General features: G+C 42.0%; 7 protein-coding genes across 7 annotated transcripts; 3 read left to right on the plus strand and 4 right to left on the minus strand.

Moving 5' to 3' along the window:
• Positions 1 to 12,226: 12,226 nt before the first annotated feature.
• On the minus strand, positions 12,227 to 14,050 carry LOC121536325 (gamma-crystallin M2-like). Its single transcript, XM_041843601.1, has 3 exons — positions 14,033 to 14,050; positions 13,396 to 13,638; positions 12,227 to 12,490 (listed from the first exon to the last, which is right to left on the minus strand). The coding sequence occupies exons 1-3, from the start codon at positions 14,048 to 14,050 to the stop codon at positions 12,227 to 12,229; spliced, it is 525 nt and encodes a 174-aa protein (XP_041699535.1).
• Positions 14,051 to 16,200: 2,150 nt separating this feature from the next.
• Positions 16,201 to 17,038, minus strand: LOC121536157 (gamma-crystallin S-1-like). Its single transcript, XM_041843439.1, has 3 exons — positions 17,030 to 17,038; positions 16,662 to 16,976; positions 16,201 to 16,482 (listed from the first exon to the last, which is right to left on the minus strand). Exons 1-3 carry the CDS (start codon positions 17,036 to 17,038, stop codon positions 16,201 to 16,203), a joined length of 606 nt encoding a protein of 201 aa, XP_041699373.1.
• Positions 17,039 to 20,442: 3,404 nt separating this feature from the next.
• Positions 20,443 to 22,175, minus strand: LOC121536326 (gamma-crystallin M2-like). Its single transcript, XM_041843602.2, has 3 exons — positions 22,124 to 22,175; positions 21,572 to 21,814; positions 20,443 to 20,969 (listed from the first exon to the last, which is right to left on the minus strand). Exons 1-3 carry the CDS (start codon positions 22,130 to 22,132, stop codon positions 20,694 to 20,696), a joined length of 528 nt encoding a protein of 175 aa, XP_041699536.1. The 5' UTR covers positions 22,133 to 22,175; the 3' UTR covers positions 20,443 to 20,693.
• A 9,519-nt stretch (positions 22,176 to 31,694) lies between these two features.
• On the minus strand, positions 31,695 to 32,463 carry LOC121536327 (gamma-crystallin M3-like). Its single transcript, XM_041843603.1, has 3 exons — positions 32,449 to 32,463; positions 32,079 to 32,327; positions 31,695 to 31,976 (listed from the first exon to the last, which is right to left on the minus strand). Exons 1-3 carry the CDS (start codon positions 32,461 to 32,463, stop codon positions 31,695 to 31,697), a joined length of 546 nt encoding a protein of 181 aa, XP_041699537.1.
• An 18,515-nt stretch (positions 32,464 to 50,978) lies between these two features.
• On the plus strand, positions 50,979 to 52,064 carry LOC121537034 (gamma-crystallin M3-like). The gene is made up of 3 exons (XM_041844777.2): positions 50,979 to 51,068; positions 51,299 to 51,541; positions 51,673 to 52,064. Exons 1-3 carry the CDS (start codon positions 51,057 to 51,059, stop codon positions 51,970 to 51,972), a joined length of 555 nt encoding a protein of 184 aa, XP_041700711.1. The 5' UTR covers positions 50,979 to 51,056; the 3' UTR covers positions 51,973 to 52,064.
• Positions 52,065 to 56,755: 4,691 nt separating this feature from the next.
• LOC121537035 (gamma-crystallin M3-like) lies at positions 56,756 to 57,976 on the plus strand. Its single transcript, XM_041844778.1, has 3 exons — positions 56,756 to 56,860; positions 56,991 to 57,233; positions 57,646 to 57,976. The coding sequence occupies exons 1-3, from the start codon at positions 56,852 to 56,854 to the stop codon at positions 57,922 to 57,924; spliced, it is 531 nt and encodes a 176-aa protein (XP_041700712.1). The 5' UTR covers positions 56,756 to 56,851; the 3' UTR covers positions 57,925 to 57,976.
• A 7,429-nt stretch (positions 57,977 to 65,405) lies between these two features.
• Positions 65,406 to 66,323, plus strand: LOC121536328 (gamma-crystallin M3-like). The gene is made up of 3 exons (XM_041843604.2): positions 65,406 to 65,461; positions 65,598 to 65,840; positions 65,964 to 66,323. Exons 1-3 carry the CDS (start codon positions 65,450 to 65,452, stop codon positions 66,261 to 66,263), a joined length of 555 nt encoding a protein of 184 aa, XP_041699538.1. The 5' UTR covers positions 65,406 to 65,449; the 3' UTR covers positions 66,264 to 66,323.
• The last annotated feature ends 5,303 nt before the right edge of the window (positions 66,324 to 71,626 follow it).

Consider the following 71,626-nt stretch of genomic DNA (forward strand, 5'->3'; position numbering starts at 1 on the left):
TGTCCATTCAACATACAAAACAAGTTTATTCTGACATTATATATCATGTGATATGTAGGCTAGGCCTAGTACTCGCTAATAAATGCATAATTCCCTACAGTCTGTGTAGGGCCTGCAATTTATTCAACAAACATCTACACACAATGTTTTGCTGCATGTATAAAGTAAACTAACAAATAGCCTTAAGCATAAGTAGGACTGTGTCTAATAGACCTACACACCATAAGAAAATGTGAATAAATGATTACTGGTAAGTGGTAAGGTAGAGAAACCTTAATAATTGATGTTTGTTAGATCATGTACTAGGCCTACATCATGCATATAAGAAAATGTGATCAGTTTCTTGATGCAATGTGTGTGTTGACAAGAGTTTGATGTCAGAGGAGCACTGCATTCATGCCTGAAGATCCAGCAGGATGTGGAAAAGGAGGAGGGAGATGGGTTTCCATGGCAATCCTTTTTTCTGGTTTGTTGACGTCACATCTGCCTCTGGTAAATCCTTTGCCCAAAGGTTAGTGTGTGTGTATGTGCGTGTGTGCGTGAGTGCTTGCGTGACTGAGAGATACAGAGATAGGAGGGAAAGCATGTGTAGGATCGATAGCTAGAGGAAGATGACTGTAATTTGAGTTTTCTATTGACTGCCTTGATCAAGGACAAAGTCAGACAGTCATATTGCTGTTTCTGCATAATTATAGGCTACACCTCACCCTTGTTTCAGTTTGGTTGTGTTGTATGGCTTGATAACAACATTATAAATCAATTAGTCTACTGTAAAATGGAGCTACAGGATACCTATCTGATACAGTACAGATATGACACATACAGTATTGACATATCTTAACTCTGCTGACTTTAACAATTTCAAAACTAAAATGGTAAGACTACTATGCAAGAATGATGCTTTGAAAGTGCTCAGTTTGGACAGACATCATAACGTATTCATGTTCAGAGTCAACCAACAGTCAAGGACTGTAATGAGCAATGCTGCCACCTAATGGTAACAAAATAACATTGTAAAGGGTGTACCATCAGATAAATCTTGACCTTAACCCTCCCGTTGTCCTAGGGTCAAAATGACCCGCCACTGTGTTGAACCAACTTTATTTAATTGTTATATTTTTTGGATCATTTGTGAGAAGGAGGCAGTGAGACTTTAAAGAAAGTCTCACTGCCTCCTTCTCACAAATGATCCCAAAAATATAAAAATTAAATAAAGTTGGTTCAACACAGTGGCGGGTCATTTTGACCCTAGGACAACGGGAGGGTTAAAGAGCTCTACCACAGATAGAACAAATCAAAATCAAATCAAATTGATTGGTCACATATTTATGGTTAGCAGATGTTATTGCGAGTGTAGCGAAATGCTTGTGCTTCTAGTTCCGACAGTGCAGCAATATCTAGCAAGTAATATCTAACAGTTCCACAACAAAAACCTAATACACACAAATCTAAGTAAAGGAATGGAATAAGAATATATAAATATATAATGAGCAATGTCATTATCAGAGTGGCATAGGCTAAGATACAATAGATAGTATGGAATACAGTATATACATATGAGATGGGTAATGTAAGATTTGTAAACATTATTAAAGTGGCATTATTAAAGTGACCACTGATCCATTTATTAAAGAGGCCAGTGATTTTCAAGTCTGTATGTAGGCAGCAGCCTGTCTGTGCTAGTGATAGCTGTTTAAACATTAAAGTGGCCAGTGATTCCATGTCTATGTATATAGGGCAGCAGACTCTAAGGTGCAGGGTTGAGTAAACGGGTGGTAGCCGGCTAGTGATGGCTATTTAACAGTCTGATGACCTTGAGATAGAAGCTGTTTTTCAGTCTCTCGGTCCCAGCTTTGATGCACCTGTACTGACCTCGCCTTCTGGATGATAGCAGGGTGAACAGGCAGTGGCTCGGGTGGTAGATGTCCTTGATGATCTTTTTGGCCTTCCTGTGACATCGGGTGCTGTAGGTGTCCTGGTGGGCAGGTAGTTTGCCCCCGGTGATGCATTGTGCAGACTGCACCACCCTCTGGAGAGCCCTGCAGTTGTGGGCGGTGCAGTTGCCATACCAGGCGGTGATACAGCTGACAGGATGCTCTCAATTGTGCTTCTGTAAAAGTTTGTGATGGTTTAAGGTGACAGGCCACATTTCTTCAGTCTCCTGAGGTTGAAGAGACACTGCTGCGCCTTCTTCACCACACTGTCTGTGTGGGTGGACCATTTCAGTTTGTCAGTGATATGTTTGCCGAGGAACTTAAAACTTTCCACCTTCTCCACTGCTGTCCCATCGATGTGGATAGGGGCGTGCACTCTCCACGATCATCTCCTTTGTTTTGTTGACGTTGAGTGAGAGTTTATTTTCCTGGCACCACACTCTCCCTGTACGCTGTCTCATCGTTGTTGGTAATCAAGCCTACTACTGTTGTGTCGTCTGCAAACTTGATGATTGAGTTGGAGGCGTGCATGGCTACGCAGTCATGGGTGAACAGGGAATACAGGAGGGGACTGAGCACACACCCTTGTGGGGCCCCAATGTTGAGGATCAATGAAGTAGAGATATTGTTTCCTACCTTGAGACCCAGGGCCTCAAGCTTAATGATGAGCTTTGAGGGTACTATGGTGTTGAATGCTGAGCTATAGTCAATGAACAGCGTTCTTACATAGGTATTCCTCTTGTCCAGATGGGATAGGCCAGTGTGCAGTGTGATGGCAATTGCATCGTCTGTGGACCTATTGGGGCAGTAAGCAATTTGAAGTGGGTCTAGGGTGACAGGTAAGGTGGAGGTGATATGATCTTTGACTAGTCTCTCAAGGCACTTCATGATGACAGAAGTGAGTGCTACGGGGCAATAGTCATTTAGTTCAGTTACCTTTGCATTCTTGGGTACAGGAACAATGGTGGCCATCTTGAAGCATGTGGGGACAGCAGACGGGAATAGGGAGAGATTGAATATGTCCGTAAACACACGACTGGATGTTTACAGTGGCTTGCGAAAATATTCACCCCCCTTGACATTTTTCCTATTTTGTTGCCTGTCAGGGTGACGTGTATGCGGGAAACGAAGTCAAGCGCAGGACACCGAACTACTGGCAGAACGTACTTTACTCAACACAGTAAAGAAAGTACAAAACAAAAACTCCAAACAGGGAGGAACAATAATCGCATACAACCAGCACTGCCGACCTAACGGAAAACAATCACACACAACAAACAAATGAGAGACAGGGGGTTTTAAAGGGAATACAATTCAACACTAATGGGACACAGGTGTAAACATTACAGACCAATCTAGACAAACACCGAAACATAGATCGGTAGCAGCTAGTACTCCGGGGACGACGAACGCCGAAGCCTGCCCGAGCAAGGAGGAGGAGCAGCCTCGGCTGAATCCGTGAAATTGCCTTACAACCTGGAATTAAAATGGATTTTTGGGGGGGTTGTATCATTTGATTTACACAACATGCCTACCACTTTGAAGATGCTAAATATTTTTTATTGTGAAACAAACAACAAATAAGACAAAAAACAGAACTTGAGCGTGCATAACTATTCACCCCCCCAAAGTCAATACTTTGTAGAGCCACCTTTTGCAGCAATTACAGCTGCAAGTCTCTTGGGGTATGTTTCTATAAGCTTGGCACATCTAGCCACTGGGATTTTTGCCCATTCTTCAAGGCAAAACTGCTCCAGCTCCTTCAAGTTGGATGGGTTCCGCTGGTGTACAGCAATCTTTAAGTCATACCACAGATTCTCAATTGGATTGAAGTCTGGGTGTTGACTAGGCCATTACAAGATATTTAAATGTTTCCCCTTAAACCACTCGAGTGTTGCTTTAGCAGTATGCTTAGTGTCATTGTCCTGCTGAAAGGTGAACCTCCGTCCCAGTCTCAAATCTCTGGAAGAATTTCCCTCTATTTAGCGCCATCCATCATTCCTTCAATTCTGACTAGTTTCTCAGTCCCTGCCGATGAAAAACATCCCCACAGCATGATGCTGCCACCACCGTGCTTCACTGTGGGGATGGTGTTCTCAAGGTGACGAGAGGTGTTGGGTTTGCGCCAGACATAGCGTTTTCCTTGATGGCCAAAAAGCTCAATTTTAGTCTCATCTGTCCAGAGTACCTTCTTCCATATGTTTGGGGAGCCCCCTTGGCGAACACCAAAAGTGTTTGCTTATATTTTTCTTTAAGCAATGGCTTTTTTCTGGCCACTCTGCCGTAAAGCCCAGCTCTGTGGAATGTACGGCTTAAAGTGGTCCTATGGACAGATACTCCAATCTCCGCTGTGGAGCTTTGCAGGTCCTTCAGGGTTATCTTTGGTCTCTTTGTTGCCTCTCTGATTAATGCCCTCCTTGCCTGGTCCGTGAGTTTTGGTGGGCGGCCCTCTCTTGGCAGGTTTGTTGTGGTGCCATATTCTTTCAATTTTTTAATAATTAATTTAATGGTACTCCGTGGGATGTTCAAAGTTTCTGATATTTTTTTAGAACCCAACCCTGATCTGTACTTCTCCACAACTTTTTCCCTGACCTGTTTGGAGAGCTCCTTGGTCTTCATGGTGCCACTTGCTTGGTGGTGCCCCTTGCTTAGTGGTGTTGCAGACTCTGTGGCCTTTCAGAACTGGTGTATATATACTGAGATCATGTGACAGATCATGTGACACTTAGATTGCACACAGGTGGACTTTATTTAACTCATTATGTGACTTCTGAAGGTAATTGGTTGCACCAGATCTTATTTAGGGGCTTCATAGCAAAGGGGTTGAATACATATGCACGCACCACTTTTCCGTTATTCATTTATATATATATTTTTTTAATTATAAATTTCATTTCACTTCACCAATTTTGACTATTTTGTGTATGTCCATTACATGAATTCCAAATAAAAATCAATTTAAATTACAGGTTGTAATGCAACAAAATAGCAAAACGCCAAGGGGGATGAATACTTTTGCAAGGCACTGTAAATGTGAAGCATCCAAATCAAATCAAATCAAATCAAATCAAATTTTATTGGTCACATGCGCCGAATACAACAAGTGCAGACATTACAGTGAAATGCTTACTTACCACTTGGCGTTTCCACCAAATATGGTAATGAGAGGAAGCCCACTAGCGGGCAGTGGGAGAAGATGGAACGAGATGGATTTTAGCCGACATTCTGCACATTTTCTCATCGATGAAACATTTGATCTCATTACAGTTTTCTGTTCCCAAAACTAAAATCTGTTATGAACAGAGTGGCTAAGATTTGTAAACTTACCCTTTGCAAAAGTTGTAAAACATTGCGTTGTTTAGAAGGAGTTCAAAGGCGAATTGAGTTATTGCACACGCACACTTCACAGAGTAGGCGTTCCCTAACGGAAATATGCAGATGATGCTACAACGCGCCAATAGGATCTCGCTATTTCGTGCTTGGCTCTGCCCCCCTCCTTGCTTGTTCTGCCCACTATGGCTCATTTGTTCCCATTGGAAACGACAGGCTGTGGTCGATCTTGGTTTAGTCATAAAAATCTTTGGCTCTACTGCACACACGACAACCGACAACATGCAGTAGGCATGTGTATCCAATATACCCTCTGTGACTGATGTGGACTAGATTATTCTAATGTTGTGGACAAATCCCCTTTGTTACTAGCTACATGCTTATAATCCTAAACTGTGACTCCTAATCAGCCCACTCTCCATCTGCGCTGTCAGAGAGTGGTGGTTGTGTCTAACAGGTCCAAGAGAGAAAGTGTGTTAGAAAAAGAGAGAGTGAGAGAGAAAGGGGGAGAGGGAGAATCAAATCGAATCAAATCAAATCAAATTGTATTGGCCACATGCACCGAATACAACAGGTGTAGACATTACAGTGAAATGCTTACTTACAGCCCTTAACCAACAACAACAAAAAAGTGTTGAGAAAAAAAGAGCAGAAGTAAAATAAAATAACAGCAGGGAGGCTATATATACAGGGGGGTACCGGTGCAGAGTCAATGTGCGGGGGTACCGGCTTGTTGAGGTAGTTGAGGTAATATGTACATGTGGGTAGAGTTAAAGTGACTATGCATAAATAATTAACAGAGTAGCAGCAGCGTAAAAAGATGGGGTGGGGGTGGGGGGGGCAGTGCAAATAGTCCGGGTAGCCATGATTAGCTGTTCAGGAGTCTTATGGCTTGGGGGTAGAAGCTGTTGAGAAGTCTTTTGGACCTAGACTTGGCACTCCGGTACCGCTTGCCGTGCGGTAGCAGAGAGAACAGTCTATGACTAGGGTGGCTGGAGTCTTTGACAATTTTGAGAGCCTTCCTTTGACACCGCCTGGTATAGAGGTCCTGGATGGCAGGAAGCTTGGCCCCAGTGATGTACTGGGCCGTACGTACTACCCTCTGTAGTGCCTTGCGGTCGGAGGCCGAGCAGTTGCGAGAATGACAGCGAGAGAGAGAGAGAGAGGCTGTTGCGTATTGACTTACTGGCAGGTTCAGTATAGGACCAGTGGGACGTCCTCCCTGCTTGGGCCAGGGGCCCTAATTAATGTCCCAGCATGCCTTTCTGTGCCAGGTGAGGTGTGTGGCGAGGAGGGAGGTTGTTGTCACTGCCAGCTGGGAGCATGATGGGCAGACAGCCCACAGCACACTGACCTAACGTGACCTCAACCACATGGCCTCCAAAACATTGGTTCTTACCACAGCATTTGAATTCTGAATCAATTCTAGAATTATTGATGCATCCTCACTCTATGGTTCTTACACTAGATACAACAAGTTTAGATGGCAGTTGTCTGCATGCATGTCCAGAACTACAGTAATTCAGTGTGGCTGCTCCTTCTTACTAGCAGAGAGACTGAGAGAGAGAGAGATGGAGGGAGAGTGGCACTGTCAGATGATCAATTCATAAGCACTTGCTGAGAGAAGATTATTAAGACCGATGCACCTCTATCCACCTTATTGGACAGAAGCTTATTTTAAGAACACTGTATCAGCTGCAAGCTGAATATTAATTAGGGCTGTGTGACCCTTGTTTGCATTTTAGGGAGAATGTTTTGATCTCAAGCCATAGCAGACAAATGACACAACTATGTACAGTTGAAGTCGGAAGTTTACATACACTTAGGTTGGAGTCATTAAAACTCGTTTTTCAACCACTATAGTTTTGGCAAGTTGGTTAGGACAACTACTTTGTGCATGACACAAGTAATTTTTCCAACAATTGTTTACAGACAGATTATTTCACTTATAATTCACTGTATCACAATTCCAGTGCCTCAGAAGTTTACATACACTAAGTTGACTGTGCCTTTAAACAGCTTGGAAAATTCCAGAAAATGATGTCATGTGTACCTGTGGATGTATTTCAAGGCCTACCTTCAAACTCAGTGCCTCTTTGCTTGACATCATGGGAAAATCTAAAGAAATCAGCCAAGACCTCAGAAAAAAATGTGTAGACCTCCACAAGTCTGGTTCATCCTTGGGAGCAATTTCCAAATGCCTGAAGGTACCACGTTCATCTGTACAAACAATAGTACGCAAGTATAAACACCATGGGACCACGCAGCCGTCATACCGCTCAGGAAGGAGACGCGTTCTGTCTCCTAGAGATGAGCGTACTTTGGTGCAAAAGTGCAAATCAATCCCAGAACAACAGCAAAGGACCTTGTGAAGATGCTGGAAGGAAAAAGGTACAAAAGTATCTATATCCACAGTAAAACGAGTCCTATATCGACATAACCTGAAAGGCCGCTCAGCAAGGAAGAAGCCACTGCTCCAAAACCGCCATAAAAATGCCAGACTACGGTTTGCAACTGCACAGAGGACAAAGATTGTACTTTTTCGAGAAATGTCCTCTGGTCTGATGAAACAAAAATAGAACTGTTTGGCCATAATGACCATCGTTATGTTTGGAGGAAAAGGGGGGCAGGCTTGCAAGCCGAAGAACATCATACCAACCGTGAAGCACGGGGGTGGCAGCATCATGCTGTGGGGGTGCCTTGCTGCAGGAGGGACTGGTGCACTTCACAAAATAGATGGCATCATGAGGAAGGAAAATGATGTGGATATATTGAAGCAACATCTCAAGACATCAGTCAGGAAGTTAAAGCTTGGTCGCAAATGGATCTTCCAAATGGACAATGACGCCAAGCATACTTCCAAAGTTGTGGCAAAATGGCTTAAGGACAACAAAGTCAAGGAATTGGAGTGGCCATCACAAAGCCCTGACCTAAATCCTGTAGAACATTTGTGGGCAGAACTAAAAAAGCATGTGCGAGCAAGGAGGCCTGCAAACCTGACTCAGTTACACCAGCTCTGTCAGGAGGATAATTCACCCAACTTATTGTGGGAAGCTTGTGGAAGGCTACCCGAAACGTTTGACCCAAGTTAAACAATTTAAAGGCAATGCTACCAAATACTAATTGAGTGTATGTATACTTCTGACCCACTGGGAATGTGATGAAAGAAATAAAAGCTGAAATAAATCATTCTCTCTACTATTATTCTGACATTTCACATTCTTAAAATAAAGTGGTGATCCTAACTGACCTAAGACAGGGAATTTTTACTAGGATTAAATATCAGTAATTGTTAATTTTTTTTAGTTTAAATGTATTTGGCTAAGGTGTATATAAACTTCCGACTTCAACTGTACAGTGGCTTGCGAAAGTATTCACCCCCCTTGGCATTTTTCCTATTTTGTTGCCTTACAACCTGGAATTAAAATGGATTTTTGGGGGGGTTGTATCATTTGCCTACCACTTTGAAGATGCAAAATATTTTTTATTGTGAAACAAACAAGAAATAAGACAAAAGAAACAGAACTTGAGCGTGCATAACTATTCACCCCCCCAAAGTCAATACTTTGTAGAGCCACCTTTTTCAGCAATTACAGCTGCAAGTCCCTTGGGGTATGTCTCTATAAGCTTGGCACATCTAGCCACTGGGATGTTTGCCCATTCTTCAAGGCAAAACTGCTCCAGCTCCTTCAAGTTGGATGGATTCCACTGGTGTACAGCAATCTTTAAGTCATACCACAGATTCTCAATTGGATTGAGGTCTGGGCTTTGACATTAAAATGTATGTTTCCCCTTAAACCACTCGAGTGTTGCTTTAGCAGTATGCTTAGAGTCATTGTCCTGCTGGAAGGTGAACCTCCGTCCCAGTCTCAAATCTCTGGAAGACTGAAACAGGTTTCCCTCAAGAATTTCCCTGTATTTAGCGCCATCCATCTTTCCTTCAATTCTGACCAGTTTCCCAGTCCCTGCCGATGGAAAAACATCCCCACAGCATGATGCTGCCACCACCATGCTTCACTGTGGGGATGGTGTTCTCGGGGTGATGAGAGGTGTTGGGTTTGCGCCAGACATAGCATTTTCCTTGATGGCCAAAAAGCTCAATTTTAGTCTCATCTGACCAGAGTACGTTCTTCCATATGTTTGGGGAGTCTCTCACATGCCTTTTGGCGAACACCAAACGTGTTTGCTTGTTTTTTTCTTTAAGCAATGGCTTTTTTTCTGGCCACTCTTCCGTAAAGCCCAGCTCTGTGGAGTGTACGGCTTAAAGTGGTCCTATGGACAGATACTCCAATCTCTGCTGTGGAGCTTTGCAGCTCCTTCAGGGTTATCTTTGGTCTCTTTGTTGCCTCTCTGATTAATCCCCTCCTTTCCTGGTCTGTGAGTTTTGGTGGGTGGCCCTCATATCGGAGAGGGACATGTTTGTTTATTTCTCAATGGCTTTTACAGTATATGCTCTATGGTGCATCTCTGTACTATATTGCCTGGTTGTTTGTCCTTCTTTGTCAGTTGTCATTCCCTGCGCCCCAGCGGAAGATGAGTAGCAGCAAGGCTCTGTAGAGTAGGCTAATTCCCCAAGCTGTGATCTTATGGTGGCAACCTGCTACGTCTCTGTGTCAGATGTCTCCATTGGACACAGAGATGCTCCATTGGCATGAGATGCAGTGGCAGATTCCACAGGTACCAGGTAATTAACACCTGAGTTGGCCTGGTGGCAGGGCTTTGGCTTGGTACATCTTCCTGGAAGGTCTTCTTATCCATGCCCAAAGTCAAAACACTGAAACATTCCCTGTATTGGCAATGTCATTCAAGTGTATTTCCTCCCAGTTGTTGACCAGGGCAAGCATGGCTGGCTCCCCCATCTGGATGGAGGACATTATGCTATGATCAAATGACCCAGGTGTGACACACCAGACCAAACAGCAGGGGGCACTGTATAGCCTGTCTGTCTTTCTGAACCTCTGCACATGTTAAAAGAGGCCAGTATAGGTAAACAAGGGTACAGTAGAGGTCAGTGACCCAGCTGGAGGAAAGTTCTGGCAGGGGGGCCTTTGTGTTGATAAGGCCTGTGTTGTTTCAGAGAGCCCTGTGCCTGCTCACATCAGCACAAAGCAGGACTGGCATGTGCTGGGCCCTTATTTGCAAATCCCATGAGTCATCATCACGGTGGTCTGATCTCTTTGTTAGAAGGTTTAACTGCATGCTGCTTACTGACCACCTTCCATGGTAACGGTGCTGCACTCCTGGCATACCACACCACGCACGGCGCAGACGCACGTAAGCCTACCCCCCTGACCTGACGCATCACACACACCCCTCTCTCTCCAACCCTCCCACCTGGTGCCTACAAACAGAGATAATACATAGGCCTACTACCTTTACCACATCATTTTTTTCAAAACTTCACAGTCTCCCTAATTACACTCAATCTCTATCTACAAGATTTAGAGAAAAGAAATTACGCGTTATAGCGTTTCATGTTATTGACAGAAAACAACTGTATTGATCAGAAGTCAAGGGAAGCGCTCTCAATTAGTAATTTATTCAATATTTATTTCCCCCTTGAAATTCTGGTATGAAAGCATTTTTTTAAGCAATTCCAGTAGAGGGGGGTATTGCATGATTGAGGGATAGTTTCCCTTTTATAACCAGGCTGGGAGGCAATGTACAGTAGATGCTGGCTCAATGAGAGAATAGAGCGTCAGGAAACGAAGAAGAGTGAAATGCTTTGCCAAACTTTGACAGTGTGATTTTGCAATATATCTTGATAGTCTCCAATAGATCTTGATAGTCTCCAATAGGTCTTGATAGTCTCCAGTATGCCTTGATAGTCTCCAATAGTCTTTGTAGTCACCAATAGTCTTGTAGTATCCAATAGCCTCGGTAGTCTTCAATAGTCTTTATTGTCTCCAATAGTCTTGATAGTCTTCAATCGGTCTAGATAGTCTCCAATGGTTTTGATAGTCTCCCATATGTCTTGATAGTCTCCAATAGTATTGATAGTCTCCAATAGTCTTGATAGTCTTAAATAAGTCTTGATTATACTTTAGTGCATTTGCACTATGTACACCTCTGCACTACACTATATATACAGTATTTGTCACGGGAGCATCCCTTCCTCTGCATATATAGATATATTCCCTCTGTAAATTGTACTGTATATCCTCACTGTAAATCAACTTTACTCCAGAGTTTTATGTTTTATATTTATTGTATTTATATTGTATATCCTGTATGTTGACTATGTTGACTTTGTCTGTATTCTGTTTGTACATTGTCTATTGCTGGCAACACCTATTCACTAAGTCAAATTAAAATGTAAAGTGATTCTGATTGATTCTGATTGTTGGCAATACGTCTTTATAGTCTACAATACGTTTTGATAGTCTATGATACGGTTTTTGTAGTCTGCAATAAGTCTTGATAGTCTGTAACAATTATTGCTAGTCTGCAATAAGTCTTGATGGTCTGCAAAAAGTATTGTTGGCCTGCAATAAGTATTGATAGTCTGCTATAAGCCTTGATAGTTGCGGCATCCAAACTTTTCATGGCTGAAGTTAATTGAAGTGACTACTTTTTAGCCCATTAAAGTAATTACAATTAATAAAATATACCCCTTGTTTTAGAAACCACCAGTATAGAGGAGTCTCAGTTTACAGTAAAATATAACCCCAGAGTTTGATGATAGTTTGTGATATCACAGGTGCTAAGTTAATTTGTCTAGTCAAGCTTACCTTTCCTCTGATGATAGGATATCTCCATGTAAAAGAATGAGCTGTTTTCTAAATGACCATTCTTGGGTGTAGTAGTGAAAGCAGTGAGGAAGCCCATGAGGGGTGGGGACATGCAGGTGTCAGGTGAAAGAACAGAAAGGGCCATCTCTCATTTGAGCACAATGTTTTCATTTTATTAATAAATGTGCAAATAACAGTTATGATTATAAACAGGCATGTTGTGAGGCAGCTCTAAATGTTCTGAACGCGGCGGATGGACCCCACGTTGGACCTCCAGTCGGTGAAGTGGCGGTACTCGCCCCTCTCCAGTAGGTGCTGGTGGCCGCGGTAGTTGGGGTGCTCGTAGAACACCCAGGCGCCATCCATCACTTTGCAGGAGTGCACCTCGGGGTGACGCCAGTGCTCTGGGAGGTTAGGGTTGTCTTCGCTGAACTCCATCATCTGACCTGCAAAGTCAGGATGCTCGTAGAGGCGGATCCTGAACATGCCAGAGGTCTGGGGGGTAGGGGTGGAATACCCAATAGGATTTGTATTTAGGATATGCACGTACACAGTACACATATACTGTGTCGTTTCATATTTCTATACCCATGCTCATAACTTTTTTAACTGTTTTAAGGCATTGCATATCTGATTCCAGATCTGTGCTGTGAAATTGCACATTAGGATTCATGTAATCAACTAGTCTAATACTCAACTACAGCGTGAATCAAAAAGATATACCTGCATATTAGTATGTTTTGTTATGTTTTCTTTGCTTATTTCGAATACCTGGTAACTGGTTTTGATTGGATGCATTACAGCATATTCACGTCATATGGTTGTACAGTATGATTGATGAGATAGTGGGAAGAGCTATTGGGAAAGCTATTGGGGAAAATGCTGGGTGGAGATATGCAAGATTTGGTCCCACAGAAAAATATATGTGGGAAGACATTTGACTATCCTTCTCCAAGAAGCATCCTCCACTGCTCTAACTGACAGCAACTTTGTGGGTTTTCTAGGTTTTGAGTTGTGACAGCTTGGCTGTAATATCTTTCTTATCTACTATTTCTGTCTCCTCATAAGCCTGCCTTTAGGCTGCACAGGACATATGTTTTAACACGCAGGTTTGTTTGTGTGTGTGTGTGTGTGTGTGAGTGAGTGAGAGAGTGTTTGAGTGAGAGAGTGTGTGAGTGTGAGTGAGTGAGTGAGTGAGTGTGAGAGAGAGAGAGAGAGAGAGAGAGAGAGAGAGAGAGAGAGAGAGAGAGAGAGAGAGAGAGAGAGAGAGAGAGAGAGAGAGAGAGAGAGAGAATATATATATTGTATTCTCTTCTCTATTAGCAATAACCCAAACCAATACTGCCTGGCATGGCCCCCAATCTTCAAGCCAAATCCTTGGCCTCCTGGGTAGGACTCACGTTGCGGATGACGCGGCAGGACCTGATGCTGTCATTGTAGCCCATCCAGCGCTGGTAGTCGGGGTACTCCCCCCTGGTCAAAATGTACTGAGAGCCCAGGTAGTTGGGCCTCTCGTACAACACCCAGTTTCCATTCTCCACACGGATGGAGTTGCAGCGGCTAAAGTGTGAACTCAGCTCAGGGCAATCGCTACAACATTCAAAGTGGCGACCCTGGAAGTTTTTGTCCTCATAGAAGACGATCTGTGGATTAAGAATAGGGGAGGTGGGTGAGAAGGCTTGTGAAACCAGACTGATCTTGCAATAGCGCACATTGTCTTTAACTTAAAGTGAAACTTAACATGAGCGCAGTGGTCACTTTGCTTGACCAGGCTAGTGGGTGAGAGTATGCAAGGTAAATTACGTGGTTGCAAATTTCCTGAAACTTTCACAAAGTTCAGGATATTCATAAATCCTGGATGGAGGATTACAAGTTGGAGAATTCCCTCTCTGCTCATTCACTACTGATTCCGGAGATCCTCCAACCAGGATTTCTTAAAAAACAGGTAACTTTTGGAAGGTTTCTGGACTTTTGCAACCCAATTAGGTACGAATATAGAGACAGGGCAAAAAGAAAAATGACTATTAAACGACCTACCTTTCCGATGCGGTCCATGATTGGGGCTTATCGACAACTTTTTTGATAACTCAATGTTTATACCCCCTTTCACATACAGCGGTATCGCCACTGCCATGGGCCAGATTTATATATGTGGGACATTGAAATGCACTGCCAGGGGAATCATTGTCATTTGAATAGCCTCAGCATTTATATCGGCACAATAGCTGATGCAGCAATTGTTTTAAAAGTGTGCCCGCTTTATATAATGTTTACCCAGTGATTGTATACAGGTTGACCTTTTGATCTTACAATGCCTGATTCCAGAAAATGATTTATTGATGTAATTAAATTGTTCTCCGGGCAGCTGGTTGTGCGATGGCCTCCATGAAGTTGGCTTCTGGCCACACGGCTCTGTTCTGTAAGCTTTAACATCTGCAATGGAACTGACAGGTGCATTTCCAACACCCATCATGCCCCACCCTCCATCTAGGCTACTGTACACAGTACACCACCACATTTACTGTAGAAAGAGTCGGCCAACATCGAGTTACCCAGAAAGAGTAAATGGATTATAGTTTCTGATCAGTATTTATGAATTCCTTACAGTTCAATACACCTCAAGATTCCAACACCAATGCCCCAGCCTCCATCTACCACAATTAGAACGAGTCAGAGTTGGCTAACATTGGGGTTCTCTTAACTCAGATACAGTTGATGGATTGTAATTTCTGATCACTCTTCTTGAAGTCAGTAACACTAAATGCCTTTACACCTGAGAAAAAGGGTCATGGCTCTGACCATGTATAAGCTCCGTATTGGGCAAACATCTAAAAGACAATCACACAATGCAAATAGGGGGTGCTTATATTTGTCCTGTTTCACACAAGTGTGTAACCTGTACAAGTGTGTGGTGTGAAATAGAAATGTGTTTTTTACATATCCCACTCCCCCTGAGACAGTGGGGTCACGATTTACATTTTAGTCATTTAGCAGACTCTCTTATCCAGAGCGACTTACAGTTAGTGAGTGCATACATTTTTCATACTGGCCCCCGTGGGAATCGAACCCACAACCCTGCCGTTGCAAGCACCATGCTCTACCAACTGAGCTACAGGAGGCCATTATTTATCATTTAAATAATGTTTTCTACTAAAAGTGTGTGTTGTAAAGGTTAATGCAGCACTTTGTGGTATGTTGTTTTATATATCTGCCAATGTCTTCATATTTGCTTGGACTTAATAATAATTTCTACCCATGCATATTGCATATTTCTATCAGGATTTAAAACTATCTCAAGCAAAGTACTTGGATATCTAAATGGATGTTGTGGATCCCAAAGGCAACACAACTGGTGTCTTTTTACAAAGAGAGCCCTTGGTTGTCAAAGCGGTCAGTTATGCCATTCCATGAATTTAGCATGAATTTCTTGTCAGAAGCTACCCACTTATTTTATAGAACTAAAATCTACAACCCACAAAGGCAAGGACAATATTTTAGGCAGATAGAAGACTCTTATTTTGTGTTTATGTAAGAATTATTTTATTAGCCTACCTCATTGTTTGCATGAACTGTTGACTTTCTTTAGTGGAAGCAGGAAAGATGTTTACATGCTGTGCCTATATATGTGGTCAAGAGATCCAAGTCAACTAGGCTAAGTAAAAATAAGTATTGTGCAGATATACTTGAGTCACTTGTTACAGTTGAAATGAGCATGTGACAACAGATTTGCTAGTCATATATAGCGCCCATTATAAATAGCTTCATAACATTTTATGCCATTGTTCATATTGTTAATAACGGCCTATGACAGATTTTATCATTTCTTTTGTAGTAGTTATAAAGGCTTTATGAATGTGTCATAAAGTGCCTACAGTAAAGTGTTACCTATTCTTCCAAATGAAGGATTATATTTAATTCATTGAAATGACTGGAAATCTTACACACTGTGGCTTTATTCTCGGGGCAATATTCGGTGTTTTTACTTCTTGGATTCCTTGAATACACCTTTCATGGTATACAGTAATTGTTATTGTACAAATATATTTATATTTACTAAGATATTGATCACTGTGTTTATAATATATGCCTTTTGATATAAAAGTTCCATGCTCTTCCATAACTTCCATGTGACCTCAATCATACTCAGAAACAAACTCACGTTTATCATCAGACAAGTTTATTTGAATCACACCATGCGACTACAGTCATCTCTCTCCAGTGGCTATGATGCGACGGATGGAGCCCACGGTGGCATGCAGAGCTCCCCACTCGGTGTAGCGGCGGTACTCCCCCCTCTCCAGCAGGTACTGGCGGCCACGGAAGTTGGGGTGCTCGAAGAAGACCCAGGAACCCTCCTGGACCTTGCAGGAGTGGATCTCGCGGCTGTGGAAATTCTCCTGGACAGAGGGCAGGTTCTCAGTCACCTCCAGGGACTGACCATCGAAGTTGGGTCTCTCGAACAGCCTCAGCTTGTAGGGGCCTGTGGCCTGGGAAAAAGTAGATCAAACATCGAAGATTGTGTAATTATTGGCTATTTATGAAGTTCTGAAAGGTGTGGGCCTAACTAATTGCTGATAGTAACCTAAATAGGGCCATCATCATGTTTCTCTGTTAATACAGTATTTCATGTTCCTTTTTTTTTGGTCTCCTAGTTTACATGACTTACGTTTCTGATGACCCGACAGGATCTTATGCAGTCGTTGAAGCCCATCCATTGCTGGTAGACTGCGTACTCCCCGGGGCCTACGATGTACTGGTAACCCATGTAGTTGGGGCGCTCATAGAGGACCCACCAGCCGCCCTCCACCCGGCAAGAGTTGCAACGAGCGAAAAAGCCATGCAGGTTAGTGGAGTCTCCTTTGCAGTCGTAGGACCGCCCCTTGAAGTTCCTATCCTCATAAAACACAATCTGTTGGAAGAGAAGAGACAGTGTGTCACAATTTTGAATTCCATATAGTTCCAGAATTACAGAACTATGGAACTATGGAACAGGTGCTCATTCATTACAGGAATCTTCACCGGAACACAACTCACTTTCTCCATCTCTTCAGAGTTCAGAATACCAGGCACAGTGAACGACACTACAGCTCAGGGCCTGCAAGTATACTCTTTATAGATGGCAGAGACAATAACACCAAGCACATGGTTAGCACAAAGTGAATCAGATATTTCAATCAGCTATTCAAATATTTATCTAGGCTCAACGCATTGTTCTAAAGCACTGAATCACCGATCCACACACAATAGCAGGTGGAAAGTGCCAAATTTCAGTCAGTTGATGTGGGATCCAAACCAATCCAGGGCCATCAAGGGCAGCTTGAGACAAACATTAATCACAGAAATCTGATGGGAAATCGAATGAGTCTCACTGTATGTTTTAACCCATGAAAATCCATGTCATGATACATTTAGGCCAAGACTTAACATGCTCTTAACAGGCTGTCCGTATCGAATGGACAAACAACTAAATGTTGCAACTCTACTACTGTTTCAATATCCCTTATTTTACACAATCCCTTATTATCTTCACATCGAAATGACTCTTAAAATATAAAAAGTAAAAAATAAAAAATAAATGTATTGTGTCATTCCAAGATGTTGTTAAAAGCACTGATACATTGTAATAATTGTGTAATAAATTAAATACATTATTCTGTCTTTATGGGCATACAAATGCCCTCTTGTCTATGTATTCATTATGATATGAGCAACCTTTCCTTATAGAGGAAGGGAGAAAGTAGTTGCTAGGCCACTTGTACAGAACCCAGAAGCACATGTCTTAAAGGTGAAGTCATAACAAGGCCAAATATGAATCTATATGCAGTTCATACAGTTCATGCAATTGCAGTCCTGTATATTCAGTATACCACTTTCAATGTCAATTGTTAGCGTCCATGCCGTTGTTGATGAAACCATCAATTATTTTGTGCAGAGGTCAAAGTTGGTGTTGATTGCTGTAGTCTCCCTTTGCATTTCTTCATCCATATAGCTCAGTTTCGAACCAAATCATCTCTGCTTAAAATATTTAACTTGCAGCAGAGCCCACTAGCACAACTCCAAGACAGATTTCAAACAACTTTTGTAAGGCAACATAGCTTTATAGTTCTGATTGTAGCTATCTCAAATAATTAGGACACATTGTTGTGTTACAGCCTGAATTTAAAATTGATTAAATTGAGATTGTGTGTCACTGGCCTACACACAATACCCCATAATGTCATTTTATTTTTTACAAATGAATTACAAATGAAAAGCTGAAATGTCTTGAGTCAATAAGTATTCAACCCATTTGTTATGGCAAGCCTAAATAAGCTCAGGAGTAAAAATTTGCTTAACAAGTCACATAATAAGTTCCATGGACTCACTCTGTGTGCAATAATAGTGTTTAACATTATTTTTAATGACTCCCTCATCTCTGTACCCCACACATACAATTATCTGTAAGGTCCCTCAGTCGAACAGTGAATTTCAAACACAGATTCAACCACCAAGACCAGGGAGGTTTTCCAATGCCTCGCAAAGAAGGTCACCTATTGGTAGGAGGGTAAAAAAAAAACTGACATTGAATATACCTTTGAGCATGATAAAGTTATTAATTACACTTTGGATGGTGTATCAACACCCAGGCACTACAAAGATAGAGGCGTCCTTCTTAACTCAGTTGCCGGAGAGGAAGGAAACCGCTCAGGGATTTCACCATGAGGCCAACGGTGACTTTAAAACAGTTACAGAGTTTAATGGCTGTGATAGGAGAAAACTGAGGATGGATCAACAACATTGTAGTTACTCCATCATACTAACCTAAATGACAGAGTGAAAAGAAGGAAGCCTGTACAGAATACAAATATTCCAAAACATGCATCCTGTTTGCAATAAGGCACTAAAGTAAAACTGCAAAAACAATGTGGCAAACACATTAACTTTATCTCCTGAATACAAAGCGTTATGTTTGGGACAAATCCAACACAACACGTCACTGAGGACCATTCTTCATATTTTCAAGCATGCTGGTGGCTGCATCATGTTATGGGTGTGCTTGTCATCGGCAAGGACTATGGAGTTTTTTTTAGGATAAAAAGAAACGGAATAGAGCTAAGCACAGGCAACATCCTGGACGAAAACCTGGTTCAGTCTGCTTTCTAACAGACACTGGGAGACAGCAGGACAATAACTTAAAACACAAGGCCAAACAGACACTCGAGTTGCTTACTAAGACGACATTGAAAGCTCCTAATGGTCTAGTTACAGTTTTGACTTAAATCGGCTTGAAAATCTATGGCAAGACTTGAAAATGTCTGTCTAGGAATGATCAACAACCAACTTGACAGAGCTTGAAGAATTTAAAAAGAATAATGTGCAAATATTGTACAATTCGGGTGTGCAAAGCTCTTAGAGACTTACCCAGAAAGACAGCCGAAATCTCTGCCAAAGGTGATTCTAACATGTATCGACTCAGGGGATTGAACACAGTATCAACATAACTAAATGACGATCCAGGATCAACACAGCTAAATGACGATCCAGGAGTAACTTCAAAGTGAACATGTTTCACACTCAGAACATTGGAATATGATCCTGGATAAAGTTGTTGTAGTACATCACATGTAATATGTAAACTGTCACAGTTGTATTGCATATCCCTTGTTTCTATACTTAAATATTAGATGGGGAGTGTGCTCATTGTTCAGAGACTTCCATTTGTTCAGAGACTTTCTTTTTTAATCCAACTCTTGCTGAGTTGTGTTGTGTGCTGAGATGTCATGTTATGCTAGCATTTTATTTTTCAGTCTTTGAGTGGTAAAGTAATGCAAAATTGCATACAATCTGATTCATTGTAATGCCTCTTGAATTTAAACATGTAAGGCTCTTATCATCCAACTTTTAATTCAGAGCTGATAGGCGCAATGATTGGAGTCACCTCGTTAGGATGGGTTTCACCTGTGCTGGACCAGAGATTGATCTCGTTAGTGAGGATCTGTTTCACCAGTGCTGGCCCAGCTGGTATTTAAGACCTGCTGGACCAGTGCATCTGCTGGAAAAGGAGATGTTGGGAGAGTTATGCCTCACATTAGCGCTGCCACTTCAGGTAACCAAACAAAGCCTTAATCTTGTGTTCGCCCCTGTTTACTTTGGTCTATCTTTTGGGTTTTCTTTCAGTACCTGTTTGAAACCCTTTCTGTTTTGGTTTTGTTGTCAAAGTGACTCCTTTGTTAGTTCCCTATTCTGTTGAGCGATGACATCTAGGGTTGGCTTTAGGGAACATAACACTGCCCCTTATACTGTACATGTTTAACTGGCTTTTTATTGTGTGACACTGTACTATGTTACAAACTGTTTGTGTTCATTTGTATGGGTAACTTGTATAGGATTGTGTAAAGACTTTGTTCCTTGGAAGGCAATAAAGGATAGTATTTTATTCTGTTCTACTCTATCTTACAGTTGTTGACATGCTGGCAAAGATTACTAAAGAAAACAGTGTGAGTAGATCTACTGGTGTTGACATACAGTACTTGAAAACACGTATGCCCGGTGATTCCCATGTCAAATTGATGAAGACAACGGGGTGTGTGCGGATCAGACAGGGTTTTATTTGTTAGACTGCAACACTCACACAGAGGTGGGTGTCATAAGGCACTGCAGAGAGGTTTCTGGGAAAGGGGTCGTCGTAGGGCTCTAGAACTCTAGAGGCTGTAAGGTTCTAGAACTCTGTGATCCTGCGGAAGGAGCCCACGACAGGGGAGGTGGCGCCCCAGTCCGTGAAGTTACGGTACTCTTTGCGCTCCAGGAAGTACTGGCGCCCCCTGTAGTTCGGCAGTTCGTAGAAGGCCCAGGCACCGTCCATCACCACAGCAGAGTGGAACTCCCGGAACTTGAACGCTTCGTGGACCGATGGGCAGTCCTCACTCCACTCTGCCATATGGCCAGCGAAATCTGGCCTGTCATAGCATCTGATCTTATAGGAATTTCCATAGACCTGCAAAATAAATACATAAATGCCAGTATCCTTAATTAATCATATCAAAGTAATCATGTTAATTATTTGAATTGCCATTCATCTGTATGATATTTGGGATGCCTCTTTAAATTGTTTTATTGGCTGTTGTCCTGGTTTCCTTCAACAACTGATGTGGATGGGCCTGGACGTGAGGCAAACTGCTGCCAAAACATGAGCCTTTTATCTCTCCTTATTGTCTGTTGGCTTTTGACTGATCATTGCCTGGTTGGTGCACCCTGGGGCATTCCATTCAAGCTGGGCATTGCCCTGCATCCAAATCTGGTCAGACACCATTTTATCATTCTAATTGCCAAAACCAAAATATACAAGCATAAAATAAATAAGAAGTTAGTGATGTCTGTCTGATGTAAAATCTATACATTTAAGATCGAGAAAAGATCTGTCAAAAATAAGAAAAAAGCTAGAAGTATTGCAAATCAATAAACTGTTTCCTGAGCACTGATTATGAACTTTGTGCCTCAAGTTGTCAGTATCTATCTACTGACACAAATAAACGTCAGATTCGTCAGTGGCATCTTCAAACTAGGCTTACAGTTGGTACTATTGGTAGGTAGGCTTACGTTTTTGATAGAGCGACAGGATCTGATGCTGTCGTTGAAGCCCATCCACTGCTGGTGGTCAGGGTACTCCCCAGGGGTCAGGATGTACTGGTAGCCTGCGTAGTTGGGGCGCTCGTACAGAACCCAGCAGCCGCTCTCCACCCTGATGGAGTTACAGCGGCTGAAGTAGGAGTGCAGGTCTGGGCAGTCACTGCTGCATTCATAACTACGACCTTGGAAATTCTTATCCTCAAAGAATACAATCTGGAAGAGGGAGAGACAGAAAAGCCTGGTAAGATACAAGCCATACTTTTTATACAGTACTTCTTCCAATATGTGGCTGTAATGATTGCTCCGCTGCCAAGCTGCAATACATACAATGCTGCTTGAAGTTACAGAAGTGACAAAAAATCGAATCAAAGTCCAATTTTACTTCTGATTTTAGTAGTCAAATCAAGGCAGATAAATATATAACTAAAAGTATAAGCACTTTTTCTGTCGAGCAAAGTTTCTCAAACAAGTTTTAAATGTATTCTATGATATTATCTACGTAATCTAAAGACTCCTCCTTACCTTCCCCATTTTGTTATTGTTATTGCTCACCTCCCACTCACCAGCAGCACTGCTGAGGTTTATATCGAAATGCAGAATGTGCCGACAAGGGAAAGCCTTTGTTAAGTAAATTAGCTTGATTTGCATATCAGCAAAATGGTTTATTCAAGTTAAATTTCCCTTTGTACCAATGCAATGGCTCCGAATCAAAGAATTGCCAGAACTGTGATGTGAAAGTTATAAAGGCCAACTCTCCCAGCCTATCCCCTAAATGCATTATATGGATTGCTTTCAAGCAGTCTGCTATCATGGAATCTTTACTGGTTTCTATTGGCATCTAGTATTGTTCGATCTAAAATACGTTTTTTTGTGATTTTGTTTTGTCTTGAGCGTCATGTTCAGGAACTGTCTCGTTTTGCAACTGTGTCGTCTCATCGTGCAAGTCTGAAGTTGTAGAAGCTATAATGACTGAACTTTCATCCCAATAATCGTTATCGAGGCATAATTTAATAGTCGTTGATGGGATCCTCTTGTGGCTTTTGATGTGCTCTTAATTTACTGTAGAGACAGAGGAAAGAGCATGGTAGTGCATTGTAAAGAAAACTGTCTTAAATTATTGACACAACGTAAACTCTGAACAAGGACGTTTTCTCAGGTTGCAAGAGTGACCACTATGACTTAGTTTTTTCAATCCTTCAATTTTTGTCTCATTCAGATCGTGAACAAGTATTGATATATTTCAAGAATGACAAAGTGTGTATGGAACTCCTCTGTGGGCTCTGCAGTCAGAGTAGAGAGTTCCTGGATGACTATATGGTCTTTGTGACTCAGTTCAATAGCAAACCAATCTGAAACCACATATTATAGATATTAACCCTCAATCTAAGGCTGTATTACTCCATTGTTTGTTTTTGTTGTAATTTTAGTATTTGTTAACAAACAATGTATAGCCTCAAAATGTTTAACCTTCATGCTAATCTCATGGACTGTGTCTTGCATCCATCTCTGTCTATGAATTTGAATGGTTACATTACCTCCTTCCCATGATTAAATATATTTTTAACACTTAACACCAGTGTAAAGTGATTTCAACAAATATTGTTGGCCAGTGACAGAAACAGTAAAATTAAGTCTGTGGTATGGCACTATATATACACTTTTGAGTATTACATTTAACACTGTGTTGATTTAATAGTTGTGATTCTGCTATGTGGGTCCCCTACAAGCCAGTGTTACTTCAGCGAGCTAAGTGAAATCTTTAGGTCTCAGGCAAAAATCTATGAGTGACCTTTATTGAACCACCTCCGCTCCACTTCAACCCCCTTTGACCTCCTTCACAACGAGGCCCATCCAGGTTCGAACCTGGATCTCCTGAGCACCACAGGAGTGTATAAGCTTGCTGAGCTAAAGCCTACGTTCTTCAATACATTAACTTATAGAAACATTTTTGTAAAGGCTGAGCCCCTTAATCTCTTGAACCGCTGTTGGTGCTTTGAAGCATGCCCTTGATTGAAGCCACAATCCTGAGTTTGTTTGTTTGTTTCAGCCCAACGGCAATCCCACCACTTGGCTTTGTATGGGGGAAATGTATCAACAGAGCTATGTATGCAAGGTTTGACTGTCCATGAGATTGAAATGATAGCTTTGAACGTTTTGAAACTATACTTGTCATGTGAGTCTTTGTAAACAAACAACACAAACATAGACAATGGCGTAAAACAATGATTTGCATAATGTCAGTTCCCACATATTAGGCTCACTTATTGTGGGAAATGGGACTGACGTTTGTATTTTATAGACAAGTCTCTCTCGAAGGAGAGCAATAAATTCAATGTGATATTGACGGATCAATGTTTTAAACTCGCATTCCCGAAATGAGCCGATTTTATTATCATATTTCATAAATACCATCATTTTGTGCTTTTGTACGGCATTCAAAAAGGGTAGTAACTGTCCAGTGTTTCCAGATTTCTATGAAATATGACCTATAGTTTTCCTTCCAATTCTTTTTATTTATTAAGTATGTTAATAAGCAGCTTTTCTGTCTTGAAATGGTGTGGGCGTTCCCCAACAACAGAATGGTGTGGACGTATACCTGTCATAAAAAATATTCATGCAAGTAGACCGCTAATTGGCCAGCTCATCCTCCTCAGAGTATAATATCATACAAATATGAGGAAATAGCAAGCATTTTTTAAATGGTCTGTTTGAGATACAAGTTTCAGGTGTTTATTATTTTATTTTTTTATGTTTTTGCCACAAATACGAGTATAGGATGAATCAACAACATTATTTGAGTATTAGTTAACAGAATATTAACTTTTTTCAAGAGTCGTGATAGCGCAAAGAAATGAACAGTGATTGCAGACCTGCTTATTCATCAGGTTCCAGAAAATGTGAATAACAAAACCCCATTACGGTGCGTATAAAGTATAAAAGCCCACTGGCAGCCGCAGGTCGTTGGACAGAATCCCACAAAGAACATCAAACAAGGTACATACATATCAGCCAGCTCTGGGTCAACCTGTCAGTCCTCTAACGCAGCACAATCACGGATTCAGCTAATGGAAAAGTACTGCAGACAGCTTGAAATGGGATAAAGATAGTGAGGGGAAAAAACTATTTGATCCCCTGCTGATTTTGTACTGACAAAGACATGATCAGTCTATAATTTTAATGGTAGGTTTATTTGAACAGTGAGAGACAGAATAACAAACAAAAAATCCAGAAACGCATGACAAAAATGTTATAAATTGATTTGCATTTTAATGAGGGAAATAAGTATTCGACCCCTCTGCAAAACATGACTTAGTACTTGGTGGCAAATCACAGAGGTCAGACGTGTCTTGTAGTTGGCCACCAGGTTTGTACACATCTCAGGAGGGATTTTGTCCCACTCCTCTTTGCAGATCTTCTCCAAGTCATTAAGGTTTCGAGCCTGACGTTTGGCAACTCGAACCTTCAGCTACCTCTACAGATTTTCTATGGGATTAAGGTCTGGAGACTGGCTAGGCCACTCCAGGACCTTAATGTGCCTCTTCTTGAGCCACTCTTTTGTTGCCTTGGACGTGTGTTTTGGATCATTGTCATGCTGGAATACCCATCCACAACCCATTTTCAATGCCCTGGCTGAGGGAAGGAGGTTCTCACCCAAGATTTTACGGTACATGGCCCCGTCCATCGTCCCTTTTGATGCGGTGAAGTTGTCCTGTCCCCTTAGCAGAAAAACACCCCCAAAGCATAATGTTTCCACCTCCATGTTTGATGGTGGGGATGGTGTTCTTGGGGTCATAGGCAGCATTCCTCCTCCAAACACGGCGAGTTGAGTTGATGCCAAAGAGCTAGATTTTGGTCTCATCTCACCACAACACTTTCACCCAGTTCTCCTCTGAATCATTCAGATGTTCATTGGCAAACTTCAGACGGGCATGTATATGTGCTTTCTTGAGCAGGGGGACCTTGCGGGCGCTGCATGATTTCAGTCCTTCACGGCGTAGTGTTTTACCAATTGTTTTCTTGGTGACTATGGTCCCAGCTGCCTTGAGATCATTGACAAGATCCTCCTGTGTAGTTCTTGGTTGATTCCTCACCGTTTTCATGATCAATGCAACTCCACGAGGTGATAACTTGCATGGAGCCCCAGGCCGAGGGAGATTGACAGTTATTTTGTTTCTTCCATTTGCAAATAATCACACCAACTGTTGTCACCTTCTCACCAAGCTGCTTGGCGATGGTCTTGTAGCCCATTCCAGCCTTGTGTAGGTCTACAATCTTGTCCCTGACATCCTTGGAGAGCTCTTTGGTCTTGGCCATGGTGGAGAGTTTTTGGAATCTGATTGATTGATTGCTTCCTTTAAGAGTGTGCTCCTAATCTCAGCTCGTTACCTGTATAAAAGACACCTGGGAGCCAGAAATCTTTCTGATTGAGAGGGGGTCAAATAATTATTTCCCTCATTTAAAATGCAAATCAATTTAACATTTTTGACATGTGTTTTTCTCGATTTTGTTGTTATTCTGTCTCTTACTGTTCAAATAAACCTACCATTAAAATTATAGACTGATAATTTATTTGTCAGTGGGCAAACGTACAAAATCAGCAGGGGATCAAATACTTTTTTCCCTCACTGTAGGGAAAAATTGATAGTTAGATCATCATAGTTTATTGCATATTATAACCCGGGTGGTTCGAGCCATGAATGCTGATTGGCTGAAAGCCGTGGTGTATCAGACCGTATACCATGGGTAGGATCCAAAAATATTTTACTGGTCTAATTACGTTGGTAACCAGTTTATGATAGCAATAAGGCACCTTGGGGGTTTGTGGTATATGGCCAATACATACTCGTCGCCAAACCCACTGGCTCCAGGCCATCTATAAATCACTGCTAGGCAAATCCCCGCCTTATCTTAGCTCATTGGTCACCATCGCAACACCCACCCGTAGTATGCGCTCCAGCAGGTATATCTCACTGGTCATTCCCAAAGCCAACACCTCCTTTGGCCGCCATTCCTTCCAGTTCTCTGCTGCATAATGACTGGAACAAATTGCAAAAATCTCTGAAGCTGGAGACTCTTATCTCCCTCACTAACTTTAAGCATCAGTTGTCAGAGCACCTTACCGATCACTGCACCTGTACACAGCCCATCTGAAATTAGCCTACCCAACTACCTCATCCCCATATTGTTATTTATTTTGCTCATTTGCACACCAGTATCTCTATTTGCACATCATCTCTTGCACATCTATCATTCCAGTGTTAATACTAATTGTAATTATTTTGCACTATAGCCTATTTATTGCCTTACCTCCATAACTTGCTACATTTGCACACACTGTATATACAGTGGGGAAAACAAGTATTTAGTCAGCCACAAATTGTGCAAGTTCTCCCACTTAAAAAGATGAGAGAGGCCTGTAATTTTCATCATAGGTACACGTCAACTATGACAGACAAAATGAGGAAAAAAAATCCAGAAAATCACAATGTACGATTTTTTTATGAATTTATTTGCTAATTATGGTGGAAAATAAGTATTTGGTCAATAACAAAAGTTTCTCAATACTTTGTTATATACCCTTTGTTGGCAATGACACAGGTCAAACGTTTTCTGTAAGTCTCCACAAGGTTTTCACACACTGTTGCCTGTATTTTGGCCCATTCCTCCATGCAGATCTCCTCTAGAGCAGTGATGTTTTGGGGCTGTCGCTGGGCAACACGGACTTTCAACTCCCTCCAAAGATTTTCTATGGGGTTGAGATCTGGAGACTGGCTAGGCCACTCCAGGACCTTGAAATGCTTCTTACGAAGCCACTCCTTTGTTGCCCGGGTGGTGTGTTTGGGATCATTGTCATGCTGAAAGACCCAGCCACGTTTCATCTTCAATGCCCTTGCTGATGGAAGGAGGTTTTCACTCAAAATCTCACAATACATGGCCCCATTCATTCTTTCCTTTACACGGATCAGTCGTCCTGGTCCCTTTGCAGAAAAACAGCCCCAAAGCATGATGTTTCCACCCCCATGCTTCACAGTAGGTATGGTGTTCTTTGGATGCAACTCAGCATTCTTTGTCCTCCAAACACGACGAGTTGAGTTTTTACCAAAAAGTTCTATTTTGGTTTCATCTGACCATATGACATTTTCCCAATCCTCTTCTGGATCATCCAAATGCACTCTAGCAAACTTCAGATGGGCCTGGACATGTACTGGCTTAAGCAGGGGGACACGTCTGGCACTGCAGGATTTGAGTCCCTGGCGGCGTAGTGTGTTACTGATGGTAGGCTTTGTTACTTTGGTCCCAGCTCTCTGCAGGTCATTCACTAGGTCCCCCCGTGTGGTTCTGGGATTTTTGCTCACCGTTCTTGTGATCATTTTGACCCCACGGGGTGAGATCTTGCGTGGAGCCCCAGATCGAGGGAGATTATCAGTGGTCTTGTATGTCTTCCATTTCCTAATAATTGCTCCCACAGTTGATTTCTTCAAACCAAGCTGCTTACCTATTGCAGATTCAGTCTTCCCAGCCTGGTGCAGGTCTACAATTTTGTTTCTGGTGTCCTTTGACAGCTCTTTGGTCTTGGCCATAGTGGAGTTTGGAGTGTGACTGTTTGAGGTTGTGGACAGGTGTCTTTTATACTGATAACAAGTTCAAACAGGTGCCATTAATACAGGTAATGAGTGGAGGACAGAGGAGCCTCTTAAAGAAGAAGTTACAGGTCTGTGAGAGCCAGAAATCTTGCTTGTTTGTAGGTGACCAAATACTTATTTTCCACCATAATTTGCAAATAAATTCATTAAAAATCCTACAATGTGATTTTCTGGATTATTTTTTCTCAATTTGTCTGTCATGGTTGACGTGTACCTATGATGAAAATTACAGGCCTCTCTCATATTTTTAAGTGGGAGAACTTGCACAATTGGTGGCTGACTAAATACTTTTTTCCCCCACTGTATATTCTGTTGTATTTTTGACTTTATGTTTTATTTTACCCCATATGTAACTCTGTGTTGTTGTTTTTATCACACTGCTTTGCTTTATCTTGGCCAGGTCGCAGTTGTAAATGAGAACTTGTTCTCAACTGGCTTACATGGTTAAATAAAGGGGAAAAAAATAAAAATAAATACACATCATGGAAAAGGGCTGTATCCAGGCACTCCGCGTTGCGTCTGCATAAGAACATCCCTTAGCCATGGTATATTGGCCATGTACCACACCTCCTAGGGCCTTATTGCTTAATAGTAGGGTATGATGAAAGCAAAGGCTTAGTGTCACTAATCCTGTGTATTTGTAACAAAACTTCACTGAAATTCAGCAAATGACTTGAGAAAGTGAATTGAACATTTGATGTGTGTAATCTTCTACGAGGACAACATCCAGGGCCGCTCTTATGAGTGCATGAGCGACTGCTCTGATATGTCACCCCACCTGAGTCGCTGCAACTGGATGCTTCATGGTATACAACCTTTCCAACTTCATGGGAAACCAGTTCTTTCTGAGGAGGGGAGAGTACTCCGACTACATGCCTATGGAGATATATATTTAGTACCAGTCAAAAGTTTGGACACACCTACTCATTCAAGGGTTTTTCTTTATTTTTACTATTTTATACATTGTAGAATAATAGTGAAGACATCAAAACTATGAAATAACACAAATGGAATCATGTAGTAACCAAAAAAGTGTTGAACAAATCAAGATATATTTTATATTTGAGATTCTTCAAAGCCACCCTTTGCCTTGATGACAGCTTTGCACACTCTTGGCATTCTCTCAACCAGCTTTATGAGGTAGTCACCTTGAATGCATTTCAATTAACAGGTGTGCCTTGTTAAAAGTTAATGTGTTTGAGCCAATCAGTTGTGTTGTGACAAGGTAGGGGTGGTATACATAAGATGCCCCTATTTGGTAAAAGCCATATTACGGCAAGAACAGCGAAAAAGAGAAAGGACAGTCCATCATTACTTTAAGACATGAAGGTCAGTCAATCCGCAAAATGTCAAGAACTTTAAAAGTTTCTTCAAGTGCAGTCGCAAAAACCATCAAGCTCTATGATGAAACTGGCTCTCATGAGGACCACCACAGGAAAGGCCCAGAGTTAGTTCATTAAGAGTTACCAGCCTCAGAAATTGACACCCAAATAAATACTTGAGAGTTCAAGTAACAGACACATCTCAACATCAACTGTTCAGAGGAGACTGTGTGAATCAGGCCTTCATGGTCAAATTGCTGCAAAAAAACCACTACTAAAGGACACCAAGAAGAAGAGACTTGCTTGGGCCAATAAACACGAGCAATGGACATTAGACCGGTGGAAATGTGTTCTTTTGGTCTGATGAGACCAAATTGAGATTTTTGGTTACAACCGCCGTGTCTTTGTGAGACACAGAGTAGGTGAACGGATGATTTCCGCATGTGGGGTTCCTACTGTGAAGCATGGAGGAGAAGGTGTGATGGTGTGTCACTGAAGGTGTGATGGTGTGTCACTGCTTTGCTGGTGACACTGTCAGTGATTTATTTAGAATTCAAGGCACACTTAACCAGCATGGCTACCACAGCATTCTGCAGCGATACGCCATCCCATCTGGTTTGCGCTTAGTGGGACTATCATTTGTTTTTCAACAGGACAATGACCCAAAGCACGCCTCCAGGCTGTGTAAGGGCTATTTGACCAAGAAGGAGTTTGATGGAGTGCTGCGTCAGATGACCTGGGCTCCACAATCACTCGACCTCAACCCAATTGAGATGGTTTGGGATGAGTTGGACCGCAGAGTGAAGGAAAAGCAGCCAACAAGTGCTCAGCATATGTGGGAACTCCTTCAAGACTGTTGGAAAAGCATTCCAGGTGAAGCTGGTTGAGAGAACGCGAAGAGTGTGCAAAGCTGTCATCAACGCAAAAGTTGGCTACTATGAAGAATCTCAAATATATTTTGATTTGTTTAAGAATTTTTTGGTTACTACATGATTCCATATGTGTTATTTCATAGTTTTGATGTCTTCACTATTATTCTACAATGTAGAAAATAGTAGAAATAAAGAACCCTTTAATGAGTAGGTGTGTCCAAACTTTTGACTGGTAATTTAGGTTTGGCTTCCTTGTGGTGTTTTATGAACTAATGTGATTTGCTTTAGGGAAATCCCCATCTCCAAATGTCTATAATTCATGTCACAATGGATGCTGTGAGGAGCTATTGATGACTAGACAGATACACTTGAATATGAAGGAAAAATTTTCTCCACAATAGCACAGAGGATCCTTCAGGATGAGGGTCTACGAGAGGGAGAACTTCGGAGGTCAGATGAACGAGCTGATGGAGGATTGTGAGTCCTTCCAGGAGTGTTACCGCATGGCCAACTGTGAGTCTGCCCAGGTCATGGAGGGACACTGGCTCATGTACGAGCAGTGTCCCTGCTTCAGAGGCAGGATGATGTACATGAGGCCCGGAGAGTACAGGAACCTCAGGGAGATGGAAAGCAACGGATTGAGACATAGTTCTGTTAGACGCATCATGGATCTTGTTAAATATTTTAATTTGTAGCTCTTTTTTAAAATGCATTTTTGAATTACATTTATTTTTTTCAAGGAAACTGTTGACTCGGATTATTAGACTATGCACTTAGCCTTCAAGACACAAATGGAAATGTGTAATGTTTCCAAGGCTTAGCATATGTAGGGAGAACAATAAGGGTCCAGAATTTGGTGTTCTGCAAGGTTCAGTGCTTGGAACCTTCCTATTCTCTTTCTGCCATCCCTTGGAAATAATAACCCATAAACATGGAATGCTATCTGATGATCCTTTTAAGACATATTTTTAGCACACGCTACAGCTAGTGATTGTATTGCACTTTTAGGTTTACAGTTTTATATTTTATTACCAACATATATATTTTTTTACATAATATTTGATAGCAATGGTGCTTGAACGTCTAATGGCTGTTTTTAGGACATTTTGATTTGCACAGATCAACACTGTATAGTATGTCTTATGATGTAATATATTATAAAATGAAAGTAATATTTCAGACTGAAGAGGGGGTATGTAATGAGTAAGACATACTGGTAGATAGTGTTTATTTTTTCTATTGACAATCAGATGATTTAGCACATGTCAGTGATACGCCTCATGCTCATGAACCTCATGCCCTTGGCACCCACGCCCATATCCCTAAAGCTCCTGTACTCTCCGGGCCTCATGTACATCATTCTGCCTCTGAAGTGGGGCTGCTCAAACATCAGCCAGTGGCCATCCATAACCTGGGCAGACTGGCAATCGGACATGTGGTAACGATCCTGGATGGAGTCACAGTCGTCCATCAGCTCCATGTTCTGACCTCCAAAGTTCTCCTTCTCGTAGATCTTCATTCTGTAGGAGCCTCTGTGCTGTTGGTGGAGAATTTAAAACAATTTGCATTAATTCCAAGGTCTGACATTTTAAGAAGCCTGCTTTGTAATTTAAAGGAAGAAATGCTCTCTTCTCCTTACCATGGGGATCATATGGCTGGACCTGATGCAGTCACTCTGGGTCATGCCCATTAGATGCTGGTTGTCGGGGTACTCTCCTCTTCTGACCAGCATCTGGTGTCCCATGAAGTTGGGCCGCTCATAGACCATGAAGCAGCCGCTCTCAACCCTGCAGGAGTTGCACCTGCTCAGGTGGGAAGTCAGCTCAGGGCAGTCATTGCTGGTCTCGTAAGAACGTCCCTGGAAGTTCTTGTCCTCATAGAAGATGATCTGCAAGACAAGTTGTAAGAATGTGATACAACAACTATTGCAGCAGTAAGGTACAGTAAACACATATCAAAAGCAGTAATTTAGTTAGAATGATTAAGAAAATAGTTGAAATGCCACGTACCTTGCCCATGGTCATGGTGGCTGTTGGTTGTTTAAGCTTGACTGTAAATGCTAGTGGCCCCCTTGCCCTTTTATACCTTGTTAGATGTCCACAGCATATGTGACCACATTGTGTTAAATTCCTGAGTCATCACCATCTAATGTACTGTAAATGAAAGCAGGTTCAATATTATTCGTTTTAGTAGTACTTGCATAATGTTTTATTGAATTAGTATACTGTAGTAAATTAAACATTTCAATTACTTATGGCTTTGATGATCATGGAACGATAACTATTTTATAATTCTAAACAATATGTACATGACCTAGAAGCAGAGATGGAGGTTGGCGCACCGCCAACTGTGCCAACTACAAAGCAAACAGTGGTTCACTGGGTATGGGTCTACCACTATTTTTGCTACGTTGCGCGAAATAACTCTGATACCTGGGGTTGCAATCTCTGACACTTGTTGCTAAGAATTTCAATGTTTGGCCACAGAAAATATACACAATTGTGATTAGAACTTCATTGTTGGTACTACACTGAAAACTTTGTACTTAAAATGTACCTAAAACCATCATTCAAAAAGGTTTGCAGTCATTCATATGTTGTCCTGTCTCAGCTAGGGCTAGGTCTAAAGTACAAGAAGCCCTAGTCTAAGCTAGATCACTTGGAGTCAACAGTAATGTGTGGACTTCACTCAGAAGTAAATGCAAGTATTATTGATTCATTATGTAAGACTGAGTTATTGTAAGACTGAGTTATTGTATTTCCTCAAATACCATCAACATAAGCAGGGTTGGGAAGCCTTTGAGAGGATTTGAGGAAGTGTTCTTGGTATCCAAGCCTCCCCTAGTGCCCTTATTGGTGCCAAAGGATTTCTCAAAACCATTCTATTCTATTTTGTGTTGTGCCTTTCTGCCGATATATATCTTAATTCAGGCAAAATAGAATAATGAAGTTTGAGTAATCGTTGGGAGAGAAGTGTAATCTCTCGTGGACAGATCTACGTAAACAACTGGTGCCATATAATATGTTGTGAAGGACTTGCCCATTACTTGCAAAGAGAGAGGGTGGAGTTCCTCGTTCCGCTCCTTGTTCTAGCATCTCTTAATTCCTTCTCTTAATCGAGCAGCTGATCAATTACATTTGCTGCCCCCATGCACTTGTTCCCCATTAGAGTGGGCTGCAGTTGGCCCTGCCCCAGATCTAGAATAATAACAATTTACAGACCAATTTAACGAAAATTATAGCCCTCTATGCTGAGTAAGGCATTCAAAAGAATGGACCATAAATAACTATCAAGTTGGGTATAAAAGTGACGGGGGAAGATGGGCAAAGTACCAGTGTTGTCAATGATAGGAGAGATCATCACACTGGACAAGGTTGGAAAACCACATCTTTTGTGGACTACTATGGGTAGTTCAAAGTCTACGCTGACACAAACACATCAGTGCATTCGTAAAGTATTCAGACCCCTTGACTTTTCCACATTTTATGTTACAGCCTTATTCTAAAATGGATTAAATTGTTTTTTTCTTCATCAATATACACATAATACCCCATAATGACAAAGGAAAAACTGTTTTTTTTTACATTTTTGCAAATGTATTACAATATAAAAACCTGAAATATAACATTTAAATAACTATCCAGACCCTTTACTCAGTACTTTGTTGAATCACCTTTGGAAACGATTTCAACCTCAAGTATAACGCTACAAGCGTGGCACACCTGTATTTGGGTAGTTTCTCCCATTCTTCTCTGCAGATCCTCTCAAGCTCTGTCAGGTTGGATGGGGAGCGTTGCTGCACAGCTATTTCCAGGTCTCTCCAGAGATATTAGATTGGGTTGAAGTCCAGGCTCTGGCTGGGCCACTCAAGGACATTCAGAGACTTGTCCCGAAGCCATGCTCAGGACCTCAGACTGGGGCGAAGGTTCACCTTCCAACAGGACAATGAACCACAGCCAAGACAACACAGGAGTGGCTTCGGGACAAGTCTCTGAATGTCCTTGAGTGGCTCAGCCATAGCCCTGACTTGAACCCAATCTAACATACTTTCCGAATGCACTGTCTACCGCCTGATAACACCTTGATAGAGGAAATGTACAGGACCTTGTGGTTATGAAGATTTCTTAATGAGGCATGGAATGGTTGCAAGTGTAAAATAAGTCATATTTTCATATTTATTTTCTGATGTTATCTTCTTTTAATAATTGAATCTATATCACCTAGTAGTACTTCTTATTACTAGTTCTCTATATTATTGTGGTTATTGTGCAATACTGTATGTATCAATATGATTAGGTTAAATCCAATCATATAAAGTGATGAATTCAGGTAATTTTCAAGTTATAACGGTGAATGAATGCTTATGGGAATCTTAAAGCCACTCTCTGCAATATGTGCATACTCTCAGACAGTGGGCCACTAGCAGAAATGTATACAATAGAGAACTTTTAAAAACATGATTTCAAGCTATACATCTTTTGATTACATAATATTCTATGTCATGACTGTCCTGTGAGGATCCAAATAGGTCCGATCAGGTTTGCAATTAATATCCGCAGAAGGGGGAGGAGGGAACTGGTGGGGGGTTGACACATCAAGAAGAGGAGAGTCAGGTCTCCCTCTCCAATGTTCACTAGAAGAATGTGCCTTTGTTTCCACAGACTTTTCCCGCCGAAACTCTAACACGTTCTAAAGCTAATACTGCAACAATATTTCTAACATAAAATGTGGGGAATGGTCAGAGGCGATTTATAGAATGCTAATGTCAATTGGGTTGTTATTTTGTGATGTCATTAAAAATGTTATAAAGGAAATACTGTAAACTTGGAAAGTATACCCCCTATATATGCGAAGTTTCCATCCTATGCGTTGTGCATGTAATATGAAAAATATAAAAGTATTTTTGTTAAGATAGGAATGTGATTTGAGAACGCTATAAGAGATAATTGTTTTCCATAAGCTTTGCACAGTAAGTAGTCATGTCCCCGAGTGAGGTCGGAGAGCGTGTCAGCCTGACGGAACCAGCCCTTTCGAGCAGAGTGTATAGAAGGATGGGTTACGAATTAACATGTTACACCAGAAAAGCATGAAGCGGGAGCTACACGTTTAAAATGGTTGGAACTTTGAATCTCAACACGAGGTGTAGAGAATAAACTCCCCTCCCAGACAATCACTGGTTCGGCTGATTAGCTGTCTAAAGTATCTTCGAAAGCGAATTTAAGTATGACCATCATCTGTTACTCTGCTCAAGCCATCGTGTGACGCTACTCTCGTCACCCCACTGGGGACCATTGATACGGCTGGCTAGCCTTTCTTCAAAGAAGCCACTTCAAGAGCGAATGGAAGGAAAATCCATTCTATAGTTCTGTTCAGGACTACATGACAAGTCACCGGATACCGGACAACTACAGAGGAGAACAACAGAAGACTTGTTGGAACTTTATGGACAATCAGAAAAGGCCCAACTCCCTTTCCAGGGCGGTCCTGTCCACCGAGAGATACACGGCGAACCAGGCCTTGTACGTAAATACATTCATAATTTCTTACTCAAAGACGGCGGTAGTTCGTGTGCAAAGTATATGGGTACCATAGGTGAGCGTAGTTTTAATGTATCAAAGTATTATCTCTGTCCCTCTCGCTCTCTCCCTCTTCATCTCTTCTTTAACAAGCCATGTTGTTGTCATTCCGCTAGGGACCTGTTTTCTCCAGTCAATAACCGGTGCAGAGTGTGTATGTTTATCCTGTGTTCCCATTTAATTAGCTAGTAAATAAATAATTTAACCAATTTGTGTAGTACTGAATCATAAGTAAGGCTCTGGTTTTTGTAGATGCAAGGAGGTTACAACGTTCAGAATGATATGATACGAGGTTGTGATTAATAAGTTGACTGTTTATAGATGTTATAGGTAAAGACCTTTTTTAGAGTTTAATTCGGGAGATGGTAAGTCTTTAAGAAACCGCTCTCGTGGTGCCTCATATACTAATGAGTTAATTGTTACATGATTCATTTTAATCGGGTAACAAGTAAACCTAGTTAGTTAATTAGAGATAACAGTCTTCAGATTAATGTTAGTCACATCACGACACCTGTGACAAGAAAACATACAAATTGCTTAATAAATAATCTGTCACTATAACACACATTTCCATCAAATTAGAACATCATACATACTGACATTTGTAATTGTGAAAATGTTGAGTATAAATATAAAACGTAATATGTTATATGCTACATTATACACTGAGTGTACATTACATTAGGAACACATTTTTGCCCTCAGAACATCCTCAATTTGTCAGGGCATGGACTCTACCAGGTGTCGAAAGTTTCCATAGGGATGCTGGGCCATGTTGACTCCAATGCTTCCCACAGTTATGTCAAGTTGGCTGGATGTCCTTTGGGTGGTGTACCATTCTTGATACACGAGAAACTGTTGAGCGTGAAAAACTCAGCAGCGTTGCAGTTCTTGACAAACTCAAACCGCTGTGCCTGGCACCTACTACCATATCCTGTTCAAAGGCATTTAAATATGTTGTCTTGCCTATTCACCCTCTGAATGGCACACATACACAATCCATGTCTCAAGGCTTAAAAATTATTCTTTAACCTCTTCTCCCCAGTTCATCTACATTGATTGAAGTGGATTTAACCGGTGACATCAATAAGGGATCATAGCTTTCACCTGGATTCACCTGGTCAGTCTATGTCATGGAAAGAGTGGGTGTTCCTAATGTTTTGTACACTCAGTATATGTTGACGCATTACAAAGAAAATGAAACGTGGCTATAATGTTGTCACGACTTCCTCCGAAGCTGCCTCCTCTCCTTTGGCGTTCGTCGTCACCAGCCTTCTAGCCACTGCCGCTCCTCATCTCATCATTCCATTTGTTTTGTTTTGTTTATTACACACCTGATTATTGTGGAGGTAAAAATGTATGCACGCATGACTGTAAGTCGCTTTGGATAAAAGCGTCTGCTAAATGGCTTATTATTATTATTATAGCTCGGTGGAACTACGTTGTATTTTGTATTGCCGGGATATGCACCCATGTGCCTTGTTTTCTCCAGTGCGCCGGAGTGTATTACGCATTGATGCGTACCACTGTGTTTTCCGGAATAAACCTTATATTCTGTAATTTACCCTCCTGCGCCTGACTCCGCCCGAAATCACCCATCACAAATGTGAAGTAGGACAACAGGTCAAAGGACTGAGAGACAACAGGTTACTCGCACACCTGATATGTTTTTGTTTGACCATTTTTAAGTTATTTTTCATGACAATTAATAAAATAAGAGTTTTGAATTTGTAGGGGATAAACATACGTTTGTTAACTAATAAAATTAGACCCTCAATCAACACGGTGTATGGAATGGACATGTGGCTGTAAAATAAGCATTCACATCATTGTCTTCACATAGAAAAAAGCACCAGAAGGTAATTTTTTTTAGATTGCATGATCCCACTTTACAATAAATATTCCTAATTTCTATACAGTACATGTACATGGTAGTTCAAATTGTATTGGCCACATGCGCCGAATACAACAGGTGTAGACATTACAGTGAAATGATTACTTACAACCCTTAACCAACAATGCATTTATTTTTGTAATAAAACAACAAAATAGTGTTGAGAAAAAAAGAGCAGAAGTAAAATAACAGTAAGGAGGCTATATATACAGGGGGGTACCGGTGCAGAGTCAATGTGCAGGGGCACCGGCTAGTTGAGGTAGTTGAAGTAATATGTACATGTGGGTAGAGTTAAAGTGACTATGCATAAATAATTAACAGAGTAGCAGCAGCGTAAAAATATGAGGTGGGGGTGGGGGGGCAGTGCAAATAGTTCGGGTAGCCATGATTATCTGTTCAGGAGTCTTATGGCTTGGGGGTAGAAGCTGTTGAGAAGTCTTTTGGACCTAGACTTGGCACTCCGGTACCGCTTGCCATGCAGTAGCAGAGAGAACAGTCTATGACTAGAGTGGCTGGAGTCTTTGACAATTTTGAGGGCCTTCCTCTGACACCGCCTGGTATAGAGGTCCTGGATGGCAGGAAGCTTTGCCCCAGTGATGTACTGGGCCGTACGCACTACCCTCTGTAGTGCCTTGCGGTCGGAGGCCGAGCAGTTGCCATACCAGGCGGGGATGCAACGAGTCAGGATGCTCTCGATGGTGCAGCTGTAGAATCTCTTGAGGATCTGAGGACCCATGCCAAATCTTTTCAGTCTCCTGAGGGGGAATAGGCTTTGTCGTGCCCTCTTCATGACTGTCTTGGTGTGTTTGGACCATGATAGTTCGTTGGTGATGTGGACACCAAGGAACTTGAAGCTCTCAACCTGTTCCACTACATCCCCGTCGATGAGAATGGGGGCGTGCTCAGTCCTCTTTTTTTTCCTGTAGTCCACAATCATCTCCTTTGTCTTGGTCTAGTTGAGGGAGAGGTTATTATCCTGGCAACACACGGCCAGGTCTCTGACCTCCTCCCTATAGGCTGTCTCATCGTTGTCGGTGATCAGGCCTACCACTGTTGTCATCGGCAAACTTAATGATGGTGTTGGAATCGTGCCTAGCCATGCAGTCATGGGTGAACAGAGAGTACAGGAGGGGACTGAGCACGCACCCCTGAGGGGCCCCCATGTTGAGGATCAGTGTGGCAGATGTGTTGTTACCTACCCTTACCACCTGGGGGCTGCCCGTCAGGAAGTCCAGGATCCAGTTGCAGAGGGGGGTGTTTAGTCCCAGGATCCTTAGCTTAGTGATGAGCTTTGAGGGCACTATGATGTTGAATGCTGAGCTGTAGTCAATGAATAGCATTCTCATGTAGGTGTTCCTCTTGTCCAGGTGGGAAAGGGCAGTGTGGAGTGCAATAGAGATTGCATCATCTGTGGATTTGTTGGGGCGGTATGCAAATTGGAGTGGGTCTAGGGTTTCTGGGATAATGGTGTTGATGTGAGCCATGACCAGCCTTTCAAAGCACTTCATGGCTACAGATGTCAGTGCTACGGGTCGGTAGTCATTTAGGCAGGTTATTTTAGTGTCCTTGGGAACGGGGACTATGGTGGTCTGCTTGAAACATGTTGGTATTACAGACTCAGTCAGGGACATGTTGAAAATGTCAGTGAAGACACTTGCCAGTTGGTCAGCACATGCTCGGAGTACACGTCCTGGTAATCCTTCTGGCCCTGAGGCCTTGTGAATGTTGACCTGCTTAAAAGTCTTACTCACATAGTCATCCGGAACAGCTGGTGCTCTCATGCATGCTTCAGTGTTGCTTGCCTCGAAGCGAGCATAGAAGTGATTTAGCTCGTCTGGAAGTCTTGTGTCACTGGGCAGCTTGCGGCTGTGCTTCCCTTTGTAGTCTGTAATAGTTTTCAAGCCCTGCCACATCCGACGAGCGTCAGAGCCGGTGTAGTACGATTCAGTCTTAGTCCTGTACTGACTGTTTTGATGGTTTGTCGGAGGGCATAGCGGGATTTCTTATAAGCGCCCGGGTTAGATTCCCGCTCCTTGAAAGCGACAGCTCTACCCTTTAGCTCAGTGCGGATGTTTCCTGTAATCCATGGCTTCTGGTTGGGGTATCTACGTACAGTCACTGTGGGGACGACGTCATCGATGCACTTATTGATGAAGCCAGTGACTGATGTGGTGTACTCCTCAATGCTATCTGAAGAATCCCGGAACACGTTCCAGTCTGTGCTAGCAAAACTGTCCTGTAGCTTAGCATCTGCGTCATCTGACCACTTTTTTTTTATTAACCGAGTCACTGGTGCTTCCTGCAGGAATCAGGAGGATAGAGTTATGGTCAGATTTGCCAAATGGAGGGCGAGGGAGAGCTTTGTTCGCGTCTCTGTGTGTGGAGTAAAGGTGGTCTAGAGTTTTTTATTCTTTTTTTTTTTTTTCTCTGATTGCATATTTAACATGCTGGTAGCAATTAGGTAGAACTGATTTAAGTTTCCCTGCATTAAAGTCCCCGGCCACTATGAGCGCTGCCTCTGGATGAGCATTTTCCTGTTCAGTTATGGCCTTATACAGCTCATTGAGTGCAATCTTAATGCCAGCATTGGTTTGTGGTGGTAAATAGACAGCTATGAAAAATATAGATGAAAACTCTGTTAGTAAATAGTGTGGTCTACAGCTTATCGTAAGATACTATACCTCAGGCGAGCAAAACCTAGAGACTTCCTTAGTATTTGATTTTGTGCACCAGCTGTTGTTTACAAATATACACAGATCGCCACCTCTTGTCTTACCAGAGTCAGCCGTTCTATCCTGCCGATGTAGCGTATAGCCCGCTAGCTGTATGTTGTCCATGTCGTCGTTCAGCCACGACTCGGTGAAACATATTAAGACTCCCGAGTGGCGCAGTGGTCTAAGGCACTACGTCGCAGTGCTAGCTGTGCCACTAGAGATACTGGTTCAAATCCAGGCTCTGTCGTAGCCGGCCGCGACCGGGAGACCCGTGGGGCGGCGCACAATTGGCCCAGCATCGTCCAGGGTAGGGGAGGGAATGGCCGGCAGGGATGTAGCTCAGTTGGTAGAGCATGGCATTTGCAACGCCAGGGTTGTGGGTTCGATTCCCATGGGGGGCCAGTATGAAAAATAACTAAGTCGCTCTGGATAAGAGCGTCTGCTAAAATGAAAAAAAAAAATATATATATATATATATATATATATATATTACAGTTTTTAATGTCCCGTTGGTAGGATAACCGTAATCTTAGGTCATCTAATTTATTTTCAAATGATTGAACATTGGCTAATAGGATTGATGGAAGAGGCAGTTTACTCGCTCGCCGTTGGATCCTTACAAGGCACCCCGACCTAAGTCCACGATATCTCTTTCTCATGCGAATGACGGGGATTTGGGCCTTGTCGGGTGTCTGTAGGATATCCTTTGCGTCCGACTTGTTGAAGAAAAAATCTTCGTCCAATACGAAGTGAGTAATCACTGTCCTGATTTCCAGAAGCTCTTTTTGGTTATAAGAGACAATGGCAGAAACATTATGTACAGAATAAATTACAAATAACGTGGAAAAACACACATAATAGTACAATTGGTTAGAGGGCTGTAAAACGGCAGCCATCTTCTCCTGCGCCATTCTAGTTAAATAGGCTAATAAGGAATAATGTGGAATTGCTAAATAATAAAATAATTGCAGAATGAAAGCGTTTAAGGAGTTTGTCATGTAACATTACATTGAAGTTGTGGTGAACCCAGTCATTTGACATAACATTCCACCATCAATGTGAAAACTACACCCCACCCCCTTTCTACTACCATAGTGAGACTGCTGTGTGTGATCATGACACTGAAGTCACTATGCAATTCTAAGTATTTACAATGTAGTTACATATTCAGGTACTCGGTGTATAGGCATACTGTTATATAGTAAACACCTTCGCATTTGAATATGCATCAGATTTGTAACCAAACTCTAAATGTAGCTGAACCTCCCCTCACTCTAGATTTATCATTTATAATTTGAAATGTATTATTATAACCTGCAAAAACTATTGGTATTGTCTGAATTAGAATTTTTGTTTTCTTGACATGGTGAAATAACTCAAGCATAGTTTGTAACTTTTTTCTAATTTGGCACACAGAAACTAGAGGCCATGAGTAACTTGGTAAAAAAAAATGGCACCAATTGGCCTATAGAGGGCACTGTTATAAGCAGTCTCACCTAAACCCTCATATCTGTCGCCCCTTTGACCTAGAGACTTGAAACGTTGTATGTAGGTGTCTTTCCTCATCCTGAGAAATGTGCCTCAAGGACCTATAAGGTCTGTCGGGATAGATGTTCCTCCATATTGGACATTTTAGAAAAACTTTGAAATACTTATTCACATGAACCATAATAACGTTGATGCATTCAAAGATGGCCACGCTATACCAGTAGATGCAGAATGCTAACATACGCTTAAATGCCAAAATATGCTAAAAATCTTCTTCTCATGAACCATAGGACCAAATGGCGCACAATTTGGTGTGTAGGCCTGTCAGGGGTGCTGAAGGTGGGTGTGGTGCAGGAATCAAGCGCAGGACGCAGAAGCTAAGTCCAAAAGACTTTAGTGAATTATTCACGTAGTACACGAGAACAATAAGCCCGGAGGCGAAATAAAGGCGCACACAGGCGTCAAACAAAAGGCACACTAACATGTGCGAAAACCTCTCCAAACAACGGAGGGAAGATACGTAGCTCAGAACACCAAACAGAAGAGCAATCACACACAACACCATACACACACAACGAGAACTAAATAGGACACTAATGAGGACTAACTAGACACAGGTGTACAACATCAAGACAAAACCAAACGAACATGAAACATAGATCGGTGGCAGCTAGTACTCCGGGGACGACGACCGCCAAAACCTGCCCGAACAAGGAGGAGGAGCAGCCTCGGCCGAAACCGTGACAAGGCCCCTGGTACTTAGTTTGAGCAAAGCTAAGGGATTGGTTAAGAGACGGCTGAGTTATTGATAAATCAAGAAATCTGATTTTACATGTCCATTTAAATCCTTTTTAGGGTCATCAAAGACATTTACCATGATGAACCATATTAAGTTTGGCATTGATATCTTAAAAAATAAGGAAATTATTAACAATTAACTTTTTGACTATGTAATATTAATGGTTTAAATAATCATAAAAAATCCTCTGTAAATCCACTCCACAGTGGCCTATCAACTTGAAACTTGTCATCGCTATAATGGACATCCCTAAGATAAACCACACTGAATTTGGTATTGATATTTCAAAAAACAAGGAAACTGTTAACTCATTCTCTAATTCATCTGCAATCATCTTCTCCTCATAAACCATACGTCACATTCACTACAGATTTTGTATTTAGACTCATTACATCAGACTTTAATCGTTTTGAGAAAAAGTAGTTGCTGCATTCAAATATGTTCATACTGTACCCATAGATGCACGTAAGCACATACAGTGGGGAGAACAAGTATTTGATACACTGCCGATATTGCAGGTTTTCCTACTTACAAAGCATGTAGAGGTCTGTAATTTTTATCATAGGTACACTTCAACTGTGAGAGATGGAATCTAAAACAAAAATCCAGAAAATCACATTGTATGATTTTTAAGTAATTAATTTGCATTTTATTGCATGACATAAGCATTTGATCACCTACCAACCAGTAAGAATTCTGGCTCTCACAGACCTGTTAGTTTTTCTTTAAGAAGCCCTCCTGTTCTCCACTCATTACCTTTATTAACTGCACCTGTTTGAACTCGTTACCTGTATAAAAGACACCTGTCCACACACTCAATCAAACAGACTCCAACCTCTCCACAATGGCCAAGACCAGAGAGCTGTGTAAGGACATCAGGGATAAAATTGTAGACCTGCACAAGGCTGGGATGGGCTACAGGACAATAGGCAAGCAGCTTGGTGAGAAAGCAACAACTGTTGGCGCAATTATTAGAAAATTGAAGAAATTCAAGTTGACGGTCAATCACCCTCGGTCTGGGGCTCCATGCAAGATCTCACCTCGTGGGGCATCAAATCAAATCAAATTTTATTGGCCACATGCGCCGAATACAACAGGTGCAGACATTACAGTGAAATGCTTACTTACAGCCCTTAACCAACAGTGCATTTATTTTTAATAAAAAAGTAGAATAAAACAACAGTGTTGAGGGAAAAAAAGAGCAGAAATAAAATAACAGTAGGGAGGCTATATATACAGGGGGGTACCGGTGCAGAGTCAATGTGCGGGGGCACCGGCTAGTTGAGGTAGTTGAAGTAATATGTACATGTGGGTAGAGTTAAAGTGACTATGCATAAATAATTAACAGAGTAGCAGCAGCGTAAAAAGATTGGGTGGGGGGGCAGTGCAAATAGTCTGGGTAGCCATGATTAGCTGTTCAGGAGTCTTATGGCTTGGGGGTAGAAGCTGTTGAGAAGTCTTTTGGACCTAGACTTGGCACTCCGGTACCGCTTGTCGTGCGGTAGCAGAGAGAACAGTCTATGACTAGGGTGTCTGGAGTCTTTGACAATTTTGAGGGCCTTCCTCTGATGATCAATGATCATGAGGATGGTGAGGGATCAGCCCAGAACTACACGGCAGGACCTGGTCAATGACCTGAAGAGAGCTGGGACCACAGTCTCAAAGAAAACCATTAGTAACACACTACGCTGTCATGGATTAAAATCCTGCAGCGCACACAAGGTCCCCCTGCTCAAGACAGCGCATGTCCAGGCCCGTCTGAAGTTTGCCAATGACCATCTGGATGATCCAGAGGAGGAATGGGAGAAGGTCATGTGGTCTGATGAGACAAAAATAGAGCTTTTTGGTCTAAACTCCACTCGCTGTGTTTGGAAGAAGAAGGATGAGTACAACCCCAAGAACACCATCCCAACTGTGAAGCATGGAGGTGGAAACATCATTCTTTGGGGATGCTTTTCTGCAAAGGGGACAGGACGACTGCACCGTGTTGAGGGGAGGATGGATGGGGCCATGTATCGCGAGATTTTGGCCAACAACCTCCTTCCCTCAGTAAGAGCATTGAAGATGGGTCGTGGCTGGGTCTTCCAGCATGACAACGACCCGAAACACACAGCAAGGGCAACTAAGGAGTGGCTCCGTAAGAAGCATCTCAAGGTCCTGGAGTGGCCTAGCTAGTCTCCAGACCTGAACCCAATAGAACATCTTCGGAGGGAGCTGAAAGTCCGTATTGCCCAGCGACAGCCCCGAAACCTGAAGGATCTGGAGAAGGTCTGTATGGAGGAGTGGGCCAAAATCCCTGCTGCAGTGTGTGCAAACCTGGTCAAGACCTACAGGAAACGTATGATCTCTGTAATTGCAAACAAAGGTTTCTGTACCAAATATTAAGTTCTGATGTATCAAATACTTATGTCATGCAATAAAATGCAAATTAATTACTTAAAAATCGTACAATAGTGTACCTATGATATACAGTGGGGGGGAAAAGTATTTAGTCAGCCACCAATTGTGCAAGTTCTCCCACTTAAAAAGATGAGAGAGGCCTGTAATTTTCATCATAGGTACACGTCAACTATGACAGACAAATTGAGAAAAGAAAATCCAGAAAATCACATTGTAGGATTTTTAATGAATTTATTTGCAAATTATGGTGGAAAATAAGTATTTGGTCACCTACAAACAAGCAAGATTTCTGGCTCTCACAGACCCTTAACTTATTCTTTAAGAGGCTCCTCTGTCCTCCACTCGTTACCTGTATTAATGGCACCTGTTTGAACTTGTTATCAGTATAAAAGACACCTGTCCACAACCTCAAACAGTCACACTCCAAACTCCACTATGGCCAAGACCAAAGAGATGTCAAAGGACACCAGAAACAAAATTGTAGACCTGCACCAGTCTGGGAAGACTGAATCTGCAATAGGTAAGCAGCTTGGTTTGAAGAAATCAACTGTGGGAGCAATTATTAGGAAATGGAAGACATACAAGACCACTGATATCTCCCTCGATCTGGGGCTCCACGCAAGATCTCACCCCGTGGGGTCAAAATGATCACAAGAACGGTGAGCAAAAATCCCAGAACCACACGGGGGGACCTAGTGAATGACCTGCAGAGAGCTGGGACCAAAGTAACAAAGCCTACCATCAGTAACACACTACACCGCCAGGGACTCAAATCCTGCCGTGCCAGACGTGTCCCCCTGCTTAAGCCAGTACATGTCCAGGCCCGTCCTATGTTTGCTAGAGTGCATTTGGATGATCCAGAAGAGGATTGGGAGAATGTCATATGGTCAGATGAAACCAAAATATAACTTTTTGGTAAAAACTCAACTCGTCGTGTTTGGAGGACAAAGAATGCTGAGTTGCATCCAAAGAACACCATACCTACTGTGAAGCATGGGGGTGGAAACATCATGCTTTGGGGCTGTTTTTCTGCAAAGGGACCAGGACGACTGATCCGTGTAAAGGAAAGAATGAATGGGGCCATGTATCGTGAGATTTTGAGTGAAAACCTCCTTCCATCAGCAAGGGCATTGAAGATGAAACGTGGCTGGGTCTTTCAGTATGACAATGATCCCAAACACACCGCCCGGCATCGAAGGAGTGGCTTCGTAAGAAGCATTTCAAGGTCCTGGAGTGGCCTAGCCAGTCTCCAGATCTCAACCCCATAGAAAATCTTTGGAGGGAGTTGAAAGTCTGTGTTGCCCAGTGACAGCCCCAAAACATCACTGCTCTAGAGGAGATCTGCATGGAGGAATGGGCCAAAATACCAGCAACAGTGTGTGAAAACCTTGTGAAGACTTACAGAAAACGTTTGACCTGTGTCATTGCCAACAAAGGGTATATAACAAAGTATTGAGAAACTTTTGATATTGACAAAATACTTATTTTCCACCATAATTTGCAAATAAATTCATTAAAAATCCTACAATGTGATTTTCTGGATTTTTTTTTCTTCTCATTTTGTCTGTCATAGTTGACGTGTACCTATGATGAAAATTACAGGCGTCTCATCTTTTTAAGTGGGAGAACTTGTACAATTGGTGGCTGACTAAATACTTTTTTCCCCACTGTAAATTACAGACCTCTACATGCTTTGTAAGTAGGAAAACCTGCAAAATCGGCAGTGTATCAAATACTTGTTTTCCCCACTGTATGCTAATGCTTAATATATATTTTGTAATCTTCTCGTGAACCAGAAGTCAGATTGACTCCAAATTTGGTAAATAGACTCAGTGGCACAATATGATACTTAAGCAATAACTATTGATCAAGTGGACTTTGCAGACAAACAACGTGAAATATCGTGATTAGTATATCTGTATAAAACATGGTAATGCTTTAACTGATTACACATAAAGGAAGATCGTTCCTACGTGATAGAGTGCATGCTTTGTTATCCATCTGATATTGTGTCCTTTCTGTCATCCTCTGAACCCTGTACATTAAGTACATTATAAAAAATATAATATTCATGTTCATTCATGTTTTCAAACATCAGATGCCCACTTTATAACTAGTAACTATGAAGATTTTTTTTATTTCACTTTCATCACCTGTCCACTAATGCCAAGGAATCATTTTGGCATTTACATGGTAGATATAGGCAGATGTAATTGCAGTGTACTGTAGGTACATAATATGTACTTTTTATTAAGTACATAATGTACCTACACTGCAATTAAACCATAATCGTTTTGCAGGCCAAACCGTTCAGACGCTACAGACAATTTTGTGAGAAAACGGATACAGTTGAAGTCGGAAGTTTACATGCACTTAGGTTGGAGTCATTTAAAACTCGTTTTTCAACCACTCCACAAATTTCTTGTTAACAAACTATAGTTTAGGCAAGTCTGTTAGGACATCTACTTTGTGCATGACACAAGTAATTTTTCCAACAATTTTTTACAGACAGATTATTTCACTTATAATTCACTGCATCACAATTCCAGTGGGTCAGAAGTTTACATACACTAAATTGACTGTGCCTTTAAACATCTTGAAAAATTCCACAAAATGATGCCATGGCTTTAGAAGCTTCTGATAGGCTAATTGACATAATTTGAGTTAATTGAAGGTGTACCTGTGGATGTATTTCAAAGGCCTACCTTCAAACAGTGCCTCTTTGCTTGACATCATCGGAAAATCAAAAGAAGTCAGCCAAGACCTCAGAAAAAAATGTGTAGACCTCCACAAGTCTGGTTCATCCTTGGGAGCAATTTCCAAACACCTGAAGGTACCACATTCATCTGTACAAACAATAGTACGCAAGTATAAACACCATGGGACCACGCAGCCGTCATACCGCTCAGGAAGGAGAAGCGTTCTGTCTCCTAGAGATGAACATACTTTGGTACGAAAAGTGCAAATCAATCCCTGAACAACAGCAAAGGACCTTGTGAAGTTGCTGGAGGAAACAGGTACAAAAGTATCTATATCCACAGTAAAACGAGTCCTATTTCGACATAACCTGAAAGGCCGCTCAGCAAGGAAGAAGCCACTGCTCCAAAACCGCCATATAAAAGCCAGACTACGGTGTGCAACTGCACATGGGGACAAAGATTGTACTTTTTGGAGAAATGTCCTCTGGTCTGATGAAACAAATAGAACTGTTTGGCCATAATGACCATCGCTATGTTTGGAGGAAAAGGGGGGGCAGGCTTGCAAGCCGAAGAACACCATCCCAAGCGTGAAGCACGGGGGTGGCAGCATCATGCTGTGGGGGTGCTTTGCTGCAGGAGGGACTGGTGCACTTCATAAAATAGATGGCATCATGAGGAAGGAAAATTATGTGGATATATTGAAGCAACATCTCAAGACATCAGTCAGGAAGTTAAAGGTTGGTCGCAAATGGATCTTCCAAATGGACAATGACCCCAAACCTACTTCCAAAGTTGTGGCAAAATGGCTTAAGGACAACAAAGTCAAGGTATCGGAGTGGCCATCACAAAGCCCTGACCTCAATCCTATAGATAATTTGTGGGCAGAACTGAAAAAGTGTGTGCGAGCAAGGAAGCCTACAAACCTGACTCAGTTACACCAGCTCTGTCAGGAGGAATGGGCCAAAATTCACCCAACTTATTGTGGGAAGCTTGTGGAAGGCTACCCGAAAAGTTTGACCCAAGTTAAACAATTTAAAGGCAATGCTACCAATTACTAATTGAGTGTATGTAAACTTCTGACCCACTGGGAATGTGATGAAAGAAATAAAAGCTGAAATAAATCATTCTCTCTACTATTATTCTGACATTTCACATTCTTAAAATAAAGTGGTGATCCTAACTGACCTAAGACAGGGAATTTTTACTAGCATTAAATGTCAGGAATTGTGAAAAACTGAGTTTAAATGTATTTGGCTAAGGTGTATGTAAACTTCCGACTTCAACTGTATCTCTAGCTTAAACTGACAGATCTTTATGGGGATTGTTTTATTATGCTAATTAGATTTCCGCCGCACATCGACCTTAGTGGGTTAAACAGCATCGTCATTACACAGGTGCAACTTGTGCTGGGGAAAACAAAAGGCCACTCTGAAATGTGCAGTTTTGGCACACAACACAATGCCACAGATGTCTCAAGTTTTGAGGGAGCGTGCAATTGGCAGAGCTGCTGCCAGAGAATTGAATGTTCATTTCTCAACCATAAGCCGCCTCCAGAGTTGTTTGAGAATTTGGCAGTCCGTTCAACCGGCATCACAACTGCAGACCACGTGTAATCAGGCCAGCCCAGGATCTCCACATCTGGCTTCTTCACCTGCGGGATCATCTGAGACCAGCCACATGGACAGCTGATGGAACTGTGGAATTGCTCAACCGAAGAGTTTTTGCACAAACTCTCAGAAACCGTCACAGGGAAGCTCATCTGCGTGCTCGTCGTCCTCACCAGGGTCTTGACCTGACTGCAGTTCGGTGTCGTAACCAACTTCAGTGGGCAAATGCTCACCTTCGATGGCCACTGGCACGCTGGAGAAGTGTGCTCTTCACGGATGAATCCCGCTTTCAACTGTACCGGGCAGATGGCAGACAGTGTGAATGATGCCGTGTGGGCGAGTGGTTTGCTGATGTTAACGTTGTGAACAAGAGTGCCCCATGGTGGTGGTGGGGTTATGGTATGGGCAGGCATAAGCTATGGACAACGAAAACAATTGCGTTTTATCGATGCCAATTTGAATGCACAGAGATGCCGTGACGAGATCCTGAGGCCCGTTGTTGTGCCATTCATCCACCACCATCACCTCATGTTTCAGCATGATAATGCTTGGCACCATGTCTCAAGGATCTGTACACAATTCCTGGAAGCTGAAAATGGCTTAGTTCTTCCATGGCCTGCATACTCACCAGACATGTCACCCATTGAGCAAGTTTGTGATGCTCTGGATCGACGTGTACGACAGCGTGTTCCAGTTCCCGCCAATATCCAGCAACTTCGTACAGTCATTGTAGAGGAGTGGGACAACATTCCACAGGCCACAATCAACAGCCTGATCAACTCTATGCGAAGGAGATGTGTAACGCTGCATGAGGCAAATGGTGGTCACACCAGATACTACTGTTTTTTTTAATCCACACCCCTACTTTTTTTTTTAAGGTATCTGTATTCCCAGTCATGTGAAATCCATAGATTAGGGCCTAATTTATTTATTTCAATTGACTGATTGCCTTATATGAACTGTAAATCAGTGAAATCTTTGAAGTTGTTGCATGTTTCGTTTATATTTTTGTTCAGTGTATAATAATCTTTAGGGGTGCAAAAATCTCCTTCTCTGAGCAATTGTATTAGTATAAAAGAATATAATTGTTAAATTTTTTGGAGCATACAATATAGCTCAGTATCTGAATTATCTATTTTATACAGTCTTTTTTGCTCATCTTTATCAAGGGTGACAATAATTTTAGACCAGGATGTTCAGAAGCTTCTGTTTTACTCTTTATGTGTAGAACACAATATGGATACACATGCATCTGTGACAGACAATAACCATTTAAAGTCAACACTGAGCAGTAGGCCCCTATGCTGTGTTGCTGGGTCAGGACTTTACACAATGAGAGGCCACAGATTCTTTTGGGTTTTGGTCAGGTATAAAAGTAAGGGTTAAAACAGACAGGAATTCAGTGCAGTCACAGGACAGTCCTGAAGAACAAACATCATCATGATGGGCAAGGTACGCAAATTAACATATTTTGCTCTCAGTTTCTTTGATCTATATTGCATACCTTATGTGACTATTTCACATCTACAACAATTTCATAATGTCAGAAATAGTTTCAGGGGTAAATGTAGTTCAAGTTCAATGTAGATGTAGTTCATTATCATAGCTCAGTAGTACATTATCAATTGTAGCTCCTCTGCTCTTTATGACAGTATTACTGACAAAACATTTGTCATCCCCAGATCATCTTCTACGAGGACAGGAACTTCCAGGGTCGTTCCTATGAGACCAGCTCCGACTGCCCTGAGCTGACCTCCTACCTGAGCAGGTGCCACTCCTGCAGGGTGGAGAGCGGCAACTTCATGGTGTACGATCGCCCTAACTTCATGGGAAACCAGTACTTCATGAGGAGGGGAGAGTACTCCGATTACATGAGCATGATGGGAATGAGGGAGTGCATCAGGTCCTGCCGCATGATCCCCATGGTAGGTTGACAATTTATATATCTAGTCTTTTGAAAATAATGTTTTAATGGTAGTGTTCTCCTACAACATGAGGTTGTTGATTACTTCACTGATCAATTAAGTAACCCTATACTGTACTTTTCTTCTAACAGCACCGTGGAAACTACAGGATGCGGATCTACGAGAGGGAGAACTTCGGAGGTCAGATGCACGAGATGATGGACGACTGTGACTCCATCCAGGAGCGTTACCGTATGTCTGACTGCCAGTCCTGCAACGTGATGGACGGTCACTGGCTGATGTATGAGCAGCCCCACTACAGAGGCAGGCAGATGTACATGAGGCCCGGAGAGTACAGGAGCTTCAGAGAGATGGGCATGGGAATGGGAGGCATGAGCGGTGGCATGAGGTTCATGAGCATGAGGCGTATCATGGACAACATGTCTATGTAAATGCTCCAATGTTGTATGAATAATGTATTTCTGATTTGTCTCTGTGGGACGATTCATGGAAGGTTAAAAAATAAAACTCTGAGTTTGAGTGATTTGTTATGAGTGACAGTATATTTATTTTAATTTAAATGCCACATAAAATGTTCAAACATCAGAGCCATCTACTACAAACTAATACAAAATATATTGTTATACAAAAAAGCAATATAATGCATAAAAATAATAAGAAATGAATACAATTGAGCATTTTTTAGATTTTTAAAAGGAACATGTTTCTTAAATACATGTTCAAGTATCTGAGATGGTTGCTTAACCTACATTTACAGCAAAAATGTAGGTGAATAGTATTCACTTCGACAGAGTATAACAATTGTTTCATAATTCTTACATAGATTCATATTAAAAGCTAGCTAGTTTCATCACCATACGATATTTACTTACATTGCCTTTACCAAAATAGTTGGATGGTCAAGTACTATAGGAAGGCACAAGGACTACGTTAACATAAACAGAAAGTATGCATACATACTTGCAAGTAGGCTCTATTCAAAATGTAGTGCTGTCAAAGTTAATGTGTTAATGAATGCAAATAATTAGAAGTTTAATGTATCCTAAAAAGTTTAACACAATTAACCATGTTTCCTTATTTTGATCAGATCATCAGTCACATATCCCCACCACACAAGTACATGGATTAGACAGCTCTGAGAAACTATGTAATGGAACATTTAACTTTATTGAAAGTGCAGTCGTTTCATATATATGACATGTTCTTACTGAAATAACCAACAACAACTAAATTGTGGCATGATGGCCATTCTAGAAGTGATGATGTCCATTCTAGAAGTGTTGATTCTAGAAGGGATGATGTCATCAGAACTGTTGAGCAGGTAGAGTACACAATCTTGTTATTTTTAGTCATAATCATTTTCATGTATTTTTTTATGTCAGTTAAAAGACCCAGCGGTTAGACCAGCAGGGGTGGAATTGGGAGGGGACACATGGGAGTGGGAGTTCCAAAAAGTGAACCTTTCTGTTATTGTTTGTTACTGGCTGATGAGAAGCTGTCAAACAATCTCACTGTAAAAATATAAGCCTTTTCAACTTTAAAAGATTCGTTTCCAGACTTACATAACATGTTAAATTGTATGAACTTGTATATTATAATGTTACAAATATTTTGTTACCTTTTTTTCCAACTCAACTTGATTTCCTGATTTGACAACTTTAGACAACCTTTTAAGTAAGCACGCTATTATATACCTGTAATTTCAAGATACCCTGTTGCCTTAATTTTATATATGTCAATTCAGGAAATTAAGTTAGAAAAGCTATTTAAATTGCTAATGCAGAAAATAGCTAAAATTGGCAATGACCAAGCGGTGATGTAGCTTCAACTTGTAGTCTCCTGTCCCAAAATACACCATTAATATACCATTAATCCTCAATTCAGATAATAAATTCAATATTCCAACTAAATCGAGTGCTTTGCTACTTATCAATTATTTAGAGACGACTTTGCACATGAAAAACACAACAGAAATGATGTACATTAGCAATCATCTTTATTTTTGAGGTTCCTGAATGTTGTATGTTCTCCTGAAGAAATGGCTGCGATGAGCTGAGTGGTTTTTGTATGTATACTAAACAAAAATATAAACGCTGAAATAAAAGAACCCAGAAATGTTCAATACGCACAAAAAGCTTATTTCTCTCAAATTTCTGCACACATTTGTTTACATCCCTGTTAGTGAACATTTATCCTTTGCCAAGATAATCCATCCACCTGACAGGTGTGGCATATCAAGAAGCTGATTAAACAGCATGATCATTACACAGGTGTACCCTGTGCTGAGGACGATAAAAGGCCACTCTAAAATGTGCAGTTCTGTCACACAACATAATGCCACAGATGTTTCATGTTTTGAGGGAGCATGCAATTGGCATGCTGACTGCAGGAATGTCCACCAGAGCTGTTGCCAGAGATTTTAATGTTCATTTATCTACCATAAGCCGCCTCCAACGTTATTTTAGAGAATTTGGCAGTATGTCCAACCGGCCTCACAACCACAGACCACGTGTATAGCGTTGTGTGGGCGAGCTGTTTGCTGATGTTAACGTTGTGAACAGAGTGCCCCATGGTGGCGGTGGGTTATGATATGGGCAGGCATAAGCTTTTGACAATGAACACAATTGCATTTTATCAATGGCAATTTCAATGCACAGAGATACTTTTATATATATAGTGTATGTGGACACCCCTTCAAATTAGTGGATTCGGCTATTTCAGCAACACCGTTGCTGACAGGTGTATAAAATCAAGCACACAGCCATGCAATCTCCACAGACAAACATTGGCAGTAGAATGGCCTTACTGAAATCGTATGTCCTCGGTTGCAACACTCACTACTGAGTTCCAAACTGCCTCTGGAAGCAACGTCAGCACAAGCCTAAGATCACCATGCACAATGCCAAGCGTCGGCTGGAGTGGTGTAAAGCTCGCCGCATTGGACTCTGGAGCATTGGAAATCCGTTCTCTGGAGTGATGAATCATGCTTCACCATCTGGCAGTTCGACGGACGAATCTGAGTTTGGCGGATGCCAGGAGAACGCTACCTGCCCCAATGCATAGTGCCAACTGTAGAGTTTGGTGGAGGAGGAATAATGGTCTGGGGCTGTTTTTCATGGTTTGGGCTAGGCCCCTCAGTTCCAATGAATGGAAATCTTAACACTACAGCATACAATGATATTCTAGACGATTCTGTGCTTCCACTTTGTGGCAACAGTTTGGGGAAGGCCCTTTCCTGTTTCAACATGACAATGCCCCCGTGCACAAAGTGAGGTCCATACAGAAATGGTTTGTTTAGATCCGTGTGTAAGAACTTGACTGGCCTGCACAGAGCCCTGACACAGAGCCCATCAAACACCTTTGGGATGAATTGGAACGCCGACTGCGAGCCAGGCCTAATCACCCAACATCAGTGCCCGACCTCACTAATGCGCTTGTCACTGAATGGAAGCAAGTCCCCGCAGCAATTTTCCAACATCTGGTGGAAAGCCTTCCCAGAAGAGTGGAAGGCTGTTATAGCAACAAAGGGAGACCAACTCCATATTAATGCCCATGATTTTGGAATGAGATGTTTGACGAGCAGGTGTCCACATACTTTTGGTTATGTAGTATACCTTGTAAATGAAATCCCGACACCCATTGTCGTGCCATTCATCAGCCGCCATCACCTCATGTTTCAGCATGATAATGCGCAGCCCCCATGCTTCTGTGGCCTGAGTACTCACCCATTGAGCATGTTTGGGATGCACTGGATCAACGTGTATGACAGCGTGTTCCAGTTCCCGCCAATATCCAGCAACTTCGCACAGCCATTGAAGAGGAGTGGGACAACATACCACAGGCCACAATCAACAGCCTGATCAACTCTATGCGAAGGAGATGTGTCGTACTGTATGAGGCAAATGGTGGTCACACCAGATACTTACTGGTTTTCTGACCCATGACCCTACTATTTATTTTAGGTATATGTGACCAACAGATGCATATCTGTATTCCCAGTCATGTGAAATCCATAGATTAGGGCCTAATTTATTTATTTCAATTGACTGATTTCCTTATATGAACTGTAACTCAGTAAAATCTTTGAAATTGTTGCATGTAGCATTATTATTTTAATTAAGAACTTGAAAAGTAATTGAAAATTGACATTGCTGCAAGCCAGTGACAAAGAATTTCAAAGTCAAGGAGCAGGTGTGACTCAAGATGATACAGTATATTAACCCATAGAACATAAGCATATTCATTGAAGACATTCAGTACCAAAAAATAAATCTGTAAAAGAAAAATACAAAAATAAGTGTTGTGTTTCAACTTAAAACGATTGGTTTATCCCACTGACTTAAAATGTAAAGTTGCATGTCCTTGTATATTACAAATACTGTATTGCCTAATAACTCAACTTGAGTTGACAACATAACATTCGATGGCTTTGGGGCAACTTATATTTTAGAGTTACCCTGCTGCCTTAAAATCAAGTTGTGTTAACAAAACTATCAGTCAATTAAGTTTTTGTTGAAACTAGCACCACTATATAGCCTCCCTTATGAATAGGTAGTTACTAATATGTGAATTCTTAATGAAATTAGAAATGTTTACAGTATAATTTGCTATCAAATACCAGTAATAATACCAGCTGAAACAAGACTTATTAATATAATGTGCTACCAATACCATACTTTTTCATATTTCTCTTTCTTTTTAACCTAGAAATGTTCCATATGTGTTTTGCCTTTCTTACACATTCAGTAACTACCTTTAGGTAGCACCTCTGCTCCAGTTGCTCTATTATTTCTGGGATTTAGCTTTACTGAAGTAAAGCTGAATAGAATAATTACTCAAAATAACCCCTCTATATAAATATATAATTACCTGATACCCACAATTCTGTTTATGCCTTTCTGTATTACCAGGAAATGGTCTAGAATGGTCTAGAATTTTAATTCACCCTAAACATTCAATATCAACGTAATCAACCAATTAAAACATATATATTTTTAAAGACAACATTAGACCTACAGGTTAAGAATGTGCCAAAATGCAGTTGCTTTGGGGACTTTGAACATTCTCGTGAACTGAAAATTCCATTCACAAAAGTCTCCTGGGGAACCATGCCTGTTGAAATGTTACGAAAGCACCTCAACACTCTATAGATCGCTATACCATGTTGCTGGGTCAGGAGTTTCAACAATGGGGGCCATGGTTTATTTGAGTTGGTCAGGTATAAAAGTAAGGGGTTAAAACAGACAGGGCATCAGTGCAGCAGCAGTGTTCACAGTGTTTTGAGGAACAAATACACCACCAACCACCACCATGGGCAAAGTTAGAAATATTACATATATTGATATTGGCAGTGTATTCATATTATTTTATTATTTATATTATTTTATATTATTATTAATTATATTCTTCTAAGTACTGTTCTTAACATTAGCTATCTTTTTATTTTCAGATCATCTTCTACGAGGACAGAAATTTCCAGGGCCGCTCTTATGAGTGCATGAGCGACTGCTCTGACATGTCCTCCTACATGAGCAGGTGCCACTCCTGCAGGGTGGAGAACGGCTGCTTCATGGTGTACGAACGCCCCAACTTCATGGGAAACCAGTTCTTCTTGAGGAGGGGAGAGTATTCTGACTACCAGCGCATGATGGGAATGAGCGATGGTATCAGGTCCTGCCGCATGATCCCCATGGTAAGTGCAAATACATTCATCTGAAATTTTACACAAACATTACTACTTACTCTGAATAAAATATTTAATTTCCTGCAATCAAATGACTAAATCACCCTCTAGTGGCCTCATGGATGGAGTGATATTAATATTTTTCATAATTTCACAATTCATATATATATATTTTTTAATGTTTGTCAAACGGTTTTGTTATATTTCAGTCTTCTGTGATGTATATAAAGTGTAATATTGGGATGCAAACTGTCATTCATTTCAACTCTATATCTGACACGGTACAGGTGTCAACTTTTTTAAAGACCATAACCATGTGTATGAGGTGCAGATTTGTTTCAGACTACCTAGAAACACTGATTTAGCCCCTGATTTAGCACACCGTAGTAAAAGGTTGATGATTGTGTGTTCCTCCTAACAGCACCGTGGAAACTTCAGGATGAGGATCTATGAGAGGGAGAACTTCGGAGGTCAGATGCACGAGATGATGGACGACTGTGACTCCATCCAGGAGCGTTACCACATGTCTGACTGCCAGTCCTGCAACGTGATGGACGGCCACTGGCTGATGTTCGAGCATCCCCACTTCAGAGGCAGGATGATGTACATGAGGCCTGGAGAGTGCAGGGGCTTCAGAGAGATGGGCATGAGTGGCATGAGGTTCATGAGCATGAGGCGTATCATGGATTCTTGTAATTAAATGCACCAATATCAAATTACTGTCAATAAATATTTGACTTACTAAAAACTGATATTTGTGTGATTTATTCAAAATAACCTGTACATTTCTGGCTGAAACTCATTATTTTTTGCATTCACAGAGAGGAAGTTTAATTAACATGTATTATAATGAGACAGTTGAGTGTGGTAATTATTTCCAAAACAAAATTGCCACATTATCTGGACAATAAACTTTTTCTATTCCAAAGGTCAAAGGTCTGGAAAGAGAAAGAAGACACAATTATTCTCAGTCTCTATGATCCTCTTCTCCATGTTGCTCGCCCAACTTTCTTGCTGTGCTAGTTGTCCCCCATGTAGATTTGCTCAAAAGGTGTCCGGTGGATTGAAAGCTTTCTCTACAAAAGTAGGATGCATACAGTGCCTTGCAAAAGTATTCATCCTATTTTGTTGCATTACAACCTGTAATTTAAATGGATTTTTTATTTGGATTTCATGTAATGGACATAGACAAAATGATGTAAATTGGTGAAGTAAAATTTAAAAAATAACTGGTTTAAAAAAATTAGACAAAATAAATAATGGAAAAGTGGTGCGTGCATATGTATTCAACCCCTTTGCTATGAAGCCCCTAAATAAGATCTGGTGCAACCAATTACCTTCAGAAGTCACATAATTAGTTAAATAAATTCCACCTGTGTGCAATCTAAGTGTCACATGATCTGTCACATGATCTCAGTATATATACACCTGTTCTGAAAGGCCCCAGAGTCTGCAACACCACCAAGCAAGGGGCACCACCAAGCAAGCAGCACCATGAAGACCAAGGAGCTCTCCAAACAGGTCAGGGACAAAGTTGTGGAAAAGTACAGATCAGGGTTGGGTTATAAAAAAATATCAGAAACTTTGAACATCCCACGGAGCACCATTAAATTCATTATAAAAAATTGAAAGAATATGGCAGCACAACAGACCTGCCAAGAGAGGGCCGCCAACCAAAACTCACGGACCAGGCAAGGAGGCCATTAATCAGATAGGCAACAAAGAGATCAAAGATAACCCTGAAGGAGCTGCAAAGCTCTACAAAGGAGATTGGAGTATCTGTCCAGAGGACCACTTTAAGCAGTACACTCCACAGAGCTGGGCTTTACGGAAGAGTGGCCTGAAAAAAGCCATTGCTTAAAGAAAAAAATAAGCAAACACGTTTGGTGTTCGCCAAAAGGCATGTGAGACATATGGAAGAAGGTACTCTGGTCAGATGAGACTAAAATTGAGCTTTTTGGCCATCAAGGAAAACGCTATGTCTGGCGCAAACCCAACACCTCTCATCACCCCAAGAACACCATCCCCACAGTGAAGCATGGTGGTGGCAGCATCATGCTGTGGGGATGTTTTTCATCGACAGGGACTGGGAAACTGATCAGAATTGAAGGAAAGATGGATGGCGCTAAATACAGGGAAATGCTTGAGGGAAACCTGTTTCAGTTTTCCAGAGATTTGAGACTGGGACGGAGGTTCACCTTCCAGCAGGACAATGACCCTAAGCATACTGCTAAAGCAACACTCGAGTGGTTTAAGGGGAAACATTTAAATGTCTTGGAATGGCCTAGTCAAAGCCCAGACCTCAATCCAATTGAGAATCTTTTGTATGACTTAAAGATTGCTGTACACCAGCGGAACCCATCCAACTTGAAGGAGCTGGAGCAGTTTTGCCTTGAAGAATGGGCAGAAATCCCAGTGGCTAGATGTGCCAAGCTTATAGAGACATACCCCAAGAGACTTGCAGCTGTAATTGCTGAAAAAGGTGGCTCTACAAAGTATTGACTTGAATAGTTATGCATGCTCAGATTTTCAGTTTTTTTGTCTTATTTCTTGTTTGTTTCACAATAAACAATATTTTGCATCTTCAAAGTGGTAGGCATGTTGTGTAAATCAAATGATACAAACCCCAAAAAAATCCATTTTAATTCCAGGTTGTAAGGATAGATTACAGGATAGATGTGGCCAAAATGATTTAACGTCTAAAGTAAGGCACTCAAGTCACGTTTGACTGTTACTACAAGCCAAAATATTTTTTTACTGTGTTTAATCAGATTTTCACATTGATTCATTATCAATAATACCTTGTTGTACCGCTGATTTAAAACACCTGTTTATCTCATAAATTTGGTATATCATTTTAACATCACTGTTTTTGACAAAAAAACATATTTTACCTTTATTTAAGCAGAGACCAAAGTATATTTTGTAAGGGAGCCCTGCATCACAAGAGCAGCAAGCAATTACACATTAAGAAGTTAGAGACACAAATACTTCAATCAAGGCGGGACCACAGGCAACACAAATACAAAAAAACACAATTATAAAAAACAAGCACATTCCTCTGTGAAGAGGTCCTCCACCAACACTCTGAACACTCTGAACTGCCTGAAAGGCACCAGTGCGTCCAACTGTAGGGTATTTTGAAGATTGTTCCACGTGTGCGGTACATAGAAACTAAAAGCCGTTTGACCTAAATCTGTAGTAAATGTATGTAAAATATCAAATTGCATTTTGATTTGGTGCATTTGATGACTCAATGGCAAGCACAAACAAAAGGAGTGATGGTTTTGGTAAATGTCTAAATCAAATCCAAGTTATTTCTGATTAGCAAGGACTTCATAAAGTCTTTGTGCCTGGTGCTTCAAAAATCATTTATAAGAAAATGTCATACTATATAACGTTTGATTTAACAGGTCAGTATGTGCTTAATGCAAATACACAATAATGATTATGTCATAACAAAAACCAAAGGCCTGAATAAAACAATCTACAGCAGGGTTTCCAAGAACTACAAAATACGGTATGATACAGTATTATTTCTGCTTAATCCTAACTTGAGAAATGTGCATTTAACTCAGACTTTCACAAACATCATACATTGAATGGGAGTTTTGCATCATAGCTTGAGGTATGGAAGCAGATTTCAGGAAAGCATTCTTCCCAAGGAAATGATGGTTAGTGGTCATGTGTGGCTCAGTTGGTAAGAGCATGACGATAGGAACATCAGGGTCGTGGGTTTAATTCCTGTTGGGGCCACCAATATGAAAATGTATGCACTCACTGATGTAAGTTGCTTTGGATAAAAGCATCTGCTAAATAGCATATTTTATGTTTGAATTAATATGGACACGGCAGTGTTCCTGTAACTAAATCGAAAATATGTATTGGAGAGGAGCATCGTGTAGTGGAGAACGGCAGGGAAAAATGTGGGGAAATCCAGCTACTATAAATTAGACCTCTAATTAAGAGAAAATTAGACAGTGTACTGTAGGGGACGTTATAGGTCTCCTTTGATGGTCTAATTTTTTACATTTAGCATTTTAGTCATTTAGCAGACGCTCTTATCCAAAGCGACTTACAGTTAGTGTGTCAAGGGGTGCTGAAGGTGGGTGTGGTGCATGAATCAAGCGCAGGACGCAGAAGCTCAGTCCAAAAGACTTTAGTGCAATATTCACGTAGAAAATAAGCACAATAAGCCCGAAGGCGAAATAACGGCGCACACAGGCGTCAAACAAACGGCGCACTAACATGTGCGAAAAACCTCTCCAAAACACTGGAGGGAAGTACGTAGCTCCAACACAAAACAGAAGAGCAATCACATACAAAGACAAACACACACAACGAGAACTAAATAGGACACTAACGAGGACTAACAAGACACAGGTGTACAACATCAAGACAAAACCAAACGAACATGAAACATAGATCGGTGGCAGCTAGTACTCGGGGGCGACGACCGCCGAAGCCTGCCCGAACCAGGAGGAGGAGCAGCCTCGGCCGAAACCGGTGACAGTACCCCCCTTGACGCGCGGCTCCAGCCGTGCGCCGACCCCGGCCTCGGGGACGACCAGGAGGACGCGGAGCAGGGCGCGCGGGATGGTCCCGGTGGAACTCCGACAGGAGAGATGGGTCTAGGATGTCCCTCCCGCGGCACCCAGCACCGCTCCTCCGGGCCATACCCCTCCCACTCCACGAGATACTGGAGACCCCCATCCGGCGTCTTGAGTCCAAGATGGACCGAACGGTGTGCGCCGGAGCCCCTCGATGTCCAGTGGGGGCGGAGGAGTCTCCCCTATCTCATTGTCCTGGAGTGGACCAGCTACCACCAGCCTGAGAAGAGACACATGGAACGAGGGGTTAATATTCTTATACTCAACAGGTAGATGTAACCTATAACACACCTCGTTCAATCTTCTCAGGACTTTAAAGGGCCCCACAAACCGCCGACCCAGCTTCCGGCAGGGCAGGCGGAGGGGTAGGTTTCTGGTAGAGAGCCAGACTCGATCTCCGGGTGCGTACACCGGCCCCTCACTGCGGTGGAGATCGGCGCTCGCCTTGTGACGAAGGACGGCCCGCTGCAGGTGGACGTGGGCAGCGTTCCACGTCTCTTCCGAGCGCCTCATCCAATCATCCACTGCAGGGGCCTCGATCTGGCTCTGCTGCCAAGGTGCCAGAACCGGCTGGTAACCTAACACACATTGGAAGGGGGTTAGGTTGGTAGAGGAGTGGCGGAGAGAGTTCTGGGCCATCTCGGCCCAGGGAATGTACTGTGCCCACTCCTCCGTCCGGCCCTGGCAATACGACCTCAGAAACCTACCCACATCCTGGTTGACACGTTCTACCTGCCCGTTACTCTCCGGGTGGTACCCTGAGGTAAGGCTAACCGAGACCCCCAAACGCTCTCCAAACACGGGAGGTAAACTGGGGGCCTCGATCAGACACTATATCCTCGGGTACCCCGTAATGCCGGAAGACGTGGGTAAATAGGGCCTCAGTGGTCTGTAGGGCAGTAGGAAGACCCGACATAGGGAGAAGACGACAGGCCTTAGAGAACCGGTCCACAACGACCAGGATGGTGGTATTCCCCTGAGAGAGGGGAAGGTCTGTCACAAAATCCACCGAGAGGTGGGACCATGGTCGTTGTGGAACGGGCAGGGGTTGTAACTTACCCCTGGGCAGATGTCGGGGCACCTTACACTGGGCGCACACCGAGCAGGAGGAGACATAAACCCTCACATCCCTAGCCAAAGTGGGCCACCAGTATTTAGTGCTAAGGCAATGCACTGTCCGGCCAATACCCGGATGTCCAGAGGAGGGTGACGTGTGAGCCCAGTAAATGAGTCGATCCCGAATCTCGAACGGAACGTACTTCCGACCCTCAGGACACTGTGGAGGGCTGGGGTCGGTGCACGCAACGCTCGCTCGATTTCGGCATCGACCTCCCACACCACCGGTGCCACAAGGCAAGACTCCGGTAGTATGGGAGTAGGCTCAACGGACCTCTCCTCCGTGTCATACCGCCGGGACAGCGCATCTGCCTTACCATTCTGGGACCCAGGGATGTACGTGATTTTAAATACGAACCTGGTGAGAAACATACTCCATCGAGCCTGGCGAGGTTCAGTCTCCTCGCTGCCCGGATGTACTCCAGGTTCCGATGGTCAGTCAAAATGAGGAAAGGGTGTTGAGCCCCCTCAAGCCAATGCCTCCACACCTTAAGGGCTTGAACTACAGCTAACAGCTCCCTGTCCCCAACGTCATAGTTACGCTCTGCCGGGCTGAGCTTTTTTGAGTAAAAAGCACAGGGGCGGAGTTTAGGTGGCGTGCCGGACCGCTGAGAGAACGGCCCCTATACCAGCCTCAGACGCGTCTACCTCAACCTGAAAGGGTAATGCGGGATCCGGATGCGCCAGCACCGGAGCCGACGTAAACAGGTCCTTCAGTCTCCTAAAAGCCCTGTCCGCATCAGCTGACCACTGCAGGCGCACCGGACCCCCTTTCAGAAGGGACGTGATGGGAGCTGCCACCTGTCCAAAACCCCGGATAAACCTCCGGTAGTAATTCGCAAAGCCCAAGAACTGCTGCACCTCTTTTACAGTGGTTGGAGTTTGCCAATTACGCACAGCGGACACACGATCCACCTCCATTCTCACCCCTGACGCGGACAGGAGGAGGAGCAGCCTCGGCCGAAACCGTGACATAGTGAGTGCATACATTTTTCATACTGGCCCCCCGTGGGAATATATAATTATTATTAATGTTCTGGTAATTTAATTTATATTCTATTTATAGACTTTATATACGCTACCATTCAAAAGTTTGGGGTCACTTAGAAGTGTCCTTGTTTTTGAAAGAAAAGCAATTTTTTTGTCCATTAAAATAACATCAAATTGATCAGAAATACAGTGTAGACATTTTTTATGTTGTAAATGGCTATTGTAGCTGGAAACGGCTGATTTTTTATGGAATATCTACATAGGCGTACAGAGGCCCATTATCAGCAACCATCAGTCCTGTGTTCCAATGGCACGTTGTGTTTGCTAATCCAAGTTTATCATTTTAAAAGGCTAATTGATCATTAGAAAACCCTTTTGCAATTATGTTAGCACAGCTGAAAACCGTTGTGCTGATTAAAGAAGCAATAAAATTGGCCTTCTTGAGACTAGTTGAGTATCTGGAGCATCAGCAATTGTGGGTTCGAATACAGGCTCAAAATGGCCAGAAACAAATTAACTTTGTTCTGAAACTCGTCAGTCTATTCTTGTTCTGAGAAATGAAGGCTATTCTATGCGAGAAATTGCCAAGGAACTGAAGATCTCGTACAACGCTGTGTACTACAGTCTTGTCCCATCGCTGCAACTCCCGTACGGACTCGGGAGAGGCGAAGGTCGAGAGAAATGCGTACTCCGAAACACGACCCTGCCACGCCGCACTGCTTCTTGACACTGCTCGCTTAACCCGGAAGCCAGCCGCACCAATGTGTTGGAGGAAACACCGTACAGCTGGCGACCGAAGTCAGCGTGTATGCGCCCGGCCCACCACATGGAGTTGCTAGAGCACGATGGGACAAAGACATCCCAGCCGGCCAAACCCTCCCCTAACCCAGACGACGCTGGACAATTCTGCACCGCCTCATGGGTCTCCCGGTCGCGGCCGGCTGCGACACAGCCCGGGATCGAACCCAGATCTGCGATGCGATGCAGTGCCTTAGACTGCTGCGCCACTCGGGATAATATTTTCTTAACTATTAAGATAATATAATTTCTTGGCATTTATTGTATGTACCAAATGACTTAAAACTATACACAGTCACCAACCGACCCATGAAACCAAAATTCAAGCTGTTTTGAAAGACTTATGGATTATGTCACGGCTATGGCATAAAAACAAACTAAAGCAAAATAACACTTTCACTGAAAATGTTTCACTAAATACCTAGAGTGTTTTGAAATATGTAAAACAGACCATTGTATACTACTTCCAAAAGCTTAGTTGTATTGACTTCTCAATGGAAAAGCCCATTCTAAAGTCTTCGTGGGATCGAGTCACATGGAAATGTAGCGAAAGCACTTCAGCACTCTATAGGCCTCTATACTGTTGCTGGGTCAGGGGTTTACACAATGGGGCCCACAGATTCTTTGGGTTTGGTCAGGTATAAAAGTAAGGGTTAACACAGACAGGACATCAGTGTAGCAACAGCACAGCTCAAAGAAACAACTGCAACCATGATGGGCAAGGTAAGCACAGTGTTTTAGCCTACAGTTTTAAGTTTAATGATTGAATAATGGCTGGTTTAGTCGATTACAATCGCAATATCTTTCAATATATTTCTCTGGTAATAATATTTACAAATGTTTTATTTTGTATTTTCAGATCATCTTCTACGAGGACAGGAACTTCCAGGGTCGTTCCTATGAGACCAGCCAGGACTGCCCTGACATGTCCTCCTACCTGAGCAGGTGCCACTCCTGCAGGGTTGAGAGTGGCTGCTTCATGGTCTACGATCGCCCCAACTTCATGGGAAACCAGTACTTCATGAAGAGGGGAGAGTACTCCGACTACCAGCGTATGATGGGAATGAATGACTGCATCAGGTCCAGCCGCATGATCCCCATGGTAGGTTGAAAATATTTCATCTTTAAAATAGAATAATCTTGTCATTGAAAATAAAACTCTCATATTACACAAGTTTATATGTAATTTATCTGATCAATGAAACCTGTTATTTCCTTCTAACAGCACCGTGGAAACTTCAGGATGAGGATCTATGAGAGGGAGAACTTCGGAGGTCAGATGCACGAGATTATGGATGACTGTGACTCCATTATGGATCGTTACCGTATGTCCGACTGCCAGTCCTGCAACGTGATGGACGGTCACTGGCTGATGTACGAGCAGCCCCACTTCAGAGGCAGGCAGATGTACATGAGGCCTGGAGAGTACAGGAGCTTCAGAGAGATGGGCATGGGAATGGGAGGCATGAGCGGTGGCATGAGGTTCATGAGCATGAGGCGTATCATGGACAACATGACTATGTAATTTCCTCAAATATTTATGAAAATTGTATATTAAATTTATTTCCAACTTTTGAAACTGCTACATTGTCTTGTTTTGTGATTATTTTACTGAGCGCACTCCATGTTTAAGGATTTCACTATTTCAATACTTACATTTCAAAGTTTTTGTGTAGATATGATTGTGTACAATAGATATATAGTATGCTCGATGTAAAGTAACATCCAGTGATATTTCAGATCTAAATACACATGTATTACTGTGCACTTTTATTGGAGGAATGCCAACACTAGTGTACATTGTTAAGCAAATTGTTTTCACAACTCATTTATTTACTGTTGTATGTTATAATAATTATTGTATTGTTGTATTGTATAATAATCAGCCATATAGGCAACAACACAATATATATATTTGTAAACTATAGACGTAAGAAGTGAAGAATAATAAGATGGCGCCGACAGAGATGGTCGACATCTTACGTGTTCCAACCCCACTTTGCTATTTTGTGACTTCTTTTGTGTTTATCCTTACTTTTTTGTACAGAAAGCTCACACCATTATCACCCATGACTGCCAAGTAATTTTGAACTACAACTCGACCTTGACTTCAACCTCGATTTCGGCTCCTACTTCAACTCCGACTCAGCTGTTCCCTTGTTTACACCAGACCCTACGGCATTGTTCGGGCTATCCAAGCACTGCAAGAGAAGACGAGAGAGGAGGGCTGGAGTCCTTGTTAGAAGCAGAGAAAATCGTCCGGCACTCCCCTCCGTTTTAGGCAAATGTCCAGTCACTTGAGGACAAGATGGATGTGCTCCGTTCGATAGTTTCCTTCCAACGGGACGTGAAAAGCAGTAATATGATATGCTTTTCAGAAACTTGACTGACGGGCGATATGTACATAAAACTCAGGCAAAACCAAAGGGGGAGGGGTGTGCCTCTTTGTAAACAACAACTGGTGCGCTGCTTCAAGTGTGAAGTAAGTCTAGAGCTTTTGCTCACCTGAACTAGAATACCTCATGGTAAGTTGCAGACCTTTTTATCTACCAACAGAGTTTCCATCTGTACTCATCACTGCTGTCTGTAAAAAAAAACTCTTCCCCGCGTGAAATAGTTCCCAATCATTCTGATTGTGTTCTGATTGTGACATCACGTTGTAAAATGTCTCACAGCACGCGCGTCTCTTTGTGTGGATGGCTGAGCTCATGCGGATGCTTCTCTCTCACACCATCCCTTGACCTCGAAAAACTGTTCTGTGGGCATGTGCATTTGCTACATCTGCCAATCTGGACTCGCTCGTCAAAGTGCTGAGGGTTTGATGTGAGGAGATTGTTTGCCATTGCAAAGATTTGGCTCTACTTTTTCGAAAGACAATGCATATATTTGTTCAAGACTGCTATCTCAAAACTAAACCTGTGAACATCTGCTGAAAGAAACTATCTACAAGGTAAGTGCTAACTTTCTATCTTTCTCAGTCACAACTAATCACAAGCTAACATTACTTCTCCTTTGCTAGCTAGCCAATTCAATCCGTATCACGGAAATTCAGCGTTACAGTGTAACACAATCACACCAAGCAGCTGAAATGACAGCAAACTGTGTGCATTTTCATTTGTTTTACCTTTGTTTCTATTGCCAATTCTTTGGATATAGCCATTATAATAATGATCCTGATAAATGAATTTGCCTGGATCAGAGAAGCTGTCAGTCTCGTCACGTTCATATACATGGCACGATGGAGATGACAAACAAAAAAACAGCAACATGTTGCATAGGTCAGGTAGGCTTATATTAACCCCCGCTGTACCAAGCCAAATGCTAGGCTAGTAGCATGGATAATAAATATTGTCTAGACACTTTTTTCCAGGGGAGAAGAAGTTTACAAATTGACTGGCTGGCCTGTGGGATAGTGGATGCACATTGATAAATCTAATGGAACTGTTAACAGGCATTACCCGTGGAATGCAGGGATTGTGGTGCTATAACTCACTGCTATCAACCAATCAGCATCCAGGATCCAAACAACCCGTTATATGCTGTGCATATTGCTGTTATTATGAATTAAGATGAAGAGTGTTTGCCTTTGTTATATCTAATGTACTATGTGTTCTCTGGTAACCGGCTGGTAACCAGTATGCCCTAACCATGACTGACCTCATTTATTTGCGAAGGTATTTAATCCTTATAAACTCTAAACCCAAACAGGATGTTCAGACAAACAATAAGGTCCTTCTTCTTCAGTGTGTGGGAGCTGATCCTGAGATTACATCCTTTGGGTGCATGTCCACTTAATGATATATGCGACACGTTGAAGACTCATTTCCATGTCATTGGAAATGGCTGGTGCATAAGGTCTCATGAGATAAAACAAGCTCCGACTGGGAAATACGTTTTGAACGGTCATCCAACTCAGAATTCCAAGTCAGGAACTCTGCCCTTTTTCTAGAGCTCCGACCTGAAGATCACTGATGTCATGATTCAACCTTGTTTTTTTCAGAGTTCCCAGTTGTCTTGAAAGTACCATAAATCCAGAGAATGCCAGACTTTGATGACAATGTTTGATGACAAAATTTGCCACGAAGGACCGCCACGCCACCTTCCTGTTCAAGTAAGCACAGCACAACAAGGTGAGTCCAAAAATGCCTTGTATGCTGCTGCATAAATGATGTAATATTTCAGGTAGATATGTATACTGTAGCTAAGAAAGTAATATTAAGTGTATGTTGTGTAGTAAGCTTTTAGTAGCCCATGTGCCTCACCCTAATAATTTGGTCCCTTTTCCCCTCATAAGTTAGCCTACTGTTCTGACTTGGTGGTGCACATTTAGCCTATAGCCTGTTTTAGAGACATGTCATCATCGAATTTTGTAAGAGAATTCATTGTCTGCTTATATGCCCCCTTTATTATTACTACGGTTCTGACTTGGTGTACAGGGAGAATACTGTAAGAAGAATTCTGTCGCTGTACATTTAAAAAGTGCTGAACAAATAGTTATATTGACTACGTCCGTCCTAGCTCGCTCATTTATGTCTTAATCGAAATTACGGATTGTCTCTTATCCGCTCTTCGTCCCCTTATGCCATAGTTTGTACATCTCAATTGTCAGTAGAAACCACATTTGTTTAAGCAAGTCAGCCATATCAGTGATGTTTTTTTTTAAGGCAGTAAATGAGGCTAAATTAACAGTTTTGCTGCCGGACAAGGCTCCGCTGATAGCCAGGTGTAGCAGTGGTAAGGTGTTGGGACTCTGCTGTTGGGACAGCTTTATGTAGGTCCTAACAGTTTGTGGGCACCGTTTGTCACCATTATAGTGCAATTAATATATTGTTTAGTGTTGTGTTGTGTAGTGTAGTGGCTTTGCTGGCATGCATAAAAAAAATGTGGGGGAGTTTGCCCCACCAAGATTTACATGCTAAAATCGCCACTGTGCGTGTGCCACAGTGAATTTTCTTCACAATAGACAAACATATGTTCATTCTGTTCAGAACAACCCAGGGTATGGTGCCATGTCATCTTGTAACTGTACATCAAACATAGAGATCATAAATGGTGACTGTGTTTGACATTAGTTTTATGATATTGGACTCATGGGTGTTTGGCTTGCTTGTATGACATCAAAGCGGTATGTATTATAATCCGTATCATCTCATCTTTCAAAATACATGTCCTTTACTGCATTTCCCTCACTCAGACAACAAAACATTTGCAAAGGTTGCTGGGTACGAGTGTAAAGGGCTACATAACAAAATCCTGTATTTTATTGCAGCAATGCCTTCAGGAACGTCTGGGATCTGAGTGAATGGACCGTCGTGTACCCATCACAATGGCGCCAGGCTCAGATGTCTGCTCCGTAAATCGTCACCTTATTTAAATACACAACCTGTGTGTTCCAGGTTCTGAACCAAGCGTCTGAATTAAGATATTCAACTCAATCATATTGCTGCTTATGTGTTACAGATGGCAGAACTTGAGGTTGACGGCCTTGTGGTGGAGACACAGGATCTCGATGAGTCAGCATTGTGGCATCTTCGTCGATACCATGCCGCGTCTCTGGCCAAGTATGTTGTGACTAAGATGACATACAACATGTATGTAATTGGAGTCCACCTCATAGTTCATGCATAATATTTGCAATTGGAATACGTTTGATCAATAAAAAATAATGAACTTTATTAATTGGTATTTTCCAGAACACTTGCTCTCCACTGCCACCTTGGCGTTGATGCCCTCACTGACGAAGAAATTGAGGTAATTTACTTGTCTGAAGAAATTATGATTGTCTTGATGAGTCTCTCAACTACAATTTGCTTACAATTCAAATTGCATACCGAGAGCTTTCCGACGGCACAGTCACAAACAACAAGATGAGCAAGTGGCTGGATCCTTCAGGATCGTCCAGGGTGAGACAAGAAGGCTTGAAGTTTGCTCATCCTGCAGTCTCCAAGTTCCAAGAGGCCCTCAGAAGGAAGATATTCAGGGTCATCACACAGCTGGACATGGACTTTGACACATACACCCATATGTAATGAAATGTGGTATTGGATGTTTTTGTGTGTTAAAGGTGTGTACATTTTGCAGTCAATACACCACAGTGTGGATTCTGCAGAGCATGAGGGTTTCAGTCGGGCAAAGCTGTACTTAGTTATCCACACACATATTGACTCCCCATAATTTTATTTCACTATTTGGTTGCATCAAATCAAATCAAATGTAATTTGCCACATGTGCTGAATACAACAGGTGTAGACCTTACAGTGAAATGCTTACTTACAAGCCCTTAACCAACAATGCAGCTTTAAGAAAATAAAAAAAGTGTTAAGTAAAAAATAGAATAGCAAATAAAAATAGCAAATCATTAAAGAGCAGCAGTAAAATAAAATAACAGTAGGGAGGCTATGAGGGAAATAAGTATTTGATCCCCTGCTGATTTTGTACGTTTGCCCACTGACAAATAAATAATCAGTCTATAATGTTAATGGTAGGTTTATTTGAACAGTGAGAGACAGAATAACAACAAAAAAATACAGAAAAACGCATGTCAAAAATGTTATAAATTGATGTTATAAATTTATTTAATGAGGGAAATAAGTATTTGACCCCCTCTCAATCAGAAAGATTTCTGGCTCACAGGTGTCTCTTATACAGGTAACGAGCTGAGATTAGGAGCACACTCTTAAAGGGAGTGCTCCTAATCTCAGCTTGTTACCTGTATAAAAGACACCCGTCCACAGAAGCAATCAATCAATCAGATTCCAAACTCTCCACCATGGCCAAGACCAAAGAGCTCTCCAAGGATGTCAGGGACAAGATTGTAGACCTACACAAGGCTGGAATAGGCTACAAGACCATCGCCAAGCAGCTTGGTGAGAAGGTGACAACAGTTGG

This window comes from Coregonus clupeaformis, chromosome 23 (assembly GCF_020615455.1).
Source record: "Coregonus clupeaformis isolate EN_2021a chromosome 23, ASM2061545v1, whole genome shotgun sequence".
NCBI lineage: Eukaryota > Metazoa > Chordata > Actinopteri > Salmoniformes > Salmonidae > Coregonus > Coregonus clupeaformis.

Excerpts from the sequence above, each read along its gene's own strand:
- LOC121537034 (XM_041844777.2), top strand. Across the intron at positions 51,542-51,672 it reads CCTGCCGCATGATCCCCATG|CACCGTGGAAACTACAGGAT; the intron begins GTAGGTTGACAA and ends TTCTTCTAACAG.
- LOC121537035 (XM_041844778.1), top strand. Across the intron at positions 57,234-57,645 it reads CCTGCCGCATGATCCCCATG|CACCGTGGAAACTTCAGGAT; the intron begins GTAAGTGCAAAT and ends TCCTCCTAACAG.
- LOC121536327 (XM_041843603.1), bottom strand. Across the intron at positions 31,977-32,078 it reads CCAGCCATATGATCCCCATG|CACAGAGGCTCCTACAGAAT; the intron begins GTAAGGAGAAGA and ends CTCCACCAACAG.
- LOC121536325 (XM_041843601.1), bottom strand. Across the intron at positions 12,491-13,395 it reads CCTGCCGCGTCATCCGCAAC|ACCTCTGGCATGTTCAGGAT; the intron begins GTGAGTCCTACC and ends CCTACCCCCCAG.
- LOC121536157 (XM_041843439.1), bottom strand. Across the intron at positions 16,483-16,661 it reads CCTGTCGGGTCATCAGAAAC|GCCACAGGCCCCTACAAGCT; the intron begins GTAAGTCATGTA and ends ACTTTTTCCCAG.
- LOC121536326 (XM_041843602.2), bottom strand. Across the intron at positions 20,970-21,571 it reads CCTGTCGCTCTATCAAAAAC|GTCTATGGAAATTCCTATAA; the intron begins GTAAGCCTACCT and ends TTTATTTTGCAG.
- LOC121536328 (XM_041843604.2), top strand. Across the intron at positions 65,841-65,963 it reads CCAGCCGCATGATCCCCATG|CACCGTGGAAACTTCAGGAT; the intron begins GTAGGTTGAAAA and ends TCCTTCTAACAG.